A 72,089-nucleotide genomic window follows, 5' to 3' on the forward strand; every position below is an offset into this window, starting at 1 on the left:
CCTCTTAAGGATCTCAAAGGGACCGATAAACTGAGGGGATAACTTCCCACTCTTCCCGAACCTCATCAAACCTCACCTAGGTGATATTTTCAAGAAGACATGATCACCTACCTCAAACGCCAAAGGCCTCCTCCTACGGTCGGCATAACTCTTTTGGCGACTCTGGGCTGTAACAAGCCTCCTACGGATAAGCTCAACTTTGTCCGTCGTCTCCCTAACCAACTCCGAACCCAACAAAGGTGCATCACCCACCTCGGCCCAACACACTGGAGACCTACACGGTCGGCCATGCAAGGCCTCAAACGGTGCCATACCGATGCTAGACTGAAAATTGCTGTTGTAGACAAACTCCACCAAGGGCAAGTGCCTCTCCCACGTCCCACTAAAGTCAAGGACACAACCTCGAAGCATATCCTCAAGGATTTGAATAGTACGCTCGGACTGCCCGTCAGTCTGAGGATGATAAGCCGTACTAAAGGTCAATTTAGTGCCCAAGGCACTCTGCAAACTCTGCCACAACCTAGCAGTAAAACGAGGATCTCTATCTGAGACGATCGTCACTGGGACCCCGTGCAATCTCACTATGTCCCGAGTATACAAGTCGGCGAGATGATCTACCGAATCTCTCACGAGCATAGGAATGAAGTGCACTGACTTAGTCAACCAATCTACAACCACCCAAATGGCATCACTACCCCGCTGAGTCCTCGGAAGACCTACAACGAAGTCCATAGTGATATGCTCCCATTTCCACTCGGCAATAGGCAAGGGCTGCAACAAACCCGCTGGCCTCTGATGCTCGGCCTTCACTTGTTGACAAGTAAGGCACCTTGATACGAAAACAGCCACATCTCTCTTCATACCCCGCCACCAAAACTGGCGACCCAAATCCCGATACATCTTAGTGCCTCTTGGATGCACCGTAAGGCGTGAATGATGGAACTCTCAGAGTACTTCCTCTCAGCAAGACATCGGCACAAACAAACGGTCTCGGTATCTCACACTCTAGTCGGGATACACCGTCAAACCCTTCTCAACCTTCCCACTAGAGATCTTCTCTTGGAGGGATTCTACCTCAAGGTCATCTCTCTGTGCCTCTAACACTCAAGTCACAAGTGTAGGCTGCGCAACAATAGAAAACAAGGCCGCAGCCTCAACAGATTCGCCCAGAAGCAAATCAAACTCGCCAAGTGTACCCAACATCTTCCATTCCCGGATGGCTATACAAGCTACATCACTAATGGGTTTCCTACTAAGGGCATCGGCCACAACATTGGCCTTTCCCGGGTGATAGTGCAACTAAAAATCATAGTCCTCAATGAACTCCATCCATCTCCTCTGCCTCAAATTCAAGTCTCTCTGTGTAAACAGATACCTCAAACTCTTGTGGTCTGAGAACACCTCGAACCTCTCACCATAAAGGTAGTGCCTCCAAATCTTCAAGGCGAAGATCACTGCTGTTAACTCTAGGTAGTGTGTAGGGTAATTCTTCTCGTGTATTTTCAACTGACGTGAGCCATAAGCTACCACTTTCCCCTCTTGCATCAACACACAACCCAAACCCTCTCGTGAGGCATCACAATAAACCGCATAACCCAACCCTCTCTCCGGAATAATCAAAACGGGAGCGGTGGTCAATCTAACTTTCAACTCCTGGAACGACTTTTTGCAAGTCTCACTCCACACAAACTTGACCCCTTTCCGCGTCAATCTAGTCAACGGCGAAGCTAGCCTGGAGAAATCTTTCACAAACCGACGGTAATACCCAGCTAATCCTAGAAAACTGCGGATCTTAAACACACTCTTAGGCTGTGCCCAATCTTGCACTGCCTCTACCTTGGATGTATCAACAGACACCCCTTCCCCGGACACCACATGGCCTAAGAATTTGACCTCTCCTAGCCAGAACTCACACTTCCCAAACTTGGCATACAGCCTATGGGCTCTAAGCAATTCAAGCACCACTCTCAAGTGTTCCTCGTGCTCCTCTTCAGCAGGCGAATAGATAAGAATGTCGTCCACGAAAACGACCACAAAGCGATCTAGGAATTCCCGGAAGATCCAGTTCATCAAGTCCATAAAGACTGCTGGTGCATTACCAGAAACTCATAATGGCCATACCGCGTACGGAATGTCGTCTTAGGAATATCCTCCTCCGTGACCCTCAACTGGTGGTAACCTGATCTCAAGTCTATCTTAGAGAAACAACGGGAACCCTTCAACTGGTCAAACAAATCATCTATACAGGGCATAGGGTACTTATTCTTAACCGTAGCCCGATTCAACTTTCGGTAGTCGATACACAATCTAAAGGCACCATCTTTCTTTTTAACAAAGAGGGCCGGTGCTCCCCACGGCGAAACACTAGGGCGAACAAAACCCTTATCTAGCAATTCCTAGAGCTGAATCTTCAACTCACTCAACTCGGCTGGGGCAAAACGATAAGGTGCCATAGAAATCGGCGCTGTGTCGGGCACTAAATCAATAGAGAACTCTATCTCTCAGTGAGGTGGCAAACTAACGAGATCCTCGAGAAAAATATCCGAATACTCACAAACCACCCTCGGCAATACAATCTGGGTCTCATTACACTCACCACTCATAAAGCTAGCAAGTAGACCACTAAGCCTATTCCGCCCTCGCGGATCATACACCTGTGGCAACACACTACCAACCCGATCCCCAAAGAAATAGAAACACTCCCCGCTCAAGGTACAAACTGTGACCCTCTGGCGGTAGCAATCAATAACAGCCCGGTATGATGATAGCCAGTCCATACCCAAAATAACACCAAAACCCTTCATGGGCATGACAACAAAAGGAAAAGGAAGCCTATGGTCGGCGACCTCTATATCACAACCTCTACATCCGTGTTTCAAAATCAATTCACCCCCAACAGGTGATACGACACAAATAGGAGATGCTAACTGTGCCAACTCCAACTCCAACATAGATGCGAATGCAGCAGATACAAAAGAATGAGATGCACCCGTATCAATCAATACACTAGCAACCGAGTTGCAAAACAGAAAGGTACCTCTCACTACTGATGGAGCCGGTACTAGGTCCTACGCGGTAACAGCATACACGTGCCCTGTAGACCCCTGATCCACCTGCTCACCTCTAGGAGCAAAAGACTGCTGCACTGACTAGGATGACGAAGCTCCCGGATTGGCCCTCGAGGCCTGCACAGACTCGGCTGGCTGAAAACTCTGCGTCTGCCTAGAACCAGACGCTCCTGAAGTGGCACTCAACTGTGGGCAATACCTCTTCAGGTGCAAAGGCTGACCACACTGATAGCAAGACAAAGGCTGGCCCTACCCTGACTCTGGCCCTGAGGTCTAGCTGAAGAAGAAGCAGCTCGCTGACCCCCTCCCTTCTGTGGGCAAACCGAAGACTTGTGACCCAGCTGGCCACACGCAAAACAAGCCAAGCCCCTCTGACTACCTCTCCTAGAGCCCGCACTCGGTACTGGAAAGGTCGATCTAGTCAAACCTCCCTGAGACTGCTGAGGGTTAGAACCCCTCTGTCTCCTGCCGTCACCCTGACCATGTTGGCTCATCTTGGAGCCTCTCTGCCCTTCATCCTCCTTCTGCATCATAATATCCGTATGAGCTGCAGCATCAACCAAACGTCTGTACTCTCGGATAAAGGACCCTCCAACTCTCAGCTTGAGTCCACGTCTCAACTTCCGCTCAAACTCAAAGCAACGGCGTTCCTCGGACGCCACAAGTTCTGGTGCAAACCTGGACAGACTAGTAAAAGTAGCCTCAAACTCGGCCACTGACAAGCCCTACTGTTTAAGCTGGCAAAACTGCTCCCTCAGCTTCTCCCTAGCAGCTGAAGATAAAAACTTCTCCTGGAAAGCATTCACAAACGCCTCCCATGCACCACCAACACTGCCTTTCTCGTACTTCCACCATTGACCTGCATCTCCCTTCAGCTGGAAGGATGCCAAGGTCACCTTTAAAGCCCCGTCCTTGATGCCAAGCATCTCGAACGTCTTCTCCATCTGTTCCAACCACTCGTCAGCCTTAAGTGACTCCTTCGGATCCCTAACAAACTCGTCCGGATTGGACTAGAAGAATTCCCTCTTCAAGAAGGAATGCCCTGCCTCAGTTACGTGGGCCTGTTCCAGATTTCCAGCTTTGAGAATACCCAATGCTCCTGCTATCTCTCGGGCCAAGGCACTCATAGCCTGCTGACCCGCTGGCTCGGCCACATTGGCCTGACCAACACCCTCCTGCTGTGCCGGAAAACAATCCGGTAAAGGCATCTCCTGCCTACCACGCCTGCCACGCCTACCGAGTCCTCGTCCTGACATCCTAATAAAGGTAACCAAGACCATTAGCACATTCACAAATGTGCCGAAGCTATAACACTCACGTGCTAATGCATGGACAACTGTAATTCACTCTACATAAGCACATAATCACATAAGCAATTACGAATTTCATTTCCGGATAATGATAGTCCCGAGGCGTTAATAGAGTTCCGGTTAGAAACAGCATTGATCAAGTGCTTTTCCAACAAGACTCCCAGAAACCCAAGCATCCAATCAACATCCTAGAAATTACATTCCATACCTACATAGTCACATAAACATGTTATCATATAAGCACATAACACTACATCTAAGTCTCTATCAAGCGAGACAAACCCATTGTGATCCTAATCACTTCCCACGTACCCAAAGTATTCAAACCCGGAAGCTCTGATACCAAGTTGTAACGCCCTCAAAATAATACATAAAACCCATCATTTTAGACATGCATTGATCTAAAAGAAACCAACCATTTCTATTCATCGGAGTAATTCTTACAACTGTATTACATGTTAACAACAAAAGCAAATGCCCTACGGGCTTACAGCTTTCCAACTCAACACCTGGTTACACAAAAGAAGAGTGTTAACTCTAAACAAAATAAGCCCTTGGCTTGATATACATGTAATACAAACAAAATAAACAAAAAGAGTCTTCAACTCTCATCATCATCCAAGCTATGTCCTTGGAGGTGGCATACTACCTGTACCTGAAAATAATGTCCCATAAAGGGTGAGCCAACGCCCAGTAGAGATATGCTAAACATAGTATGAGGAATAACTAAGACATTAGCAATTGATAAATGTTCAATTTCCATAAATCAATTCATAACCCATTTCCATTTCATGACCACTACGTTCATATTTCATTTCGGTTTCCATTTCTTATCAATTTCACAATTTACATCAACGGCTCAAAACCTAGCCAACCACTTATATGAGACAGTGACTCATATTAAACGTTTCCCATTTCACAATAGATAAACATACTAGTTGTATCAACATCTCAACAGATAAGCATACAAGCTGTATCCACATTTCAACAGATATGCATATTAGCTATATCAACACTTCCAAAGATAAGCATACGAGCTGTATCAACACTTCCATAGATAAGCATATAAGCTGTATCAACACGTTAACTAACAAGCATATGAGCTGTATCAGTGGAGTCCATCCCCTATCTCCTCCCAAACAACATCCAGTTTAGAGGTCCATCCCCTATCTTTTCCTAAACAGTGGAGTATATCCGCTATCTCCTCCCACACATACCACGTATATACACATAGGTCATATACACAATCAATCAATACATAACGTTAATGTATTCTATCAACCGTCATACTCTATGACATATTCAATTGATTAGTTTTAGTTTGCCTAATCATCATGCATTGTCTACAACAATCAAAACTACCCTCCACCGGTAGCCCAAGCAATTATTTCTAAACAGATAATAAAAGCTCCAACAGATAAAATATCAATGTTTTCAAAAGTGAGCGATTAATAAATCCAACCCCACTATTCTACTATATAATGAGCCAATTTTATTATTGCCAACTCAATTCCATATAACCACAATTTTCCCAAATTAATCATACTAATTAATTTATACAACCAATTAGGGTTTTCTACCCCATTTCCCAATATTGACTCAATGGTCTATATATCAACAACCAACATCAATAACACCATTTTGAAACCCAAAATACATATTTAAGAATCAAAATGACAAAACCCCCATTTATACTTTTTGAAACCCTAAGTCCCAAAATCAACCATTTAACAAAATGCCCAAAAATCTAGGTTCAAACCCATAGTAGTGAGTAGGAATCCATACCTCAAAAGATGACACCCAACGAAGAAGATGACGAAAACGAAGTTGCTCCAAATCACAAGTTTCTCGGATCAAAATGTAGCCCTCGACGATCAACACAACTTTTACAAAGGTTAAAGGGGAGGGAAACACTCTAACTAGATCAAACCCTAGAGAGAAGGGAGTTTCTAGAGAGAGAAGCTCTCAAATGGTGTTTTGGAAAAGTAAGAGAGAGAGAGAGAGGAAGTGTAGAAAATGATTCAAAAATGCCCAGCTGCCCTCTATTATACGACATTCCCGCTCGAGCGGAAAACACAACGCTCGAGCGTCAAGAACAAAAAACTAGGTCCACTCGAGCGCAAGAAGGCCCGCTCGGGCTCCAAGACACAAGAATAAAGTACATCCACTCGAGCACGAAAACCAGTCCGCTCGAGCGTAGATTTCTCCCTCCCAGAACTTGCACCAAAAATGTACTACCCGCTCGAGCTCCAACAAGCCTGCTCGAGCGCGATCCGCTCGAGCACAGGAAATCCGCTCGAGCGTAGAAATCACACCTGCAGGAGTTTTACAGACAACGAAAATACTGGGAGGGTGCAATCTCCGCTCGAGCGCTAGATGACCCGCTCGAGCGAAATGACCAAAAACCTGGCAACAAGCAATTAGACCAAGGCTCAGCCCACCTGCTCGAAACATGCCCAACACATCCTAAAACTCAATCAAATGGAATTAAAGGACGACAACAAGGTAGGCACAACTACCAACTCCACCGAACCGAGTCCGGAATGTAACAGAACAGTAAAGGAAAAACCGGAATCGCTATAATGTTTGTCACTAACAGATCATCCAACCAGTGAAGAATTATTGCCAATCCATGGCTTGGTGAATGCTACTATCCTCGGCCAAACAGATTTTGATATACATAATAACTATGAAGCACAGATACTTCAAATAGGGTGACATATGTGTATCGTATCCGTATCGAATACCGATACTCCTTGGATACTCGCAGATACATATCAAATACTTATTAAAAGTATAGAATACTTCTTAATTATTTTTTGAAATTAGAATACTCCAAGTATCGGATACTCCAAGTCATGTTTACTTGTTTTCTGAAATTAGAATTGTAGCATTTCTTGTAATGCCCTCAAAAAAAAATAACGCTAAACCCATCAACAGAGACATGCATTGATATATAAAAGTTCCACTTTTCTTCTATTCATCAGAGTTTCATTATCAAAAGTATTACATGTTAACAACAAAAGCAAATGCCCTAAAGGCTTACAGCTTTCCAACTTAACACTTGGTGACAACAAAAGAGTGCTAACTCATTTACACTTTAAGCCCTTGGCTTGAATATACATGTAATACATCAAAGAAACAAAACAACAAAAGTCCGCCTGCCTCTAGCCTCCCAAGCTACGTCCTTGGAGGTGGCATGCTACCTGTACCTGAAAATGATGTTCCCATATAGGGTGAGCCACAGCCTAGTAGAAATATACTAAACCAAATATGAACAATGACTAAAAGATTAGCAGTTGATAGATGGCCAACACTGATACTTTCCCTTATCACACTTTACCGTTTCATGACATACAAGTCCATATTACAATTCATTTTCCAATTCCTTTCAAATTCTCAACTTATAACCATGGCTCAGAACCTGGCCAAACAACTCATATGAGACAGTAACTCATATTAAGCACTTTCCCATTTCATAATAGATAAGCATACTAGCTATATCACACACCAACAGATAAGCATACAAGCTATATCATCACTTCGACAGATATGCATATGAGCACTATCACACTTCCAATGACAAGCATATGAGCTCTGTCAACACATTAATAGATAAGCATATGAGCTCTATCTATGGAGTCCATCCCCTATCTCCTCCCAGCAACATCCGGTTTAGAGGTCCATCCCCTATCTTCCCCTAAACCGTGGAGTACATCCTCTATCTCCTCCAACACAACACAATGCATATAAACAATAATTATACACATCATCACACAACACATAAATTTAATGTATTCTTTCAACCGTCATACTCAATGACACATTCCAGTGATTAGTTCCAGTTTGCCTAGTCATCATGCATTGTCTACAACAATCAAGACTATCCTCCACCGATAGCCCAAAGCAGTTATTTCTGTACAGAAAATAAATGCAACAATGGATATATAATCAACATTTCAACTAGGTGAGTGATAAATGATCCAACTACACCCTTTAACCCCTTCCCTTCCAATTTCCACATTTTCAAGTCAATCCCTCATTTCCAACAATTAATTGTACAAATTAATCAGTCAATGTAATTAGGGCATTATCCATAATTAACATTATAACCCTTAGGTTCCATTTTCATTAATGTTTCAACATTAATTTCACTTTTCCATGCCAAACATGCATCTAGGTTTTATATAGTTAAAACCCCAACTTTTGTAAAATTACACAAAGGCCCAAACTCTCTCGAAATTACCCAACAACCCCCAACATATCAAAATGCAAAAATTTAAAGACAAAGCTCATACTAAGGAGTAGGTTATCCCTACCTCGAAGTTAGAGCTCGGATGGAGAAGAAGCCAAAACCAAAATGCTCCAAAGCCCAAGGTTTTCGGATCAAAACGACGCCCTCGACGATCAACACAACTTTTACAAAGGCCGAAGAGAAGGAAGACACTCTAACTAGATCAAACCCTACAGAGAAGGGAGTTTCTAGAGAGGGAGGCTCTCAAAAATGGTTTTCAGAAAAGTAGGAGAGAGAAAGAAAAGCAAAAAGTGATTTAAAATCACCTAGCGGATAACTCATATACGTATGACCCGCTCGAGCAGAGAACACAACGCTCGAGCTCCAAGAACAAAAATCTGGACACGCTCGAGTACAATAAGTCCCGCTCGAGCGCCAAGACACAGGAATAAAGTACATCCGCTCGAGCGAGAAAACCAGTCCGCTCGAGCGCAAATCTCCCTCTCCTAGAACCCTCACCAAGACAGTACTACCTGCTCGAGCGCCAACAATCCCGCTCGAGCGCCACCCGCTCGAGCGTAGAAAACACCTCTGCAGAAGTTTTGCAGGGACACGAAATACTGGGAGTGTGCAATCTCCGCTCGAGCGTCAGAACACCCGCTCGAGCGCTAAACTAGAAACCAAACTCCGCTCGAGCGCATAATGACCCGCTCGAGCGTAACATCAAAAACCTGGGCAACAAGGATATAGACCAAGGCTTAACCCACCTGCTCAACACAAGCCCATAAACATCCCAAAACTCAAACAACGGATTTAAAGGATAGCAACAAGATAGATACCACTACCAACTTCACGGAACCGAGTCCGAAACACAACAAAACAGTAAAGGGACAACCGGGATCGCTATAACCTCCCCCCCTTAAAGAATTTCGTCCCCGAAATTAAACACAAGTTTTTCAAAAACAGGTTTTCTCCAATCTCAACAATATTACAACATAATATTAAACAACCCGACCCATTACTGGTCGATCCCATCTCTTTTCAAGAGGCAAAACACAACATATATTACAAGTGCATTATCAACATGCAATTTCTTTCCATTTTCAACCATTCCCAATATACATGGTTCACAGTTCATATCATAATCAATATACATGATACAACTCTAATTCTACAATATAGCCAACATATGCAATATCATAATCAACTCCCATATCAAGGTAAGTTCTACCACATACTTCCATTAATACCAAAACATTACCAATGTTTTACAACTTAAGACATATATAAAGCTCTTAAGTCCAACAACATTACAAAATTTAAATACAAGATTATTCATCAATAAACAAGTCCGGATATTTCTCGCGGACCTCCAACTCACATTCCCAAGTGGCTTCCTCCACTCCGTGATGTTTCCACAAAACCTTCACCAAGGGAATGGTCTTACCACGCAGGACTTGATCCCTCCTATCCAAGACCCGAACCGGTCTCTCCTCATACGAGGCATCCTTATCTACCTCTAAGTCGGTCCAATCTAATACATGCGATGGATCCGGCTCATACTTCCGAAGCATACTCACATGAAACACGTCATGAACTCCGGACAACTACGGCGGTAAGGCTAAATGATAAGCAACCTCGCCAATCCTTTCAAGGATCTCAAAGGGACCAATAAATCGAGGGGATAACTTCCCACTCTTCCCAAACCTCATCAACCCCCGTCTAGGTGATATTTTCAAAAAGACATGATCACCTATCTCAAACGCCAAAGGCCTCCTCCTACGGTCAGCATAAGATTTCTGATGACTCTGGGCTGTAACAAGCCTCCAACGGATAAGTTCAACTTTCTCCGTCGTCTCTCTAACCAACTCCGGACCCAACAAAGGTGCATCACCCACCTCGGCCCAACACACTGGAGACCTACACGGTCGGCCATACAAGGCCTCAAACGGTGCCATACCGATACCAGACTGAAAGCTGTTGTTGTAGGCAAACTCCACCAAGGGCAAATGCCTCTCCCACATCCCACTAAAGTCAAGGACACAACCTCGAAGCATATCCTCAAGGATCTGGATAGTACGCTCGGACTGCCCGTCAGTCTGGGGATGATAAGCCGTACTAAAGGTCAACTTAGTGCCCAAGGCACTCTACAAACTCTGCCACAACCTAGCAGTAAAACGAGGATCTCTATCTGAGACGATCGTCACTGGGACCCCGTGCAATCTCACTATGTCCCGAATATACAAGTCGGCGAGATGATCTACCGAATCTCTCACGCTCATAGGAATGAAGTGCGCCGACTTAGTCAACCGGTCTACAACCACCCAAATAGCATCACTACCCCGCTGAGTCCTCGGAAGACCTACAACGAAGTCCATAGTGATATGCTCCCATTTCCACTCGGCAATAGGCAAGGGTTGCAACAAACCCGCTGGCCTCTGATGCTCGGCCTTCACTTGTTGACAAGTAAGGCACCTTCATACGAAAACAACCACATCTCTCTTCATACCCCGCCACCAAAACTGGCGACCCAAATCCCGATACATCTTAGTGCCTCTCGGATGCACCGTAAGGCGTGAATGATGGAACTCTCAGAGTACTTCCTCTCAGCAAGACTTCGGCACAAACAAACGGTCTCGGTATCTCACACTCTAGTCGGGATACACCGTCAAACCCTTCTCAACCTTCCCACTAGATATCTTCTCTTGGAGGGATTCTACCTCAAGGTCACCTCTCTGTGCCTCTAACACTCAAGTCACAAGTGTAGGCTGCGCAACAATAGAAAACAAGGCCGTAGCCTCAACAGATTCGCCCAGAAACAAATCAAACTCGCCAAGTGTACCCAACATCTTCCATTCCCGGATGGCTATACAAGCTACATCACTAATGGGTTTCCTACTAAGGGCATCGGCCACAACATTGGCCTTTCCCGGGTGATAGTGCAACTAAAAATCATAGTCCTCAATGAACTCCATCCATCTCCTCTGCCTCAAATTCAAGTCTCTCTGTGTAAACAGATACTTCAAACTCTTGTGCCCCGAGAACACCTCGAACCTCTCACCATAAAGGTAGTGCTTCCAAATCTTCAAGGCAAAGATCACTGCTGGTAACTCTAGGTCGTGTGCAGGGTAATTCTTCTCGTGTATTTTCAACTAACGTGAGGCATAAGCTACCACTTTCCCCTCTTGCATCAACACACAACCCAAACCCTCTCGTGAGGCATCACAATAAACCGCATAACCCAACCCTCTCTCCGGAATAATCAAGACTAGAGCGGTGGTCAATCTAACCTTCAACTCTTGGAACGACTTTTCACAAGTCTCACTCCACACAAACTTGACCCCTTTCCGCGTCAATCGGGTCAACGGCGAAGCTAGCCTGGAGAAATCTTTCACAAACCAACGGTAATACCCAGCTAATCCCAGAAAACTGCGGATCTCAAACACACTCTTAGGCTGCGCCCAATTTTGCACTACCTCTACCTTGGATGCGTCAACGGACACCCCTTCCCTGGATACCACGTGGCCTAAGAATTTCACCTCTCCTAGCCAGAACTCACACTTCCCAAACTTGGCATACAGCCTATGGGCTCTAAGCAACTCAAGCACCACTCTCAAGTGTTCCTCGTGCTCCTCCTCTGAAGGCGAGTAAACCAGGATGTCATCTACGAATACGAGTACAAATCGATCCAAGAATTCCCGGAAGATCTGGTTCATCAAGTCCATAAAGACTGCCGGTGCATTTTTAAGCCCAAATGGCATCACCAGAAATTCATAATGGCCATACCGCGTACGGAATGCCGTCTTAGGAATATCCTCCTCCCTGACCCTCAACTGGTGGTAACCCGATCTCAAGTCTATCTTAGAGAAACAACGAGAACCCTTCAACTGGTCAAACAAATCATCTATACGGGGCATAGGGTACTTATTCTTGACCGTAGCCCGATTCAACTTCCGGTAGTCTATACACAATCTCAAGGCACCATCTTTCTTTTTAGCAAAGAGGGCCGGTGCTCCCCACGGCAAAACACTAGGGCGAACAAAGCCCTTATCTAGCAATTCCTGGAGCTGAACTTTCAACTCAACCAACTCTGCTGGAGCAAAACGATAAGGTGCCATAGAAATCGGCGTCGTGCCGGGCACTAGATCAAAAGAAAACTCTACCTCTCGGTGAGGTGGCAAACTAACAAGGTCTTCGGGAAAAACATCCGAATACTCACGAACCACCCTTGGCAACACAAGCTGGGTCTCATCACACTCACCACTCTCTAAGCTAGCAAGTAGACCACTAAGCTCACTCCGCCCTCGCGAATCATACCCCGGTGGCAAGACACTACCAACCCGGTCTCCCAAGAAATGGAACCACTCCCCGCTCAAGGTACATAACGTAACCCTCTGGCGGTAGCAATCGATAACAGCCCGGTATGACGATAGCCAGTCCATACCCAAAATAACATCAAAGCCCTTCATGGGCATGACAACAAACGGAAAAGGAAGCCTATGGTCGGCGACCTCTATATCACAACCTCTAACACCTTGTTTCAAGATCAGTTCACCCCCAAGAGGTGACACTACACAAATAGGAGATGCTAACTGTGCTAACTCCAACTCCAAAACATATGCAAATGCAGCAGATACAAAAGAATGAGATGCACCCGTATCAATCAACACATTAGCAACCGAGTTGCAAAACAAAAAGGTACCTCTCACTACTGATGGAGCCGGTACTAGATCCTGCGCAGTAACAGCATACACGCGCCCTGTAGGCCCCTGATCCACCTGTTCACCCATCGGAGCATACGACTGCTGTACTGACTGAGATGACGAAGCTCCCGGGTTAGCCCTCGAGGCCTGCACAGACTGTGCTGGCTGATAACTCTGCGTCTGCCTAGAACCAGACGCTCCTGAAGTAGCACTCAACTGCGGGCAATACCTCTTCAGGTGCCCAGGCTGACCACACTGATAGCAAGACAAAGGCTGGCCCCTGCCCTGACTCTGGCCCTGAGGTCTAGCTGAAGAAGGAGCAGCTCGTTGACCCCCTCCCTTCTGCGGGCAAACCGAAGACTTGTGACCCAGCTAGCCACATGCAAAACAAGTCAGGCCTCCCTGACTACCTCTCCCCGAGCCGCACTCGGCACCGGAAAGGTCGATCTAGCAACTCCACCCTGAGACTGCTGAGGGTTATAACCCCTCTGTCTCCTACCATCACCCTGACCCTCCTGGCCCCGCTTGGAGCCTTTATGTTTCTCCTCGTCTTCCTCCTGCATCATAAGCTTCATATGAGCTGCAGCATCCACTAAGTGTCTATACTCTCGGATGTAAGACCCACCAACCCTGAACTTGAGGCCCCGCCTCAACTTCTGCTCAAACTCATAGCAACGGCGTTCTTCGGACGCCACCAACTCAGGAGCAAACCTGGACAGACTAGCAAAAGTGGCCTCAAACTCTGCCACAGACATACCCTGCTGGTTAAGCCGGCTAAACTGATCCCTCAGCTTCTCCGTAGCAACTGTAGATAAGAACCTCTCCTGGAAAGCATTCACAAACGCCTCCCATGTACCACCCACACGAGCCTTCTCGTACTTCCACCATTGACCCGCATCTCCCTTCAGCTGGAAGGATGCCAAGGTCACTTTCAGTGCCCCGTCCTCGATGCCAAGCATCTCGAACGTCTTACTCATTTGTTCCAACCACTCGTCAGCCTTCAGTGGCTCCTTTGGATCCCCAACAAACTCGTCCAAATTCGACCGGAAGAACTCCCTCTTCAAGAAGGAAGGTCCTGCCTCAGCTGCCTGATTCCCAGCTCTGAGAATACCCAAAGCTCCTGCTATCTCTCGTGCCAAGGCACTCATAGCCTGCTGACCTGCTGGCTCGGTCACATTGGCCTGACCAACTCCCTCCTGCACTGCCGGAACCTCCTCTGGTAAAGGCATCTCCTGCCTACCACGCCTGCCACGCCTACCGCGTCCTCGTCCTGACATCCTAATAAAGGCAACCAAGACTATTAGCACATTCATAAATGTGCCGAAGCTACAACACTCGCGTCCTAATGCATGGACAACTGTAATTCATTCCACGTAAGCACATAAACACATAAGCACTTACGAATTTCATTTCCAGATAATGATAGTCCCGAGGCGTTACTAGAGTTCCGGTTAGAAACAGCATTGATCAAGTGCCTTTCCAACAGGACTCATAGAAACCCAAGGATCCAATCAACATCCTAGAAACTAAATCCCATACCCACATAGTCATATAAGCATGTTATCAATTAAGCACATAACATATGACACTACACCTAAGTCTCAATCAAGCGAGACAAACCCATTGTGATCCTAATCACTTTCCACGTACCCAAAGTATTCGAACCCGGTACGCTCTGATACCAAGTTGTAACGCCCTCAAAAAAAATAACGCTAAACCCATCAACAGAGACATGCATTGATATATAAAAGTTCCACTTTTCTTCTATTCATCAGAGTTTCATTATCAAAAGTATTACATGTTAACAACAAAAGCAAATGCCCTAAAGGCTTACAGCTTTCCAAGTTAACACTTGGTGACCACAAAAGAGTGCTAACTCATTTACACTTTAAGCCCTTGGCTTGAATATACATGTAATACATCAAAGAAACAAAACAACAAAAGTCCGCCAGCCTCTAGCCTCCCAAGCTACGTCCTTGGAGGTGGCATGCTACCTGTACCTGAAAATGATGTTCCCATATAGGGTGAGCCACAGCCTAGTAGAAATATACTAAACCAAATATGAACAATGACTAAAAGATTAGCAGTTGATAGATGGCCAACACTGATACTTTCCCTTATCACACTTTACCGTTTCATGACATACAAGTCCATATTACAATTCATTTTCCAATTCCTTTCAAATTCTCAACTTATAACCATGGCTCAAAACCTGGCCAAACAACTCATATGAGACAGTAACTCATATTAAGCACTTTTCCATTTCATAATAGATAAGCATACTAGCTATATCACACACCAACAGATAAGCATGCAAGCTATATCATCACTTCCACAGATATGCATATGAGCACTATCACACTTCCAATGACAAGCATATGAGCTCTGTCAACACATTAATAGATAAGCATATGAGCTCTATCTATGGAGTCCATCCCCTATCTCCTCCCAGCAACATCCGGTTTAGAGGTCCATCCCCTATCTTCCCCTAAACCGTGGAGTACATCCCCTATCTCCTCCAACACAACACAATGCATATAAACAATAATTATACACATCATCACACAACACATAAATTTAATGTATTCTTTCAACCGTCATACTCAATGACAGATTCCAGGGATTAGTTCCAGTTTGCCTAGTCATCACGCATTGTCTACAACAATCAAGACTACCCTCCACCGATAGCCCAAAGCAGTTATTTCTATACAAAAAAATAAATGCAACAATGGATATATAATCAACATTTCAACTAGGTGAGTGATAAATGATCCAACTACACCCTTTAACCCCTTCCCTTCCAATTTCCACATTTTCAAGTCAATCCCTCATTTCCAACAATTAATTGTACAAATTAATCAGTCAATGTAATTAGGGCATTATCCATAATTAACATTATAACCCTTAGGTTCCATTTTCATTAATGTTTCAACATTAATTTCACTTTTCCATGCCAAACATGCATCTAGGTTTTATATAGTTAAAACCCCAACTTTTGTAAAATTACACAAAGGCCCAAACTCTCTCGAAATTACCCAACAACCCCCAACATATCAAAATGCAAAAATTTAAAGAAAAAGCTCATACTAAGGAGTAGGTTATCCCTACCTCAAAGTTAGAGCTCGGATGGAGAAGAAGCCAAAACCAAAATGCTCCAAAGCCCAAGGTTTTCGGATCAAAACGACGCCCTCGACGATCAACACAACTTTTACAAAGGCCGAAGAGAAGGAGGACACTCTAACTAGATCAAACCCTACAGAGAAGGGAGTTTCTAGAGAGAGAGGCTCTAAAAAATTGTTTTTAGAAAAGTAGGAGAGAGAAAGAAAAGCAAAAAGTGATTTAAAATCACCCAGCGGATAACTCATATACGTATGACCCGCTCGAGCGGAGAACACAACGCTCGAGCTCCAAGAACAAAAATCTGGACACGCTCGAGCGCAATAAGTCCCGCTCGAGCGCCAAGACACATGAATAAAGTACATCCGCTCGAGCGAGAAAACCAGTCCGCTCGAGCGCAAATCTCCCTCTCCCAGAACCTTCACCAAGACAGTACTACCCGCTCGAGCGCCAACAATCCCGCTCGAGCGCCACCCGCTCGAGCACAGAAAAAACCTACTCGAGCGTAGAAAACACCTCTGCAGAAGTTTTGCAGGGACACGAAATACTGGGAGTGTGCAATCTCTGCTCGAGCGTCAGAACACCCGCTCAAGCGCTAAACTAGAAACCAAACTCCGCTCGAGCGCATAATGACCCGCTCAAGCGTAACACCAAAAACCTGGGCAACAAGGATATAGACCAAGGCTTAACCCACCTGCTCAACACAAGCCCATAAACATCCCAAAACTCAAACAACGGATTTAAAGGATAGCAACAAGATAGATACCACTACCAACTTCACGGAACCGAGTCCGGAACACAACAGAACAGTAAAGGGACAACCGGGATCGCTATATTTCTTGCATAGTAATATAATATAATATAATTTCAAGGATAAATATAAGAATATTTTTCTAATACCTTGTTAAGTTCTTCGATAAGAAGAGCATAGTGAGTTAAATAATAGAATTTGTCAAATTGATGTATCCTAATTATTTTCATGCACGTCCCCTATAACTATATAGAAAGTAAGATTTAACAAGAGAATATAACAATGGTAAAATTAAATATCAATCAATAAATAAGCAAGTAAACTTGAATACAATATTTTTCACTAGTGTAAAAGGAAAAAGCATAGGGACAAGTTGTGAATTGTTCTATTACTATAATATAAACATATTACACTTGATATTGAAATGAAATATTTGCAAGACCTATTAAAAATTAAAAAAAAAACAAGCTACTAACTTAAATTAATACATAATTCTTAAAAGTTAGTATTTTGCATTATAAAATTACATTATTGTTTCTCAACGTTCTTTAGCTTATGTGTAACTCACTATTAATAATTTAAAAAAATATATTTTTCACAAACATATCCTAGCCGTACCGATATTCTTATTTTTTCGGTTTTGTCGTATCACAGTATCCGTATTGTGTCGTATCGATAATAACTTTCGCATTGACACTTCTAAATCCTGTGTACACAAAAGGAATCCCTACAAGCAACCCTGAGTTGAAATCACATTATGATGCCAAACAGATGCAAACTAGCTATTGATGTCAAGCCATGATTTCTAATGGGTTTTGATCCCAATATTCTCTACTTTAAGTTGTGTTTGGTTGGGAGATTTAGGAAGAAATTTAGAAGGAGAAGAAAAAACTGTGTGAAACAAGGTGAAATGTAGATATATTTTTGGCCAACTTTCGGAGCTTCAACAGTATGTAAAAAGAGGTGGAACAAGGCTTATGAGGGGTGAAATGAAAACTAGGCCATGAGGTGAATCCAAAGATGCAAAAATGAGGCCAAATGGAGTTACGACAAAGGAGATACAAGTGCTTGAACATGTGTGTTTGAATCTTAAAATTTTGCCTAAAGAGAGAAAAATCTTATTTTTTTTCCAACTTTCGGAGTTCCAACGGCACACAAAAAGAGGTGGAACAAGGCGCATGAGGGATGTAATGAAAACTAGGTAATGAGGTGAATCCAACGATGCAAAAAGAAGGCGAAATGGAGTTACGATGAGGGAGATACAAGTATTTGAACATGTGTGCTTGAATTTGAGAATTTTGCCCAAATTCCGTTAGTTCAATCAAACGGATATAGACGGAGGGTTCACATTGAAACACGGAAGAAACTCTAGGGTTTAACTTGTCAAAATTGAAACTATGGGGTTTAATTTGAAAAACACGTGAAACCCTAGGGTTTTTTTTTTTGTAATTTCCCCAAAGAAGTCTTTTGTATTAGAAGTCTTGAGGCTGTGTTTGAGAGGGAGATTTGGAGAGAAATTTAAAAAAAGAAAGAAAAAAAATGTGTGAAATTAGATGAAATCATGTATATATTATTAAAAGTAGTGTTTTTCTCATGCTTAGGTGACACATTATAAGGGCTTACTGTTTTCTAAGAGAGTCACGTCATCATGCATTTTCTTAATCACATATAGAGTTTTATACAAACCCAAACCTAATTTAAATTATAGTAATTTCACCTATTTTATATGGATTCTATTTGACAAATATTTATTTTTCATAGTAAAGATAATCCAATACTAATTTTGCGTTTCACAATTTTCTTATTTTTTTCAAGGGTATTAGGACTTTTTTTTTTTTTTAAAAAAATTCGTATATTATTCTATACTTAAGATATTTTTTGTATTATTTTATATTATGGATTTGTCGTTTAAATTCTATAGTGATTATATGTATGAAATTATATTTCATTTCTTACATCATTATTTTATATAATCACAACTCACATGAGGAAAAACCTACACAACAATGATACTCTTGGAAAATCTTTAAAGTTTGGATTTACTGATTTAATTACTTTTTTAATTGTTGAGCAGTAAGTTCTTTTATGTTTTGACATCATATTATAGACGATTAATTACTTCACATACTGAGATGTATCTATCGTTTGGATGTTTTCATTATTTTTTCTTTTTGAGTTTAGATGTTGTTATGTGATTCTTTCTTAGTTAGTCGTTGTTAAATTTCTTCTTATATAGTTGATATTTTAATTTAATTAAGAGTATTTATTTTATAATCTTATAATTTAATATATATATATATATATATATATGTATATCATATAAAATCATTATATAATAATCCAACTATAACATATTTATATTTAATTTTTTAATAAATTTTATATAATTTATATTTCTATATATTTTTATTTTCCAAATGAATATAAAATAAAATAAAATAATTAGAGTTACTTTTAATTTTATGTTACTAATTCTTCTTTTAATTTAACTATTATTTTTAATATCAAAATAAGTATTTATTTTATTATTTTATAATTTAATATATCATACAAAATTATTATAGGATAATTACACTTTTATGATACGATAGAACTAAAATTATTAAAATATAGAAATAGTTTAACTAGAATTAATATATATAAGTATTCAACTAACAATTTTATAGAATGATAGCACAAATATTATCAAATTAATAATTAAAATTATTTTTTACAACATATATTGAACCATCATATTTTTTCTTTTTTAAAAAAAGTACATACATTACACGGGTTAACTGCTTGTATAGTTATATTTTATTGACATTTTAGTATAAATATTTCAAGTGGAGTCGACACTCCAAAACACTAAAGTCTGAAGTTTCAATATCTTGGGTTTTTTCACATGGAGCTGAGCCTTTTTTTCTTGGTGTTCTCACTCCATTGTGGATGCTCTTATCTTATCCACCCCGCTGCGATCTGAAGCCCTCAGTTTTTTCCTTTCTTTGCTCTGTCTTTGTTCAAATGTGTCATAAATGGTGGCGAACAAGACCTATGATGAGGTTCACTCTCTCTATAACCTGTTAGGGTTCGGACGTTGAGGAAAGATGTGGATCGAATCAATTGTTGACTCCCGAAGAGAGACGACTCTTGTAGCAAAATCTCGTGTGACGATAGCGAAGCTTCGTAATTTTCACAAAATATCTTTGCATCAGTGACCAACTACGAATTTTCATAGGATAAAACTCAGTTGTTCCACATTTTCCTCATCTCTCTCAATTCATTCACATATCTTTGTTGATTTTGGTATTCTGATCCCAAAAGGGTTCTTTTTTTCATTTTATTGTTGTATAAGTTGCTTGATAACTGTTCTTTGACATACACTTGTGGTCATGGAACCGATCGAACTTTTTGCTTGAATTGGTTCACTATTGACACCTTGATTCTTCTTTCTTTATGGTCGGACTAGTTTTTGGATAGTTGTTTCTTGAAAATTTTAATCTTTGTTGTCATTTATTATATTGGGTATTTGGAATTAATATAAAGGGTAAATTACAGACACACCTCTTGAGATTTATTTAAATTATAAATTACTCTTTGTAGTTCTAGAAATTATACCTTGTCCCTTAGAGTTTTTAATTTCATAATAAATAGGTCATTTTATTAATAAATCATCAAGTTAATTAATAATTTTTAATAATATTACAATTTTATTTTAATTAATAATTCATATAATTTTATTATTGTGTAAGTGAACTGTTAACAATTTCATTTTTTCAATTAATTTTGCTAAATAAAAAATTCTAACAGGATATTTGTAATTTTCCAAATCACATGGGACAATTCGTATTTTAAGCAAACCTCAGGGGGTGTATTTGTAATTTACCCTAATATAAAAAAAATGGATAGATTACAAATACATCCTGAGTTTTGCTTAAAGTACTGATTGCCCATTGTAATTTGAAAAATTATAAATATCCTCTTGTCAGAGTTTTTTATTTAGCAGAATCAATTAAAAAAAATAAAATTCATAATTGCTTTCCTATATAATAATAAAATTACCTAAATTACTAATTGAAATATATTTCTAATATCATTAAAAATTGTTAATTGATTTCATGATTTATTAATATAAGGAGTAATTTGTTATGAAATTAAAAACCTTTGGGGTTGGAATGTAATTTCCAGAGCCATAGGAAGTGATTCGTATGTTAATTAAATCTCATGGATATATTTGTAATTTACTCAAAAAAATCTATTTAAACTCACTATATGTTTGATGGAAGTCCCCAATGGGACATGGTTTTTAAGCAGTTAGTTTATTATCCATTAATGGAGGATTTAATAAGGGATTTGGAAAGGAAAAAGAAAAAGATAGGTGAAATGTGAATAAAATATACCTATATTTCTCCTAGTTTCACAAACTTTCTTTTCTTCTTCTAAATGTCTTCCTAAATCTCCCAACCAAACACAACTTAAAGTAGAGAATATTGGGATCAAAACCCATTAGAAATCATGGCTTGACATCAATAGCTAGTTCCTTTTGTGTACACAGGATTTAGAAGTGTCAGAGTGGAAGTTATTATGGATACGACACGATACGGTATACGACAAAACCTAAAAAATAAGGATATCGGTACGGCTAGGATACGTTTGTGAATAATATTTTTTTAAAATTATTAATAGTGAGTTACACATAAGCTGAAGAATGTTGAGAAACCACAATGTAATTTTATAATACAAAATACTAACCTTTAAGAATTATGTATTAATTTTAGTTAGTAACTTGTTTACTTTTTAAATTTTTTATAGGTCTTGCAAATATTTCATTTCAATATCAAGTTTAATATGTTTATATTACAATAATAGAACAATTCACAACTTGTCCCTATGCTTTTTCCTTTTACACTAGTGAAAAATATTGTATTCAAGTTTACTTGCTTGTTTATTTATTGATATTTAATTTTACCATTGTTATATTCTCTTGTTAATTCTTACTTTCTATGTAGTTATAGGGGACATGCATGAAAATAACTAGGATACATCAATTTGACAAATTCTATTATTTAACTCACTATGCTTCTCTTATCAAAGAACTTAACAAAGTATTAGAAAAATATTCTTTTCTTTATCCTTGCAATTATATTATCATATATTACTATGCAAGAAATGCTACAATTCTAATTTCATAAAACAAGTAAACATGACTTGGAGTATTCGATACTTCAACATGAAGTATCCGATACTCCAAAATTAATGAAAAAATAATTAAGAAGTATCCGATACTTTTAATAAGTATCCGATACGTATCCACAAGTATCCAAGGAGTATCGGTATCAGATATGGATACGACACACACATGTCACCCTATTTGAAGTATCTGTGCTTCATAGTTATTATGTATATCAAAATTTGTTTGGCCGAGCATAGTAGCATTCACTGAGCCATGGATTGGCAACAATTCTTCACTAGTTGGATGATTTGTTTGTGACAAACATGAAGTTCAAAGTGATTGAGAAAAGATTGGCTGGATAAATCCCAACCCAGTGGTGCTACATGCACCAATTATAAATATCCGCTCGTGTATTGATATATAACGAATTTAAAAGAAAATGATAACTTTCTTGAAATGCTTAATTATGACCGAAAAGTATTTCCACTCTTTGGATTCAGTCAGGTATCCCTTTTTTTTCTTATTCTTTTTTGTTTTTTGTTTTTTTTTTTTCAAAGTAGAACCCGCAATATATAACTAGGACATACTAGATTAATCTTCCAGGGATAGGGAGGACCGTGCTTAAACCATTCCGAGTGATGTGAAAGTTTTGTTCTCAATGCAGAAACTTGTTCATTGCAAAATCATAATTTGTTTCCTAAGCACGACAGAGGGATAGCCAAGCAATGATCTCTTGCTGAAATAAGTCGGTGGATACAATTTTGGGAAGTAAATGTTAAAACTATTGAAGGGATGTGACATAGTTACGGAAATGGAATCGTTGCAAATTGCTACTGAGTTTGAACTCTGAATTAGTTTCCCTCTTGGGGCATGTTCATATGCCCTCATATAGGTTTGCACACCATACTTGGCATATTAATTATTCCCTCCCTCGCTAACCAATTGTGAGAACCGTTTTCAAGCAACCCAATTCCTTTAGGACCAATTTGAAAAACACGCGAAACCCTGAATTTTTTTTTTTTTGTAATTTCCCCGACTTCTTTTAAAGCTGAAAAGCTTTGAAACCAAACCAGTTGGCTCCTAAGAAGCCCCTGCCAGAGTCATAGTGATACTATTAAATCGTCATTAAATTTTTAATTAAAAAAAAAAAGAAAATGTAAGGAGCTCAAAAAAAAAAAATAGTCTCAAAAGTTATATGAAATGAAAAAGAAATTTTATAATATAAATTTTTATATTTAATATGACACGGATTACATCCAAAATAAATTTAGTTGTACAATATTAATTTTCTCACATTTTTTGAACTGATATCAATACAAATAGGGACTAATATGTGGCAAGGATCACTTGCTGAACGTTTGGACCAAGCAACTGGTTCTTGTGCTTTTTTGTTTGTAAATTGATGGCTTTTGATTGGTGTTGTGCCTCATCAGTATCAAACAGAATTGAGGAAATTAAGAAACTTAATTAATACAGCAAAACCCTTTTTGTTTCTTATAGCTACATAAATATGGAAATATTAAGAGGACAAAAGAACAAGAGAAGAAAAAAAAAAAGAAAACATTCCTGATATAACTTTGTTACAAACAAACAAAAGGGTCTATTGATTGCTGATTATACTGATAAGATATTCCTCCGTAGGTTGTTTCCTCTGGAGTTAGAAAAAGCATGAACAATAATGAGCCGACTCGGAAGCATTACTGGAACTCTGCTCAAGACTATCTGATGGAGCCAGTTCCACAACATCAGAAGTTGGCGGGGCAGAAACTTACCTGCCAAGAACAGTATATAGAGAAGGTAGAGAAGAGACCTAACTGAGTCTGGCAAAAGAATTGAAGCCAGAGACACCAAACCAAGTGAACCAAACACCACAGCCCCATGGTGAGAATAAGTTTGACAGCGGCGGTGATCTTCGCAAGAAGAAGATTTCAGTTCAGCATAGCAAGCGGGGCAATAAAGAAGCAAACATGCAATGGAAACACCCAGAGATTTGGGGTATGTGTCAAGTGGGGATATGTCCTTTCCTTGATATTTGATTTGTAAAAACGTGAGGAACACTAGGACAATAAAGGCTAGAACAGTGTGCCAAGATGCAGAGGAAGAGGTACTATGTTGTTACGACAAGTAGTAGTAGGAGTGTGTTGCAATGCTAAGAAATGAGATATTGATCTGTCCAAACAAGTTTGTTTGTGTGCCTTGCTGAGGTGTTCTTCTTGTTATTATCGCCATTGATTTAACAATAACATAAAGAGAGAGAGAGAGAGAGAGAGAGAGATATCTACATCAAAATAAGGAATTAGTTGGTTATATATAGAAAAAGGAACATGATATATAAGAAGAAAAAAAAAACCCCGCAAATGACTTCCCTTCTGTTTTAACAGGTGGCTTAACTCGGGTAAGCAGGAAAGGGCTGGAGGAAAGAGTGGAAACATCGCCCAGTTCTAAGTTCTAAGTTATATGTACGGATGTGGCACTGCAAAAGAGGATGGTTTTTCTTCATGGCCTCTCATCCTCACGTAAAGTTGTTTTGGATTTTTTTTTTTTTTTGAAAAAAAATATGTAAAAAAAATAAAGAAGTAATGTGATCCAAAAAAAATCATAAGGTCAAAAATTTGGCTTTTCTAATACAAATAATACAAAAATAATGATAGCATATAAGAGAAAGTTATCTTGTAAAGTTATGAATTTTTGTAATAAAAATTATAAATATTGTGATATATTATGTAGTTTTGAGCTGAAGTTATAAATGGTAAATTTATAATTGAGAACCATTATAGTTTTGTTATAAATATCATAGTTATGTTAGGGACATAGTATAAATATAACAATTAGAATATTTGTTATAAAACATTGTGATACACCTTTTGAAGATGCACATCATAACAATTTCCTAATATATATGTTTTAAAATATATTTTTAATTTCAGTATTCATTTTTATAAAGATTGGAAGACTTCTTTTTATGATTTTCTAAAAAAATAGAAAAACAGGAACGAAAAATTTCACCTACTCAATCATCATAAAGAACTCTTCTTGGTTAGAGATGGCAGCACTTTATATTACCATTATACTTAATATTTAATTAAAATTTAACAAGATTTCCTATTAGAATTTGCCCTAATGTCTTCTTTCTCCACTCCCAAATGATCAAAATCTGGGTCTGTCCCCACAAAAAAAATTTTAAAAAATGTTTCAAAAATCTAAATTTTTTTGTTAATTTGACCCATAATGATTTGGTATAATAAGTGTAAATTTTTAATTTGTCATACACTCAATTATATAAACCCCACTTTTTTGCCACATCATTATAAGTGAATTTATAAATTTGTAACATTTCTTCAAAAATAAAATTTACAATAAGGCTCGATGCCCCATAGCAAGGGCCATCAACGGGCCAAGTCAGGCTTACTAGAAAAGGCAAACATTAATCACAACATTGAATTTTTTTCTTCCAAACTAAACAAAAACATATTATCATTTAACTTTATACAGTTTTTTTTTTTTTTTTTTTTTTGTCAATTAGTAAATTACAATATTACAATTGTTATGAGATTCACATTAACATGATTTAAAAATCTACAATCAACAACCAACCCAATAATAGGGACAAAGGAACAACTAAATCTAACCTTACCAACTGAAAAAAGAGCTCTACAATGGACAGAAATAACTAACTAAAGAAATCCCATAATACGAAAAAAAAATGATTAATTGATTCAATTCTTGTTTTGATTTGTTAGTTAAGAGTGGATAGAAATGATCAAAAGAATAGAATAAAGTACTTTCTAAATTTTAAAATATAAGGAGTTTTACATGATTTAAGGAGGGGCAATACTATAATTTTATAGCGAATAAATAACATATAATCTTCATGTGTAGAGCTAATAATATAAATATCATTTTTTTGTAAATGGTTTATAATTTTTTCAAAATAAAAGTAGACAGCAAATAACATTTTGTTTATAGTTTTCAAATTTTTTGTAAATAGAATAAACATTACTAACTAGTAAGAATTCTCTTTCAAAAGGGATTTCCATAAAAATCAATTTCCTAGCAAATAAATCACAACTTCAAAGCACAAACAAAGCCATCAAAGGGACAGTGATAAATTCACATGAAAAACACAATTTCGATATCAATTGAATTTCTACCCAACAGTTAACTTACAGTTTTATCGGTTCTGCTAATACACAAACCGAACAAGGCCATGGTTACATCACCACTTCAGTTATGTATTCATAAATTGGTTAGCAAGGAAAGGAGAAAATTAGTGTGCAAACTACATTTTCCAATCCAATATGCCTCCAAATGAACATGCCCCAACCCAAGAGAGCTCCTACTTCAGAGTTCAAGCCTAGTAACAATTTACAGCCATTCCAATTCCGTGACTATCTCATATCCCTTTAATAGTATTAACATTTTGCTTCAAGAAATTGTACCTGCCAACATATTTCAGCAGCAAATCAGCAATAGATATAAAGCAGATCTTCTTGCTCTTTCTTCTCCCAGGAGACAAGTGCTCCATCAGGCTTTTAAGATCATTGGTAGGCTATCCCATGCCATTCATCAATGGTGCTTGTGGGGACATATTTTATGAAAGACAACACGTGGCTATGGTGACACTGAAGTGTTAGCCGAGGTGCCATGTGGCCTGATCATGTTGCCGAGATGATCTCGGCAAAGCCAATGTTGTCTGCGGAGATGTCAAAATCTGAGGTAAGCAGATAAGGGACAAGAGTCCTAGAACAGGGGAGGATCTCATTTTGGATAAAGATAAGGTTCAAGTAGAGTTTATCTTTATCTAGATGAGGGTCTAGGATGAGCATTGAGATTGAGTCCATTGAAGTGAGGCTTCTAAAGGGTTCAGGTCACTGCTGGTTATAAAAGTAAGGCACCCTCGTGGGTCTGAGGTATGCTTTTTCTTGTGAGTTTGAGCACAATTTACTATCTTTGAGAGATGTTGATTACTGACTTGATTGTTGGAATGCCCCGGGGTGGACGAACCACCGTTGGATTCTCATCTTCTTGTTACAGGTTGTTGGGCTTAATCTATTCTCTCGAGTTGAGTTCCCCTTTTGGTTGTGTTGTAGGAAATCAACACCTACAATTTGGTGTCGTCTATGGGAACTTAAGAAGAATAGATAGCCAATGATGGACATGAAGAAAAGATTGGGGATGACATAAATAGTGAGAGTTGTGAACATAGAGATCCTAACATCAGGAAGGAAAACCATAATGAAGAAGCACAAGATCTGAATCTTGGGGAGAAGGACGTCGGCAAAGAGGGGAATGCCACGAAGAAAGCTGGCCGCAATTAGTACTACAATGAAAGTGACCTCCAGGTATGGAAGGATAGATGCCTGAGGAGGGACGGCGAGATGAAATGGATAGCGAACAAGTTGGCAGACCTACAGTCAGTTGCCAACTTCATGATGCAGAATAACGTGATGCAACCACTGTTCTCGTTGCTGGACACGCCAGTTACAGTGACAAAGACTGACGCCTAGAAAGAGGGGCAGAAAACAGTCCTAGCAGTCCCTTAGCATGGCAAGGAAAAGGAGTGCTCACATCGGCCTTCACAGAATGTCAAGCGAGCAGAGTCAGTAAGAGGTAAGTCACAAAAGACACCACGAACCAAAGGGACCTATGTCAGGGAACCTTGGCATATCCAGGAGAAGGGGCTTTGTTTTGATACAGTGAATGAGGAGAAGTCCAAGAGGACGTACAATGACTCTGGAAGCAGCACGCCAAGAAGGCTTAAATCTTTTGATAGTTGAGCTCTCGGTCGAACGAAGGAGGATCTGAGAGACTACCTCCATAAGAAGCAACTCAACACCGAGGTCACATCCCCGATCAAGCCGAGAACACTGTTCTCAGTGGATCTGGATGGGTTTGAGGCCCCAAAGAGATTCCACATGCCAAGGTTTCAGATTTATGACTGTAAGTCTAATCCAAAGTTAGGAGGGCCTGGCCAAGATGTTTGTGGCTAGGTTTGTTACAATCAAGTTGCAGCCACTGAGGATAGACTCCCTACTGGCTCTGAACATTAGTGAGGCTGAAAGCCTCAGGGCTTGTGGTAAAAGGTATTATGAGGTGTTTAACCAAATTTCTATTTGTAACCAGAAGCTAGCAGTCTTGTCCTTTAAGAACGACTTGGAGGATGAATGCCCTCTTCGAAAATCGCTGCCGAATACTCTACCAAAAGTATGGAGGAGCTAATGGCACCAATCAAGAAGTATGCCAGAGCAGAAGAGGACACACCAGGGACAAAGGCACCAAAACAGGAGAAGAGAAATGGCTCGCTGAAGTGAGACCGAGGTAACACTAGTTTTAACAAGCAGGAAACAGGGTTGAGGGCTGCACAAGCAGTCACCACTATATTTAGGATCCCAGTCAATACAGTCTTGGAAAGGATCAGGAACCAACCGTACTACAAAGCACCGGAGAAAATCCCCGGCGAGTTTATAAGAAGGAAACTTGGGAAGCATTGTGATTACCATAATGAGAATGGACACTTGGCTCAAGGATGTAGGGCTCTAAAGACACACTTGGAGTTTCTGGTTAGATAGGGTCACCTGAGAGACCTAGTAGATGAGGCCAAAACAAGGTAAGAGCAAGTAAGGCTATCCCAGGCACCAACAACACTGCCTCCACCACCGCCACCACTGTAGCAAGCAGATGGACCTTGGGTAATCAATGTGATTCACTTGAAGGTCAATGAGAATGATGTACATGGGAAGACTCAGAGGGTAAGGCACCTACAACATGTGTATCATGTCCAGCAAAAGAAGCATAGGACAAATGAGTATCAGGGGCCAATCGTTTCTTTTACTGAGGCAGACCTGGATATGGTGCAGCATCCATACAACGATACCCTAGTGATAACGCTGAAGATCGGAAAGTGCCAGGTGAGGCGCATACTGGTTGATCAAGACAATTCTTGTGACATCATGTATGTTAGATGTTACATGGAGCTTTCCCTTCACCCAGATGATTTGGAACAATCCAACAACCTGATGGTTCGATTGAACAGAACGCCAACATAGCCTCTAGGAGCCATGAATTTAGAGGTGCAGGTAGGCACGAAGAAGGTAAGCACAGAGTTTACAGTAATTGACACTCCCTCTCTTTACTATGTTATCTTAGTTAGACCTTGGTTGCATACAATGAGGGCTATTCCCTCAACATTGCACCAGCTATTACGATTTCCAACCAAACATGGGATTGAGGAGGTCAGAGAGGATCAAGTGTAGGTAAAAAATTGCTCCATAACAGCAATGAAGTTCACTTGCAATATGCGAGAAGTAGAGACGGTTGAAATTGAAGATGAGGACATGAAGGTCCTAGATGATGTTGGCAAAGAACCAGCTGACAAGAGTGTGAAGGCTTTGAAGAAGATCCTGGTCCAGGAAGATGATGGCGAGCGCTTCTTCCTTCTTGGCTCAGGCTTAGCCGAGGAGGAGGAAAGGGAGTTAGAGGCTTTCTAGCGAGCAAACATAGAAGTGTTTGCCTGAACGCCCTATGAGATGCCAGGCATCGACCTCGAGGTCACTTGACATAGACTTAATGTAGACAAGTCGGCTAACCCATCATCAAATGGGGAAGGAGGCTGACGTTAGTACATGTGGAAGCGGTTGAGAAGGAAGTGGACAAACTGTTGGAAGCCAAGGCCATTCGGGAGGTGAACTACCCAACCTGGCTGTCCAACACAATAGTTGTGAAAGAAAAGAACGGCAAGTGGAGGGTCTGCGTAGACTTCACCAGCCTGAATAAAGCTTGCTCCAAGGATAGTTTCCCACTATCCAAAATTGATTAGTCAGTAGATACCACTCAGGGCACGGACGGATGAGTTTCCTAGATGCATACTGAGGCTACCATTAGATAGTAATGTATGCCCCTGATAAAGAGAAGACGACATTCATCACCCCGAAAAGACTATTGTTGTAGAGTAATGCCTTTTGGGTTAAAAAATGCAGGAGCAACCTACTAGCGGTTAGTGACCAAAATGTTTAAGCATCTGATTAGGAAGATAGTAGAAGTCTACATTGATGACATGGTCGTAAAGACCAAGGAACCTGGGAACCATCTAGCCAATTTGAAGGCAGTTTTTGATATCCTAAGAACATATTGGCTCCGACTCAATACTTCAAAATGTGCATTTAGAGTTGATTCTGGTAAGTTCCTAGGGTATTTAGTCACCAGAAGGGGCATTAAGGTAAGCCCAGATTAAATCAAGGTCATCCTTGATTTAAAGAGTCCAACATCAACCAAGAAGGTCCAAATTTTGACCAGCAAGACAACAGCCCTGAATAGATTTATTAGCAAAAGTTCTGATAAATGTAAACCATTTTTTCAATTGTTGAAGAAGGCCACAAATTTCTCTTAGATAGAAGAGTGCGAAGTCGCCTTGGTCGACTTGAAAAGCTACCTGACAACAGCTCCAGTTCTATGAAATCCAATACTTAGAGAAGAGTTGTTCCTATACTTGGCAGTTTCAGACCATGCAGTGAGTGCAATGGTAATCCGAGAAGAAAAGGGAGAACAGAAGGCGGTATACTATGTGAGTAAAATTTTAGCAAGTGTAGAAACCAGGTACTTGCCCTTAGAGAAATTGACATTGGCCTTGGTGATGGCTTCCAAAAAGTTGAATCACTACTTCCAAGCCCACAAGATTGTGGTGCTGACTGAGCACCCCCTGAAGTCCCTGTTGCAGCATAGAGATCTGACAAGTAGAATAGCCAAATAGGCAGTAGTATTGGGCCAATACGACTTGGAAATCAAGCCTAGAACAGAGATCAAGGGCCAGGTTCTGGTCGACTTTGTGACCAAGTTCACCCCTGGTCCCATCCCACGTCAGGCTCCAGTGAGCCGCAGCTTGGGTTGTCCAAGCGAATCAGAAGAAACCCAACTGGGGCCAAAGAACCCCATTCTAGTAGCACAGAAGAAGGTAGAGAAACCAAAGCCTTACGACATCTACATCGACGATTCTTTTTGCCTATTTGTTGATGAGAGTTCAAACCGTCAAGGAACGGGAGCAGGAGGGGTGTTCGTATCGCCAGACGGGCGAATGATTGAGCAATCTATTCATTTGGGGTTCAAGGCCTCAAACAACGAAGCGGAGTATGATGCGCTAATTGCAGGACTGAAACTAGCAGCAGCCATGGAAGCCAATGAGGTGGTAGTCTTCTGTGACTCCCAGCTTATTGTGAATCAAGCAACGGGTGAGTATGCAGCCCGAGATGAAAGGATGATATCCTATGTCAAAGAGGTTATCAGACTGCTAGCATTTTTCCAAGATTGTTGGCTCCAGCAAGTTAGCCGAGATGATAATAATCATGTCGATGCATTGGCTAACCTGGCTAGTGCAATGAAATCAGGAGAGGCCAGGACAATAATGATGGATTATCTATCAGGCCCACGTATAGAACCCCTCATCACAAAATACGAGGCAATGTGCGTAGAGATGGGTCCAAGCAGAATGAATGCCATAGTTGTGTTTCTAAGAAAGGGCAGGCTGCTAGCAGACAAAAAGGAAACACACAAAGTCAAATTGAAATCGGCTAGGTTTTGCCTGACAACAGAAGGCCATTTATACAGGAGATCCTTCACTGGACCTCTCTTGAGATGTGTGCATCCATCCTAGGTTAAGGATTTTTTGTATGAAATACATGAAGGTGTATGCGGAAGTCATGCTGGGGGCAGATCACTTGCTCATAGGGCCATATCTCAAGGGTACTGGCGGACATACATGCAAAAGGATGCTAAAGCCTATGTCATGAAGTGTGAGAAATGTCAAAGGCTTACGCCTTTGATACATCAACCAGTAGCAGATCTGAACCCAACATCCAGTCCTTGGTCGTTTGCCCAGTGGGGCTTGGACTCGGTGGGACCACTGCCCCAAGCAACTGGACAGAGAAAGTTCTTGCTAGTAGCCACAAACTACTTTACAAAGTGGGTAGAAGCTGAACCTCTTGCGAAGATTCAAGATATTGATATGAAAAATTTCATCTAGAAGAACACAATAACCAGGTTCGAGATCCCAAGGGTCATTATAGCAGATAATGGCACATAGTTTGACATTAAGCTGATTAAGAGCTTTTGTGCAAAATACAAGATTAAAAACTATTACTCTACTACTAATTTCCCCTAGAGTAATTGGTTAGGCAGAAGCATCCAACAAGACTATCTTGGAAGGGATTAAGAGGAGGCTGGAGGCAGCCAAGGGCAAATGGGTGGAAGAATTACCCAATGTGCTGTAGACATGTGTAGACACCCCATTTTTGACCGCCCTTAAGACTTGGGCGCTACTGATGGTTTGCTCGATGATGAAAGGTGTGCAGGGCAAAGGTTCAATTTCTTCGGCAATGAGAGGGTCAAATCCCAACTTCACACCCCATTTTGGACCAAAGCTATTTTGAATGGTTTTTAGACCTTAAAACCCTCTTTTTCAAAACATTTTTGAAATAAAGTTTCTACGATGTTCCGAGGCTCACATTTTGTCAAAAAATGCGCTTTTCGACAAACCGAGCAAGGACAAAGTGGAAATGAATGAAAGAGAGGTGAAATCTTTGAAAAATCTTTCAAAACACCTTGCTTAGGGTTTTGAAGTTGAAGAAAAGAGGAGAAGAGGGGAGAAGCCAAGTTGAAGAAGAAGATAGGCAAGAATTGCTAAGAGAGGGACGAGCAGTCCTCGCTAAATCAAGCTTATTTGTCTATACACTTTGATTTAAGATATGAGGCCACCACCGTTGGAAAGAAGACTTCCGGGGCTTCATTTTTCATTCAAGAATCTCTTAAATCCGAGACCGGAGGGCGGAGATGTGATTGGTTGAAGTTCGGCATCATCCTGGTTGGACCGAAACTGAACAGCCTTTACTAAAACAAGCATAAATTTTTTCACAGTTGGAATTTTGATGCAAGGCTGGTTCCATTGGAAAGCTTACTTCCGGGGCTTCAATTTTGACACAAGAATGACCTGAAAAGGAGTTCGTATGAAGAAGTTATGCCCATTTGAAGTTGGACCTGCAGAGCAGATTTTTCCTGCCGACCGGCCAAAATAAAAGGCCGACCGACCAAATAGATGGGCGACCGGCCAGAAAAGATGGCCGACCGACCAAGTTTGCTAGCCGACGACCTTCCGGTGTATTCTACAGATTGAATGGAGGCCAGCTATGCCAGCTGGAATGCACAGACTCTGCTCCCCATGCACGTGTGTGGCTGTTTTGCACCCTTGCACCCCTTTTGACCTTCTTTTTTGCACCCTTTGCTCAAAGCTTCTTGAGGAAGCTTTGACCCCTTGTCTTGGCTTCCTCAAGAAGCTTTCACCTTTGCATTAGCTTCTCTTAGAAGCTTGGTTCCTTTGACCCTTTTGTATAGCTTCTTTGAGAAGCTTTATGCCATTTCCTTGCTCTATAAAAGAAACCCATCCTCCTCCATTGTTTTGGTTCAGAAAAAACCAGACCTAGGGCACATATATCTGATATATATACACCCTCTCTCTATATCTCCCTCTCTCTCTACATTTGGGTGTGTTAGAGTGTTCAAAGACCCTTGTTCTTGGCCTATTTGCACTACACCCTATAGCACCACACCACCACTCCATTCTAGTAGCTTGGAGGGCCTTCTCAGAGGCTAGGAGGCAGCTTTTCTTGGTCCAAGAGGTAGCAAAGGATTAGTCTTCAAGGGTGAGTTGATTTCTCCCTCTTTCTAGCTCATTTTTGCAAGTTTTCTTAGCCCCTCTTGCTTGCTGTTTTGAGCTCCGACCATAACTGGAAATATCATTTTTATGAGCTCATTTTTCTGTTTCATTAAGGGTCTTACCCTGTTTGGGACCCCCATCTTGCACTTGCTTCATTACCCCTTTGTATGCCATAATCTTGCATAGTATTTTTGGCCTATGTGTGATCTGTTTTGGAGCATTATGTAAACTGTAGATAGGCTTATTTTGAGCCTTTCTTCAACATTAAAGAAGGGCTCATCACTGTTTGGGACCTCCATGTGCCACTTGTCATTATACCCCTCTTTGGTCCCCATTTTTGCATGATTTATTAGCCTATTGTGTCTCTGTTTTTGGACTTTGGGCCAAACTGAAAATGGCCCTAGTTTGACCCCCTCTTCATGTTTTATTAAGGGTCCATGGCTGTTTGAAACATCCTTTTTATACTTCATGTTATAGCTCTCTTGGTGCCATTATTTTCCATAGCATTTTGAGCATACCTGTGTTTGTTTTTGGGGTATTTTCAGAACTGTAAAATTTCATATTTTGGGTCCCTCTTCAACATTGTTGAAGGACCCTCAGCTATTTGAGGTCAGCAGCTGTGAGTTGCTTCTTTATCTTACATTTAGGGCCATTTTTGCATTCTAGTTTTTCCCTGTTTGTGCTTACTGTTTGGCCTTGTTTAAAACTACAAATGTGCTTATTTTTGGGCTTTCTTGACTCTTTCTTTACATTCCATAATCAAATAATGCATGTTTGATGTAGCTATAGGCCAATGCATAGGCCTAGTTTTGCATTTCGGTTTAATTTCATGCATCGGGTGCTATTTTGCCATCTTTCGGGGCTGTTTTGCATCACTTATTGCCTCTGAAATTTGCATGTTTGCATATCATATTTCATGCCTTGCCATGTCTTGTTAGAGTGGCATTTCGGTGCCTGAGGGTCGGTCCTCGGTTTGCGTGCACGCGTGCACGCATTTCGAGTTGTCTTGTTTTCATCTAATGGCCTCTTATGTGAGTGTGGCTGAGGTCCACTTGTGTTGGTGTAAGCCCATATTGCATTGTGTATGCCATGTTTCAATGCGTTGTGCATGTTATGTTGTTAGCATTGTGTGTGCCATGTAGTTGTATTGCATGTTTGTATGTTTGCTTGCATGCTTAGGTCGCATGTGCATTGTTGTGCATTGCCTCGCCTCTTGACCAATCGTGATTGAGGTTGGGTCCCTTGTATGTTTTGTGTGCATTGCATTTGACATTGAAATGCGTACTTGACTCTTTGGCTATCATGCATCGAAATGCGTGATTGGTGGCCCGAGGGTCGAGGGCCATGCTCCCTTGAGTCCATTACATGATAGGGAGTGTGTCCATGCATACATTTGTCTAAAAATTCCATGCCATACACTGCTTGCCCTCTGCTGCTGCCAATTGCAGGTTCTGCAGGAAGCTTTGGCCGGTCGGTTAAATATAGTGCCGACCGGCAATCCATCAATGGCCGATAACTTCATCAGCGGCCGGTGACCATTTCCCATGGCCGGTGGCCATCCCTCCCAGCTGGTGGTATTCCCCAACATCCAGAGAGCATGCCCTTAGACTTTGGCAGTCCTCAGAGGAGCATGGCAGTGTTAACAAAGGCAACAGTGCTATGGCAGCGAGTTTTCGGGCGAGATGGGTCAAGCATGCATCATTCACGCATTCCAAGGTGGGCTGTGGCCACTTTCTATTTATATTTAATTTGCTAATTAATTAGAAGTTCTGTAATAATTAATTTAGTATTATTTATTCGGACTGTAATATTTATTCGGACCCTCCGAGTGAGGGCAATTGTGTAATAAGTGTGCGTGAGTGTGTGTATGTCTTCCAACCCCACGTCTTTCTTCCCTTTTATTTACCCGCATATGATGATAGACTAGGGCATATTTAAATTAGCATACCTTATACTTAGCATGCGTGCACCCATACATTTGTCTTACATGCACCGGGCTCGGCACATCATGCTAACTGCACTTGTATTCCAATTCCAAAGTTGAGCACTTGTTAATTACAGCATTTCACATGCCACGTTTAGGATAGCCGAGCCTATCATAGTTGCATCTTGCATGTGTTGCATTAGTCATCTTAACATGAACTAGGATCATGCATATGATTACTAACTAGTTTCTGTTTTGGCTTGGAGTAGTAGGTGAGCTTTTATGCTTTAGCATCCTTGCATGCGTGTGAGTGTTGCCATGACAGTATGATTACCATGAGGCTAGCTGCTTATGTGATATAGCTGCTTGAATGCCTGTGGATGGAGGTTGAATTACCTAAATTGGAATAATGCATCAAAACCGTGAGTTTTAAGCCCACTAGATAGTGGCAAAGCCATCTTTTCTAAAAGCCCACTTGAGGGTGGCAAAACCTGCATTTTAGCCTACTTGCGAGTAGCAAACCATTTTCAAAACAAACATGCAATGTTTTGTTCCAATTTAGGCGATTTGGTCTATACTTGTTTGCTGTGCGCATAACATAGTAATTCTAGGCTAATAACCGGAATAAGAACACATAACGTTTTCAAAATTGGACATCATGGTTAGTAGAGGCCGATCTTCGGATCGGGCGAGAGGGGGTGCTCATAGCTGACCTTCCCCAATCGTACCCAAGTTCCCAAGCCGAGGCAACTTTGGTGATGACGGACACGTGGCCTTTGGCACCGAGTCAGGGTTTCCTAAATTCCCCCAAAATAAAATATTTAGGTGGCGACTCTGTATCTGGCAAAGTAGTCCATGTTTGGCACTTCTTTTCAAATATCTGTTTCTCAAAATGATTTGCCAGATTTGGACTCTTTGGTTCAGATTAAGAACCGTGACACAAATTGAGTCCGAACTGTAGTGAGGCCCACGCGGGCGCGTCTACAACGTGTCAGACTGCGCCGAGAAGATCAACTGGGGAGTCTTCTTTTGCCATGGCATATGGCATTGAAGCAGTCATCCCGTCGGAGGTCGGCATCCCTGGAATCAGAACCAAGCGATGCCGACCTCCGACGGGATCTGGATTTTTTGGAGGAAGGAAGAGAGAAGGCAGCAATTCGGCCGGGGACATAGCAGTAGTAGCTTACTAGGGCTTACAACAAAAAGGTCAACCCAAGGGAGTTCAAGATTTGGGGCATTCTTGGCCCGAGATCTGGATTTTTTGGAGGAAGGAAGAGAGAAGGCAGCAATTCGGCCGGGGACATAGCAGTAGTAGCTTACTAGGGCTTACAACAAAAAGGTCAACCCAAGGGAGTTCAAGATTTGGGACATCGTCCTAAGAAAAGTTGTCGGCAATAAGAAGGATCCTAGGGACGGCAAGTTTGGCATAAACTGGGAAGGGCCTTATCAAATCATCTCGGTTGTCGTTAATGGAGCATATCGGCTAGAAGACAATGATGGCAAGAAGTTGCCAAGATCGTGGACCACTTGCAATTTGAAATTTTTTTATCATTAGTTTTTGTTTTTTGAGATTTATGTCATGATTTTATTAGCCAAAGTTTTAATAAAGTGATAGTTTGATTTTGTTTTTACGAATTTGAAAGTTGTGCGATAGGACTAAATAGTCTTATGACGATGTTTCCAAATGAAACAGGACGAATAACTTAGACTTATCGTATAGTAGAGTTGAATTGTACTTGCCAAATGATAGAATTAAACTAAGTTGGCGATGTTTCCAAATGAAACATGAAAAATAACTTAGACTTATCATATGGTAGAATTGAATTATACTTACCATATGATAGAGTTGAACTAAGTTGACAATGTTTTCGAATGAAACATGACGAATAACTTAGACTTATCATATAGTAGAGTTGAATTATACTTGCCATATGATAGAGTTAAACTAAGTTGGTGATATTTTCGAATGAAACATGACGAGTAACTTAGACTTGCCACGACGACAAAGTTGAACTAAGTTTGATCTAGTTAGATCAACAGAGAAACCGAGGTAGACAACCTCGACTAATCTTTGTTTGAATCAAACCTCGGCAAGAATTGGAGTCGCATGCTTAATGTGAACATAAGTGGTACTTAGGTTCCCATTAGGGGACAGGAAGCAAGAATGAGTAAACAGGCTTGACACTTGTTGAAATTTGGGAAAAATTTACAAGTTGGAGTCAGGCCGAGGTAAACCAGATGAGATGATACCTGAGGTATTCATTGCCCAAAGTAAACAAACAGTTTGTCAAGCTTGAAAGGGTTGAAAGATTGAAGTATTGAATAAAGCTAGCAAGTACAAGTAAGGAAACAATACTTGTTGGAAGTTATTCAAAGAATTTTTAGTAAAGAAACAGTACTTGTAAAAATATTTTGAAATATTTTTAAGTGTTAGCTGAAAAAAACAGTGAAGGTTTTTATCCGAGGTGACACTTGTCGGATGTGTTCCAACCCGAAGTGATTACATAGTTAAGGTGTACTTTGAAAAATTGTAAACATATTCTAAGTGTGGAAACATGCAAGATACAGAAGCAATGAAGTAAGCATACATGAAGAGCAGCGTTCAACACTTAGAGAAAAAGAAGCGTGCATTCATTTAAAGAAAAGACTTGTTCAAACTACAAAGCATAGGGCACATCGGCCAAATTGAAACTTCAAATCGTTCAAACAACTAAAGGTTACAACTGAAAGAAGAAAAGAACAAATAAGAAAAAAAATTCTAAGTAGACTGTTCTGTTTCGGCAGCTAACGGTGTTTCGGCCTCGACAAACAGCTAGGAAAGCTTCTTGGCAGTCTTCTTAGCCTCAATCTCGGCATCGATCTCGAGAAGAGTCCAGTCAAGGCTCTTCTCAGCGGTCTGGACCTCAGCTTCGGAAGTGGTCTTATTGGGAAAGGCACTCTTGGAGACCTCATCCTCCTTATCTTGAGTCAAGTCAAGGACTTGACCATTCAGAGTTGGGGGCTTGGCCCCAACAGCAACCCCCTCCCTTTCTTCAGCATCCTCAGCATCGGCCTCCTCCTCATCGACCTCGTCGTCCGATCCCTTGGGAGTTGGAGGGAAAGACACGCTAAGCTAGTTGATATCTTAGAGTGGAGAGTCCATTGGGACTGATAGCTGGTTGAGGGTTGCCGTCCAGCCAAGGTAATAACCTCTGTTGCAAGCTTGGTTAACTTGGGCTGTATAGGCATTACGGACATCGGCTTGGCCTTCGGCATAGGCCTTTTTGTCAACCGCCTTGATCTTGGCCTCTTTGCTCTCCAAGGCTTGCTTTAGTTTTTCCTCAGCTTAAGTAGCTTTGACCTTGGCTGCTTTAGCCTTGGCAGCCTCAGTAGCGGCTCCAACTTCCTCAGCCTTGTTCTTGGCCTCGATTTGCGCAGCTCTTGTAGCCTTGGCCTTATCCATCCGGTGAAGATTGTTGGCCTCGGCTTGGTTGAGAGAGAGGAGATTGGCTGCTTCTTGAGTCTTTTTCACTAACTCCTTCGTCGTCATCTCAATCTTAACCGGATATGAATACGCATGCTGGATGACCTGCAAGAAATTAAACAGATTAGTAAAAATTTGGCTAAGCGTTGGAAAATTTTAAGAGATAAAGTAAGAGACTTACCAAGATGAAGTACTACATCATGAGGTCGAAGTTCTCATATTCATGGAGATCGACCACATGATTAATGTTAACAGGAAGGAGCACAATAGTTGACAGAGAAGCGCCGACCTCCACGTTCTTGATTGCACTATCGCCGGCTGTCAATAGACGATCTCATACCATGACCTCGGGTGCCCAGGTCTGATCGCGGGGAAGCTACTAATAACCTCTGGGCATTCGAACCTCGACTTCTTCAGTGGAGGGGCATTGGAAGTTGCGGCCTCAGTTGGCCTCCTCTTGGCGGTAGAAGCGGTTTTCTCGATCTCGACCAATTTAGAGATTGACACAGCATCTTTAGATTCAATTTGAGTGACAGAGGCTTTTGCCTTAGCCTCTTTACCCTTTTTGGTTTAGGTTGGGGTTGGGATTGAGATAGAGAGGATTGAACAGTAACCATTCATGGCAAGTCGGCTAGGAGGTCTTCCACAACGGCTTTATTGTGGCCCATGTCATCGACGGTTGCAGCGAAGGTGACTCTAGTACCGAAGTGGATTGTAAGAAGGGCAATTAGAGGATTGGCTGGATTGTAAGATGATGCCTTAGAATCTCAACGTTTGCGGCTACGAGTTCTGCTGGCTAGAGCGTTCGAAGGAGCATGGTGTCAGTTTTCATGCTGAGATGGTGGGATCAACTGAGGGGCAGATGTAGAGGGTTGCTCTACTGGATCTGAGGAGGAGACTTGATCTGGCCTTGATGATGAAGTGGTTGGTGGAGTTGTGGTAGAATGAGAAGTCTTGCTCTGCTTATGAGTGTCAGGCAAAACGGACTTGTAGGTTGGGATGTGATTGAGCAGCAATGGGGCTTTTCACTTCTCAATTGGCAAGCCCATCAATCTTTTTAGATCTTTGCTATGGAAGAAAGTTTGATAGAAGTCCTTTGATGGTTGAGTAAAAACTGCAAAAGCAAGAAGTAAACATCAGTACAGATAAATAAACTGACAAGTCTTAGCAAAGATGGAGTCACAGGGTGGCTAAGTCCTTACCCTCGTCTTCTTTAAAGACTCCTCGGCGCAATGGGAAGGGATGTAGATCATCATATGGTGCAAACTCCTAGCTGCCCGAGATGATCAGATAGTCATCTCTTGCACTGTTGTTTGAGTCTGGGAAGTCGGCTATAAGTTTGTAGGCAGTGGATCTGGGCTTGAGGTAGAAAGTGTAGCCTTTGTCAAACTTAAGGCCATACATTGTGTAACAAAACTGGATGTCAGCTAGTGTGATCCTAGCTTTTTCTCGGTGTGCCAATTCGATTATGCCATTGATAACCCTATATGAGTTGATGGCTAGTTGTATAGGGTTAAGCTTGTAGTAATGAAGGATTTCCTTAAAAAAGGTGTCTAAGGGAAGCCAAAGTCCACACTCAATGAAAGCTACTACAGGGAAAGGCATGGAGTTCATATCTGGCATGATAGGGTCCTCTTTGCCAGCCAACCTGATCTGGACGTCGGTTGGGATGGAGAACTTTTGCCTAAAGTATTCTAGTTTGGTTAGGGTGTCTACCGTCCACCTAAACATACCCATGATCGCGGCTTAAAGTGTTTTGTGATGGATTTCAGGGAAAAGACACTGGCAGGGATTTTAGAACCTCAACTAAAACCTAGGGAGCACTAGGTTGAGGGTTCTGAAGATTAATGGGAGGATTTTTGTTTCAGTTTTCCTAAGAAACAGAGTTCTAAAATCAAACCCCAAATCCTAATTTTATGCAGAAACAAAGAATCAAATGCAGGAATCTGGAAATCAAGGAAGAAGACCAGAAAAGAAACATGATTCAGAAATCAAGAATGAAGCAGAGATGTGCATACACAGAGCAACCAAAATTTGTGAACAATGCATAGGTGCGTGCAAGAACCACAAACAGAGTGTAAAGATACAGCGGCAAAATTGAACATCGCAGAACAAATTCAAGAACAACAATGGCAACCAAAATTAAGGGATGAATGAAGAAAAACAGAGTATAGCTATGATGGCAGATACAATGAAAACATATGGCAAGATTCTAAAGGAAGTTATATTGAAGAACATGGCTAGAAATTTAAAAGAAGTTTAGGACTTACCGAGTGAAGCCGATACAACAGATGCTGAAATAAGACTTGTCGGAGATAGACAACGGAAGATAATAACGGAAAGCTCGCCGGAGGAGATGATTGCAACGGTTACAGGGAGCTCTAGAACACAGCAATGGAGGATTTGGAAGTGTAGATAGAGAAATTTTGAGCACAGAGAGAGAATGCGAGAATGGGAAGTGAAGAGACAGAGAAAGAAAGAAGAAGTTTTGTCAAAAATGTGAAAAAGCAGCAAAACATAATGAGCTACCTTGGACGACATGCTTGTCAGGTGGCGTGGGCAAGAATGACGTGCCCTGATAGGGTGTGTTAGGTACGAACCAACAAAGAAAGGACACATATATGAAACGGTTGGAAAGACTGTGCGTGACAGCTCATGCACAGTTAGAGCTCTTGAACTTCTTGATTAATGAAGCAATAACCTCGGCTAGAGAAGCAATCTCGGTTGAGATTGTTAAAGAACTAGATTCTTGGTTCTCGATCCTTGGAAAAGTGGACAGTTGAGTCTTTTGGCTATATGTAGCCAATGAGTTATGATCTCGGTCAGAGAGATGAATAGATTGTTAGCCGACATGCTATATGGACAAATGATATAGGTTCCATCACCTCAAGTTGTCGAGGTAATAGAACTATCATGACCCGAACCCGCCCCTATGAGTTAAGGACATAACCAACCAGTAACCCAGGGATTACCTACGGCCTCAAACCAAACAAGACATAACTTATCAGAGTAAAGGGGCCAAACGGAAGCAAATTTAAAACTTTGTCCTTAGAGTTGTGCTTATATGGCACGTCATAACAAACCATACATATACATGTTAATAACTCACATCAAAATATGTACTAACACAAAGCTCTGTACACACAGGATGATTCAAGTCTAGGTCAGCCAATCAAAACTATATACAATCATAAACCAAAGTCCTTGCCAACATGACAAAATAAAACAAGATAGCAAAAGGGTGAAGACGAGTCTTGTGTGTGAGATGTAAGGGCTGACTCTTCAAAACCTTGGTTGTTCCACACAAACTTTACTGAGGTTGGCTTTGGACCTCCCTTGGCTTACCTACAGACACATAAATGAGCGTGAGCAAAAGCCCAGTGAATAATATTAGATAAAGAAGATACATTACAACAATATACATCAGACGGCCTTGGGCCCAATTCATATTTCTATCTAGTATATATATATATAGATCAAGTGATTGTGGTTCCAAACACATCGGACGGCCTCGGGCCCAATCCACTCATGTCAAACTGGTCTTTGGCCCATTTATCTTTCATTCATGTCAAACGGCCTTCGGCCCATCCATTCTTTCATTCATGTCAGACTGGCCTTTGGCCTAACCATTCTTTCATTCATGTCAAATTGGCCTTTGGCCCAACCATTCTTTCATTCATGTCAAACTGGCCTTTGGCCCAACCATTCTTTCATTCATATCAAACTGTCATTCATGTCATACGGCCTCCGGCCCACTCATTCATAGCGAACGGCCTTAGGCCCAACCATATGGCATAGCAAACATTTGTCCACAATTCAAATCAACAGACTCATAAAGCATATAGAGGAATAAGTAATTGGACAAACAACATATTTCAAAATATCTTTATTAAAATATTACTCACAGTGATCGGCTAGATGATTTGTCCTGGAGCTTGACCTTACACATTATATAACACATATGGGTCACAAACGATTCAATCCGTTCTTAATTTATACACCCCTCTTAGGCTCCTTTCTTATCCTTTTAATTCATTCATAATGCTCAATGCATGCCTAAGAGTACTTAGAAGTGAAAGAGAACGGAAAATGAAACATAGAACATCTTTACAAAATTTCTGAAACAGGGGTCCCTGCTCGAGCGTGGACTTCCCCCGCTCGAGCGGACCCATTAGATCTGCAAAAGTTCTGGTTACCTCATTTTTTATGCTCGAGCGCGGATTCGGACGCTCGAGGTGAAAGTCTCACTACATGGCTCCCCGCTCGAGCGTTAATCTCTCCGCTCGAGCGGACATCCATGTCTGCAAAACTTCTAGGAGCTCGTATTTCACGCTCGAGCGGTGACTTCCCCGCTCGAGCAGACATGCCAAAATTTGGAAAATCCAGAATTGTTCTTGAGCTCAAATTCAACATTCAAAGGCTTTAAAGCCCAAATTAAGGCACCAAAAACATGCAAATACATCATATGGCATATGGATATAAACAACATGAGGCCAATTATTCAAAATCATGGTCCAATCTTCAAAATTAATCAACATTTCTTTGTATAATCAAGGCTCATGCATTCAAACTTCATATAATCTCCTTATCTTCAATATTCAAACATGCATTCCAATTTTTTGTTTCAATTCCATTTCAAATGTTGCAAATGGTGTCCATTCTCATGAAATTCAACCAAACCATACTTACATGTAGGATCTAACTCCCAATCTAGCATAATTGGCATGCTACATGTTAGATTATGCAAATTCATGGCAATTCATAGCAATTCTATGCATGCGTGAACATATCAACTTCAATTTCAACTTAATCAACACAACTCATGATCTAACTCACCATTTAATCTTCAATTCACAAAATCACAACTCAAACTCATGAGTTGAGGGCTGATTACTCACCTAGGAGCTTTAATCTTCCAAACTTATGCTTAATTCTTGAGTTGGTCTTCAAATTACTCAAGCTTTAAGATCAAAACTTCAATTTCCTTGACCCTCTCTCTCTTTAGCCGATCCTCTCTCACTCTAAGGTGCAAAATTTGATTTTTGAACTCAAATCCATGAATGTGAGTGTATAATGCCCTTATTAAAAAGCTCCCTTGGTCACATTTATCAATATTAAATAATTGAGCACTAATTCACTAATTTAATCTATTTAATTTGATCTGAATCAGTTTTCAATTAAATTTCACCGTAGGCTCTAAAAATTACGCCAATCACAATGGCGCAGTCAATTTCGATTTCTGTGGCCGATAGGGCCTTCAATTTAAATTCCAAAGCAAATAATCAAACAGATATTCCTACGGTGAATAGATAGAAATTCAAAACCACATATTTTCACATAAATGGTACACAAAATCATATCAAACACATAATCACATTCATAATATGGAACAGGGTTATCACAAGAACCTAGGCGACAGTTGTGGGGACATATTTTATGAAAGACAGCACGTGGCTAAGGTGACACCGAAGTGTCAGCCGAGGTGCCACGTGGCTTGATCGTGTTGCCGAGATGATCTCAGCAAAGCCGAGGTTGTCTGTGGAGATGCAGGAATCTGAGGTAAGCAGATAAGGGACAAGAGTCCTAGAACAGGAGAGGATCTCATTCTGGATAAAAATAAGGCGCAAGAAGAGTTTGTCTTTATCTAGATGACGGTCCAGGATGAGCATTGAGCCTGAGTCCATTAAAGTGAGGCTTCCAAAACGGATCAGGTCATTGATGGTTATAAAAGTAAGGCACCCTCGTGGGTCTGAGGTAAGTTTTTTCTTGTGAGTTTAAGCACAATTTGCTATCTTTGAGAGATATTGATTACTGACTTGATTGTCGGAGTGCCCCCAGGTGGACAAACCACTGCCGAATTCTCATCTTCTTGTTACAGGTTGTTGGGCTTAATCTATTCTGCCGATGCTCTCCAGTTGAGTTCCCCTTTTGGTTGTGTGGTCAGAAATCAACACCCACAGTGTTGTAGGTAAATTCATATTTTGCAATGAGAGCAAAGGTTGTGAAGAGTTGATAACCAGTCTCAGCCACCAACAATTCTCAACCCACTCGGATAGCATCTTCTAGAGGAAAGCCCATAAAATTGAGCAAGCTGCTTCAAGCACTACCCTCCCTATCCCTGGAAGATCAACCTAATTAAGTCCAATTAATATTTTATGGGTTCTACTTTGACATTAAAAAAGGCAACCTAAAGAGTGGATGACTTCCTATCAGGAAAAGCATCATATTCTTCTAAATTCCATATATATTCAATACACAGACATGAATGTACAATATTAGGCTAGGGATTTTTCCAACCAATCTTTTCTCAAGCAATTGGATGGTCATGTTTGTCACAAACAAATCATCCAACTAGTTATTAAATGTCAATCGATGGCTTAGTGAATGAAGTTATCCTTAGTCAAACAGATTATAATATACATAATTAACTATGCTTAGCTACATCCAAATTCGTAATGTCCAGAACAGGTTGCCTTGATGGTTGTATTCAGCAACCTGCTAAAGCCGTGCGATCAACCCTGAGCTGAAATCATATATAATGATGCCAAACAGCTTCAAACATGAGTTTTGATGTCAAGCATGATTTCTAATGAGTTTTGAAGTGTACATTTGACAAAACAAATATACACCCAATATCAAACAGTTAGTGAGTTTAGATAGATTTTTTTTATATTAATTCAAAATACCCAATATCATATAGGACAACAAGGTTGAAACTTTCAAGAAGTAACTATTAAAAAGGCTAGTCCGACCATGAAGGAAGAAGAACCAAGGGGTCAACAGTGAACCAATTCATGCAAAAAAGTTTAATCAATTCCACAACGACCACAATTGTATGTTAACGTACAGTCACCAGAATACCTGAATCAACCAAAGATATGTGAACCAATTAAGAGAGACTACGAAAATGTGGAAGCAAGCATTGAGTTTATACCATGAAAATTCGTAGTGGGCCACTAATGCAAGGAACAAGATGAATGAATGAAGGAGCAAGTGAGAGACAGACAAATGTTTGGAAAGCTTTTCCTTGTCAAATTAAAATAATATATTTGTCTCTCAGTCTTTATACATATAAAATAATAAAATAATACTAATATTTTGTTCATGATATTTCAAGAGTAATACCAATCATCTACTTTTGTTTAACGCACACAAAAAATTAAATTTTTTTATTTTTTGTGTTTTTTTTTTAAATTTTCACTGATCCTTTATAATATTTTAAGCAATTGTTTTATTTTTTAGATACATTTAATCCAGATATACTTAAGAAGTATAATATTTTGTGATTTTTTTTTTCAATTCACCAAATACAAAAAATACAAAAATATATAAATTCAGTAATATTATAATAAATGTGAATAACGGTATTTGGTAAAACTGTAATAAATGTGGGTGAATAAACGAGAAAAATAATTATGATGGTAATAAAAATGAAAAATTTTATTCATATATAAAAATTTATACAAAAAATATCATAAAAATGTTGTAATTGTGATGTTGTCATAAATATAAATCATGTTTATGGATGTTTTGTTTTAAAGTGAAAGGTGACTATTAAGTTATATCATTGTGTTTGAAAATTTTATATAAAATTTATGTTTGTATATCATCAATCAATAAGAATATGTTCGAGTAAAATTTAACGATAGAAAGTTGTGGAATGTAGTCATAATGATAGGAAGAAGAAATGGTAGAAAAAAGAACAACATGGTCATTTAGAAAATTTTAGGCACGACATCAGTAATCCAAAGCAATTTGTAATGAGATTACAAACCTCAAGGAGGGAAATGCAAATTTTCAAATGTTAGTGGATCTATATTAAACAAAAACTCAAGGGCGTCACTGTAATTTACCCTCTTCATGGGGAATGATACCTCCCCTAAAAATGGAGCTCTAAACAGAGCTCTATACACTTGGCAATGGAAAAAAAAAAAGGACACAAATATCACTATCATTATAAGACTCACGCCTATTAAAACTCATTAAAGCTCCCAATCATTTTTCTTTATAAAACAACATTGGCAGCTACACATGATTAAATATAATAAAAAAATAAAAAAAGAAAGAAGAACAAGCAAAGAAAACACCCGAGGTATATATGTAGCTGCACTGCACTATAATCATACAACACGTTATTTTTTAACACACAAAAAGGAACCATTCATTGCTGATGCTGATCACGATCTCACTTGTTTTAATTTCTTTAACTTAGACACGAGGCCGAGGTGTAGCTCCTGTGTTGGAAAAAAAATGAGTTGTGAGCCGACTCGGAAGCATCAATGGAACTCTGCCCATTATTATCTGATGCACCCACTTCGACAACATCTGAAGTTAGCGGCTCAACAACTCACCTGAAGAAAACAATACGAAGAGAGAGTAGAGAAGAGGACCAAGTGAGTCTAGCAAAAGAATTGAAGCTAAAGACACCACAGCAAGCCAACCAAACACCACCACACTACGGCGAGCAAGAAATTGGTAAGTGTTAGTAATGGGCGCCCATGTGGCATGACCATTTGAATTTGAATTTGAATCTTATCCAAATAGGTTTTGAAATTGAATTCAAACCTATTTAGGATAACCACTCAGGATACAGATATTATCTCCATTACTGATATGGATAGATAATAATAACATATTATATATCTGGTATATGGGTTATGGGTGATTAAGAGAGAAATAACGTATGATCTGAGTTTTACCCATATACTAACTCTCTCCCAAAAACAACGATCAAGTCATTTGCACTGTGATTTGTGTGGGTGATATTCATTCTGTAATATCACTTCACTGCTGGGTTGGTTTATCAGATTCTGGAAGCACGTGATTTACCCACGAGGTTCTATCATCTAAAGGTATGATCTAAATATTTTATCCGCTTCATTTTTATACTTTGATTTACATTGGTATCAGAGCCATTGATGGATATTTTCGTATTTCCTTTAATCATGTGTATATTTTTACATGTGTATGTTTACATTATATACATGAATGTTTGTAAAGGAGAAAAAAAAATCTACTTTGATTAGATTAAGAGCATAAATATTTTTTTATGTTCATTAATGTCTTTTTTCATACCATAAACGGTTTTATTTTGAAAAAAGGAGTCCGGCAGTACAAAAATCGAACCAAAAAGTACCCTGGAAGGCGGCGCGTGGTCTTCACGCGCCACCTGACGCCGTGAGCCGCTCCCACGCCCTCCCACGCGCAGCCACGCGCCACCACGCGCCAGACGCTCTGCCGATGCGCCTGCACGGGCCCTCACGCGCGCGTCTGCGGCGCTGTCCATGCGCGCGACATCCGTGCCACGCACGCGCGCCGTGCCCTGAGCCGCGGGCTGAGCCGCGCGCCGAGCCGCGTTCTGAGCCGCGCACCGAGCCACCTACTGAGCCGCGCTCGCTGAGCCGCGCCGTTTTCCTCCGCCGGCTCGGCTGGCTTGGCTGCTGATGCATTAGGCGCTGTTTGTTTTGTTTTTTAATTCTGAATCGCGTTAATTGGCCATAATTTATTCGTTATAGCTTTGTTTTAAGCATGGTTGGTACTGTTAGACTCGGAATTAATTTTTCTACATTCTGTAAAATTTTGAAAATTTTATGAAAATATAAAATATTTTTTTTTGTGTTAATAATTCATGTTTTATGCTTTAAAATGCTTCTGGTATTGCATAAATAATTTTCTGGGGCTGAATTTTTTATTGTAGACTATTGATGTAGTTTACTATTTACTGGTATAGTTATAGCATTTTATGAGATTCTGGAATATTTATTTCTGATTTTATGTGTGTTTATTAGTTATTTAAAATTCCAGAAAATTCCAGAAAATATCATAAAATTCCAGAAAATTTCAGTATGATATACTTTCTGTTATGGCATAATTTGAATATTAAATACAGCATATATATTGTTTTTGGTTTGTAATATGTTGTAATTAGAGGAGTATGATTATTTATTTATTTATTTATTAGAATTCCATTATTAAATGAATATAGCATGAGTTATTTGTAAATTTACATTAAGATGCTATTCTATGGAATTTATCATGCTTTGTATATGTCATAGTCAGTGGGAGGTTATTCGGTTGAGAGAAATCTTTATAGATTAACTCCCGAAAACCAATATTTTGCACATAAATTAAATTAAATTTTGGATAATTGTCACCTGTGGCGCGAGAGATGATTACGAGCATAGCGGATTTTCGATCTTGCGACTTGTGTAATATTGTCACTATTTAATTTAGATTTTTGTGGCAAAATTATATTATGCTAATCAAATTAATCCCAATGCGAATTTCTCTCTAAATTGACTTAGCTTATGGAAGTTAATTGGTTGACCTAGACTTAGTAAAGATGTTCAAATGTGAACAATGTAATCCCATTCTTTAGATGAGCAAAAGTCTTGGAGACTTTCGGTCAAGTCTTAATTGAGCCAAAGTAAGGAAACATGACTCAAAGTTGCCGTGATTTTGTTGCCTTGTTTGGCATAATAAAAACTAATGTGTGCGCTACGGTTAGCGGCACGCTACGTAGTTTTGGTTGGCGAGTTTTGGAGTTATGAAATTAGGAAGCCCTCAATAGATCTATATATGATCTTGACTATTGAGCTGCGCGGATTGACTTTGTAATTTGACTTGTAAATAATGTTACATCATTGGATGAAGTAACATTTAAGAGTCACGTCATCGAAGAAATACGAGCTTAAATAAATTAGTCATTAAGTGTAAGACTAGTAGCCAGTTTAAGCAGTGTTTTGCTCTCTACCCAATTATTGGGAGTGGATGGAGCAAAATTTCATGCACTATAATAGTGTGCGTTGAAATATCACGTGAAGTTAAAAGATTAGCGCTTAGAAGCTGCAAAATCTATTGACACTAAGTGAAAAGATTAGCGCTTAGTGGCTGCAAAATCTATTAGCATTGCCGACTTGTCTTAGTCTGGACACTTACTGTTTCCACACTTGAGTGTGAGACATGAGGAGGGGCTTCTTTGTATGATTCCTTAGCTAAGCTAACGTTTTGAATAACGTTTACCACTAAGCGCAAACGTTGCAGCATAGTAATGAAAAGGTCAAGGCTGACAAGGTTGTCATGACTCTAAAAATTTGACGCATCGCTTGTGAGAGCATTGTGTTGAATTAGACTCTTCAGCCTAATTCGCGCTTAAGTTACTTCAGGAGCTGTCATAGATTGATAACTTATTCTCTCCTTCTAGTGGATAGTAGAATTAATTGCAAGTAACTATGAAGCGAGAAATAGAGATGGCAAGAAGAGTATCGTCATCTTTCAACTAGATGCAGTAAAGTGTATGGAGAATAAAATTGACTTGAAGGTGCAGGGGATTAGCACTTACTAGTTAAATTTGCGACTTAGGCGCACTTTATATCTCTATGACATCCCTTTTATGATCTAGTGAATATGACTTAGTCGTGAGTCATTACCTAGTTGGGCCTAAACCTTTTAAAACTTGTCTTCAAGAACTCACACATTAAGATGATTGGAATTAGTTTATGGCATTGGTCATGAACCAGTGGTTTATTATACTTAATCACATTAATGAGATGATGACACAATGGTTTGAGTAGGCCTTCTCGGGCCCACTCGCTTATGACATCCTGCTCTCATGTGAATGTGTAACTTTGTTCGCAATGGGTGCGCACAAGTAAGTAGGAAAGCCATAGAAGGTCATTTGTATTGGCGCATTTAGTCCACTATGATATTTTGTGGCTAGATATGTGTGAAGGTATGATAGCTAAGCGTCAATCTCGACACATTTATAGATTACGATACGCATCTGAGTCAAAACTATTTGATCTCCCATAAGTCAAAAGTTTTGAGATGTTTTTTGACATTGCACATATGAGGTTGAGATCAATTAGATAACAGCTTTTATGCTTTTAGTTTTGACTAAGGTGGCGAGTATCTATTTGAGTTATTTTTTTTAGAAAACTCTGTGAAGAGAGATGGATGCTTAGAAAATTGATTATTCCTAGTACTCAACAACACAATGGTGTAGTAGAGATAAGGAATTAAATATTGTTAATATTAGGAGGATAATGTCGCAAAATGTTTCCCAATTGGAAATTGCACTAGTTTGCTGCCTGTATCCCTAACTAAGTGCCCTTCATATCAGATTTTACACTCCATTTTGAGTAATAGATTAGCGGAGAGCCATCAATGGGCGATCTGTAACCGTTAAGCAGCTTATCTTTATTTTACTTCTCATAAGATTGCGAAGTTAAGACCTAGGGTTCTATAGCGCATTATTGTATGCTGTCTTGTAAACACAAAGGGTCGTGTGGCTCATTATTGTATGCGGTCATGTAAACCCTCCAGGTCATGTGCATATAGGTAAGCAGCTTTGTGGTAGTGTAACTAAGTCACATAAAGTTTTAAAGGTGACGTGAATAGAGTTTTTGGAACTCTATAAGATAGAGAGTTCTAAGCATAGCGCTCTATGTAGCCTAGTTGAGAATGGAAATAAATTTTCAATATCCAAGGGACAGTGGGAGCGATGTGCCTACTAATGGATTACTCCATTAGAGAAGAATAATCTACATTCTTAGTTGCGTGGTAGCGAATGTGAAAATTTTCCACGTCATCACTGGTGATTGAGAGGGAAACATTCATGATTGCTCCGCAAGATGATAAGGACCCTAGGATAATACCTAAGGCTCTAGTCCCCTATTTTTAGAAAGTGGATCAATGTTGCGCAGTTTAAGACAAAGTCTTTGAGGATTAACCATTTTTATAATTTGGTTGACTTTCCATTATGACGCAAAACTGTTAGAAAGTTATGCGTAATTTAGATAGTCATTGTTGAGGCATAAGGCTCGCTAGATACCGAAAAGTCGCACCATTGAGGAAAGTGTAGACCATGAGAAGACTTCCTCCTGGGGAGTGAGGTTATTTTGACTTAGGCTATGATTGACATAAGTTCGGAACATTGATTTGTGGACATTGTGACCCAACTTTCTCGTTAGAGAATTGGATAAGTAGATCCGTAAGGATTTACCTTCTGCTTTTATGGTGAAAAGTTAGGAGCGCAAAAAGGTTGCTAGTTTTAATAAATCTTTTTACAGCCTAAAACAGTTATGCAAATAGTGGTTCTTAGATTTCGTCAAGCCATGATAGGCCAACGATGATCGATGAAGACCACTGAGGCATGATCAATGGTCCAAAAGAAGTTTTTCCTTACTTAGTCATTATGAGCCAGGAATTTATAAGGTTGTCGCCACCTAGGGTGGGCAGTCCTCTATTTTAGATATGATGGACATGGGTGATGTAATTTATATGCTCGGATGTACGATCCTTAGGGATTGTTTTAGGAAAATTCTCAGTTTGTCTTCGATGACTTACATAAGGAATATCCTAGAACAATTCTAGATGCAAAATTACAAACCCATTGACTTATCTATCGGTAAAAGCCAGAGCCTTAGCTATTGAGTGAATCCTCGGATTGTCTTTGAAAAAAAACAGATGACCTATATTCCTTGATCTTTTCTTTGTTGTGGGAGCCTAAAGTACGCTATGTGGGCGTATTCGGCATGATAAGTGTTATCTTTGGTAAATGGTCAACTGAGTTGTTTAGACATTGACCTTGCTCATTAGACTGTGGATAAAATGCTTTACTAGTAGTATATTAATTTGCTCCTTGTAAGATTCAATGCGCTAGTTGGGCGCATCTGTGCTAGTTGGGCGCATTAAGAATGAACGCAAATTGGTCACCAAAATATATTTAGAGAGGTTATTGCGCAAGAGGTAGTGATCTTAAATTACTTCATGTGAGGCGCACATGGTGGATTCCGTTGTATATACTTATCGCAAGAGGTGCTGATAAGGCTTATGTTTGGAATCTATAATTGCGCAAGCTGTGGTCAATTTTTTTTAAAATCGATCACTTATTTTCAGATGATGGGATGTTGACACTATTATGGTTTGTGTCATAATGATTAGCAAATGATGATGTCAGCAGGCAAGATTGGCTCACTCACACGAGCAATCGCCCTTGGCGCTTGGGAGCGAGCAAGGATGAGACTGGTGGTTTATTTTTATTTGGAGCCAAGAGAGGCTTAAATCATCCACTATGTATGTCGCCTTGGTTATAACCAAGATAAGGTCATGTTAAGGACCAAACATGGATGTTAGTACCCACTTTCCATGTTGTGCCTGTTATGATTAGCCAGATGCGAGATCTCATTTGGCGCCTAGAAGGCGAGCAAATAGAGAATTTGGGTTAGGCGCTAGAAAGCGACTAGACTAATATCTGTATGGTGTATCGATTATGACGTCACTCTTTATGGAAGAGTTACTCCACCGTAGCATGTATTCATACTATATGTGCTTAGCGACCGAGTAATGAGGTGAGAGAATGGATCCCTGCTTCCTCACCGTGTGAGTCTTACGTGTCATTATTGATATGACTTTCATTTATGTACCCTTTTGTGACTTTTGACTATGTCATAAGGTAAGGGGTTGATGTTCTGCTACTTTGGTATGTTGCCTGCGGTCATGCATGATTCGGCCTAAAGGGACATCACTGGGAAAGCGGTCAATCCTAAACTAAATGGCATGAGTGCAAAGGGAAGATCATCTAGTATTACACCACTGTTGTATATTCACTGCCGGCAACTCACATCGCTCTGTATGAGAGGCGAATTGAGTGTGAATATATTGCAAGAATTGAGAGGGTCAAACATGCTCTTTTTTAGGGGTTAGAGATGTTTTTTTGGACCGGTGTAATTAGATGGGTCTGGGGTATATGAGACACTATTTCTGTTCTTTTTTGGGTTGATGTCTCTATGCTGGCTCATTTTGAGTTTCTAGTATAGAGCTCCCACATGCAGGTGTTCTCAATAGTCGCACGGTGCAGTGGCTAGTATGAGATTGTTTATTTTTGGGAGATTGAGATAGAGATGTGGCAGTGTCATGCCAACTCATGTGCGAGTGGGAGATGTTAGTAATGGGCGCCCATGTGGCATGACCATTTGAATTTGAATTTGAATCTTATCCAAATAGGTTTTGAAATTGAATTCAAACCTATTTAGGATAACCACTCAGGATACAGATATTATCTCCATTACTGATATGGATAGATAATAATAACATATTATATATCTGGTATATGGGTTATGGGTGATTAAGAGAGAAATAACGTATGATCTAAGTTTTACCCATATACTGACTCTCTTCCAAAAACAACGATCAAGTCATTTGCACTGTGATTTGTGTGGGTGATATTCATTCTGTAATATCACTTCACTGCTGGGTTGGTTTATCAGATTCTGGAAGCACGTGATTTACCCAGGAGGTTCTATCATCTAGAGGTATGATCTAAATATTTTATCCGCTGCATTTTTATACTTTGATTTACAGTAAGTTTGCCAGCGGTGGCTTGTAGAAGATCTCAGTTCAGCATGGCAATACAGAAGCAAACTAGCCAAGGCAATACCCATGGATTTGGGGTGATTTCAAAAGTATTAAATTATTATCTCACCTACACTTGTGATCTAGTTTGTAAGCTTTGAAAACCCTCTGAAAGTTGGTTCCTTTTAATTATCAAAGTTATTGACATTTTTGCATGTAATGTTTTGACTGATATGTTGACACTTTCAACAAAGGGGCTGGGAATCAAAAAACTTATTCCAGTCACCTTCAGTCCATCCATCCATCAAACTTGCTAATGGTGCTAATTAAAAAAATTCCATTCCCACACCAGTATCTTCTAGTGAACTGACATTTGATACTACAACAGATAGTACACAAGAAACTACATCAATTACTAAAAATTCTCAAATCCCACTGCCAATAACTCATTCCAACAGGTGGATTGTATTCAGTTTTCTTTTTATAATTGTTATAATTTGAAATGTCAATTTTTTTGGAAATCTTGTGTTTTGGTATGTAATATTTAATTTAGATGGATTATACTTGGTTGGTGTGGATTTATATGATATTTAGAATATGATGTTACAAGTTGAAGTTTTTGGATAGTTGATAATGAAAGGAGTATTATTCATAATGGATTTAGATGATAATTGATAGATGTATTATTCCGTATATGTACAGGTTATAAGTTGCATTGATAATGGAATGCATATAATTTAGAAATTAATGAAAAATATTCCATTTATGCATTTTTAAAAAACTAATAAATACAGCTTTTGGCGACTAAATATTTAGTAGCCAAAAAATAAGAAGGGAACTTGTTGGCGACTAAATAGTTAGTAGCCAAAAAAAATGAAAGTTTTTGGTGACTAAAAAATTAGTAGCCGACAAGGAGCACTATAATTTTAGCGGCTAAAAAGTTGGTAGCCAAAAAAGGTTGCGACGTTTTTAGCGACTAAATATTTTAGTTGCCAATTGCCAACTTTTGGCGACTAAAAAAAAATTGGTCGCCAATACCTTTCCTTTTGGCAACTAATTTTATAGTTGCCAATTTAGGACTTTTGGCGACTAAATATTTTTTAGTCGCCAATACCTTCCTCGACAATCTTTCCATGACCAAGCCGACGACCAAACTATTTAGTCGGGAAATCTTTTTGGCGACTAAAATTTGACTTTCGGCGGCTAAAAATTTAATTGCCAAAAGTGCAATTTCTTGTACTGTTCAAATGGATATATTTCCATTTTTTGGTACTTAAGCTGGATAAAGTTGAGGATCAGTGGAACAATAAAAGCAAAAATGGAATGACAGGAAGAGAAATTGTTACGCTGCTCTTGTTGGGAGAAGTAGTAACTTAAGTCGATTATGGCAACGTTGGCATATCCAAAGAAATTTCTGTGTGCATTGTGTATAGGTGGTGTTGTAGTAGTAGTAGTTTCAGCCATTGATTTAGTTACAAAGAAAGAAGAATAAGAGTAGATAGGATAGGAAAAGGGTGAAGGTATTATAGGCATGTTTGATTGGATGGATTAGAGTATGGGATTGGATTATTAATTCTTAGGCCCAAATATCCTATGTTTGTTTTAACATTTTGGTTTTGGATTATTAATCCAATGGATAATTAATCCAACAAATTTGTAGGATTATTTGTAATGGGGTAGGGGTGAGATTATTAATCCAATTGGATAGTGAATACCACACTAATTTAATAGAGTTATTAATACCTCACTATTAGTCTTGCGAATCAAATATGGCCTATAAGGATTCCAAACATGCAAAAATCAAAGTAGATATCAATGTTTCAGATACTAACATATCTTTCTGAAATGCATTTTTATAGAGTGATGTTGTTGTGCCATAACTTCCATGGTGTTATGTAAAATGACAAAATGCTCATACCAAAAATAATAAAATGGCGTGGCAGAGGACATTGCCACCGCCAACCTTTGTTGACTAGTGATACAAATATATTATATAATTTTTTGTTTTGTGTAATAAATGAAAAAGTACATGTCAGTTCAGTGGTTGAGATAGATGAGAAAGATGAGAGCCTCTATATCAAGGATTATTCTGATTTTTTATAACAGTAATGATTCAGACTCTCACAAAATATCATCCTCACAATTCTCACTCACTTGTGATTGGTCCAAGTAAGAAAGAGAAAAAAATAATAATATAAACACATCATTGGTCCACATCACTATGGGGGTGGTGGGGGTTTCCCCAAAAGGGGGTCCCAAACATTATTGTTTTTATAATTCCTTCGTTCCAAAATAATGATTCTTTTGAAGAATTCAATTTTTTTAATAGTACAATTATTACATTTTAAAAAAATTAATTTTTTAAAATTATCTTTTGGTAGTATATTTTTTTAGAAATATCAATGTCATAATTGTACCTTCTATGTTGTTAATGAATTTAAAACAATGGTAAAATAAAAAATTTATATTATTTTTGTACTTAATTATTGAAAATAGACTAATATTTTGGGATAATAAAAAATAAAATATGGAACTAATATTTTGAAACTGAGGGAATATGAGCTAAATAAAAGGTAAAATAATCTTTTCATCCTCTAGTGACATCCAGTTGGACAGCTTCTTTCGAAAGATTGCACAGTGTAATTTTTCATCATCAAGTGTTCGGAATGAAGTGCCCAAGTTTAGGGGCGGTCAAAATGAGGTGTCTACAGTTACCCCTCTTTGACAGAGCTCGAAGTCCTGAAATGACATGAGTGAATGTCAAAGCCCGAAGGCGACCCATTTGACGAGGCCGTAAGACTTGGGCAAACAAACAAAATGCAGATGCAGTTGGTTGAACCTGAAGGTTGCCTACGTATCCCCTTTGCGAGAAATCAAACCAACGTTGTTCAAGGGAAGGATGCAAATCATATACAATGCAATGCAATAATTGAAACCACAAATGAGCATACCACCCAAAAATCATGAAGATGACAGGGGTGGACAAGCCAAACTACGAAAGATACAAGCCAAACTATGCCTCGCGCAGAAAAGGTGAAAAAAAAAATAAGCAAACCAAATAATGCTTCGCATAGAAAGGAGAACATACTCCAACCATGCTGGAATCGTAAGGGGAGGAAGAACAACTCCAAACACGCTGAAATCGTGTGAGAAAGGACACACTCTAACCGCGCTGGAATCGTGAGAAGAGGAAGAACAACATCCAAACACGTTGAAATCGTGTGAGGAAGGACACACTCTAACTACGCTGGAATCACTCTAACCATGCTGGAATTGTAAGAAGAGGAAGAACAACTTCCAAACACGCTGAAATCATATAAGAACGGAGAAACTCTAATCACGCTAAAATCATGAGAAGAGGAAGAACAACTTTCAAAGACGATGAAATCGTGTGAGGAAGGACGTACTCTAACCACGCTGAAATTGTGAGAAGATGAAGAGAAAATTCGAAAAAGGCTGAAATCGGGTAAGGAAGGACACACTCTAACCATGCTCAGGGATATGTTGTCACGACCCAAACTTGTCACGCCCTCAAAATAATACATATAAACCCACATTCTTGACATGCATAGACATAAGAGAATAAAGCATATTTCTATTTATCAGATTATTCATTACAAAAGTATTACATGTTGACAACAAAAGTAAATGTCCTATGGGCTTACAACTTTCCAAGCCAACACTTGGTTACAAAAATGAGAGTACTAACTGATACACATTAAGCCCTCGGCTTGAATTTACATGTAATACACAAATAAGTAAACAACAAAAGAGTCTTCAACTCCCAGAACCTCCCAAGCTATGTCCTTGGAGGTGGCATATCACCTGAACCTAAAAATGATGTCCCATATAGGGTGAGCCACAGCCTAGTAGAGATATACTAAACCAAATATGAACAATGACTAAAACAATAGCATTTGATAGATGGTTAACACTTATAAACCAATTTAAATCACTATACAGTTCCATGACAATTCCCTTTCCTTTACTTATCAAGTCTTCAATACATAACATGGCTCAGAACCTAGCCAACAATTTAATGAGACTACGACTCATATTAAAGCACTTCCTTTTTAAATGAGATAACAACTCACATCAAAACACTTCCATATTTCACAATAGATACACATATTTGTTGTATCAATTGAGTCCATTCCCTATCTCCTCCCAAACAATATCCGGTTTAGGAGTCCATCCCCTATCTCCTCCCAAACCGTGGAGTACATCCGCTATCTTCTCCCACACAATACACATATTCCAAGTATATAAACACTCATCATATACAAGGATTAATCAATACACATATTTGATGTATTATTCCAACCGTCATATTCAATGACATATTCAATGTGATTCGTCTCAATTTTCCCTAATCAACACACAGCGTTGTGGGGGCCGAATATTGGAAGTCGTAGAGATTCCAGAGAGTCGAACATTGAAGAATCAAGATTCTAAACATTCGGCCATTGCTACGAAAACTCGGACCCAACCTTATTTGGCTAGATAGTCGATTAAGCAAGGGGCCGAGTGAAGATCAGTTTATTACAAAATATGCCGAATAGGTACCGAGCTGTGGAGTCGGGTAAATATGAACATAACGAGCGAAAAGTGGACCTGGCCCCGAGGCCTACAAAACAAGTATAAATAAAGGGATAGCAGACTGAGAAAGGTATGTGATAATTGTGGTATTTAACTTAGAATAGAAGTAATCTAGAACAAGAGACTGACTTGTCCGTCGGAGTGCTAATTTTGGCACCCCCGACCAGAGTGTTTACTTCCTTTCATGTGCCTATCGGTGGATCACGAGCGTCCCCCAGGATCGGAAGAGTATTTCCAAAAACCACATCCCCACAATTCGCGCCGTCTGTGGGAATACTCAAGCATATCCATGGCGGACGTGACGGAGGATCCTCTAATAGTCACTTATGAAAACACGCACGAACCGGAGCTTCTCCCAACAAGACGCGTTTTGAACTTCGCCTCACCTTCGACTCCAGAACATGAGGCAATGCAAGCGATCATGGAGCAGGCAAAGCAAAATAAGCGGAGGTTGGAAAACTTGCTCGATGAGAACGAGCGCCTCCGTCAGGATTTGGCTTTGGAGGTAGCAAAATCCAAACATGCCGTGTCCCAAAATCCCGAGCGACCTCTGAAAGTAGATGATCGACGACCTCGAGCCCGGCATCAAGACATCGATAGCAGCTCCGACTTATTATCCCCGGATCCCAAGAAGAATGGACGATCTAAAGTTTCCAGTTCCTCCGGAGAAAGTCCGCATATAAAGTGGGCCCCCTCGTTCTACACCAGGCCATTAGAAACGGTGGCACCTCCCAACTCGACAAGAAGGGATAGGCGGTGTGAATATCGCGAAGATCACGATCGTGATAGTAGCTGTGTCATGAAAGACCTTCAGGAGTTGGTCCGAGATGTTCAGCCCCAGCACCATGCCCAAACGTGCGCAACCAGACCAATTGTACTTCGGCGGGAATCACCTCCGCTTACAGTCATCCATACGATATACAGCTTGCCAACGCCCTCAGCCGTGCATACAATTCAAACACTCCCTGCATCCCAGAAGCAACTCACGCCGGCGAAACGGCTGCATGAAGCTATGAGTATCACCTTTGACGATTCTGATCTTATCGGCATAACGGTCCCCCACATTGATCCACTGGTCATTGAACTACGTGTCAACCGATTTACTATTGAGCGCATTCTCATAAACTAGGGAAGTACTTCTAAGGTTATGTATTACAAGACCTTCTTCAAACTTGGCTTAAACGAATCAGACTTGTCTCGGCTCCTTGTCCATTATTCAGCTTCAACGCAAATTCAGAATATCCGTTGGGGAAAATCATATTACCCATCCGAGCAGGCTCCCGAACAGTGGATGTGGAATTCTTGGTCGTCAGGCTGCCTTCGCCATACAATCTCATCATGGGGCAAACTTGGTTGCATACTATGTGGGCTGTCCCGAGCACCTATCATCAGCTTCTGCGCTTCCCGACAGAATACGGCATCGAGTAGATCCGTGGTTCCCAACAATCGGCACAAGTATGCTATCTCCTCTCTGAAAAAGACGCCAAAGGATTTGCATGTTAATTCCATCGAGTTGTCAGATCATGAAAGCCTCGACGATGTCGGGCGGCTCCCGAATGAGAAAGCCACGGAAGACTTAGACCGAATTAAGATTGACGACAATCTAGAGAGATTCTTCATGGTCGGCGCCTCCCTGAATCAAGCCGACAGGTAGCAGCTAGTAGCCTTTCTACTCGATAATCTTGATGTATTTGTATGGACTCCATATGAAATGCCGGGCGTCGACCCAACTATTTCCAAGCATCGTTTGAATGTTGACCCTAAGTGAAAGCCGATCGTTCAGAAAAGCCGGCGATCTACCGCAGAGCACACTACCGCCGTGATTGAAGAGGTTGACCAGCTGCTTGATGCAAGGGCAATCAAGGAAGTTACCTACCCCACATGGCTCTCTAATACTGTAGTTGTGAAGAAGAAGAATGGTACATGGCGAGTCTACATTGATTTCACGGACCTAAACAAAGCCTGCCCCAAAGACTGTTTTCCTCTACCAAGGATAGACCAACTGGTAGATGCTACAGCACGCCATCAGCGCATGAGTTTCCTCGATGCTTACAGAGGCTACCATCAAATTGCCATGCATCCGGAGGACTAGAAGAAAATTGCATTCCTCACCCCAAGAGGAACCTACTGCTATAAGGTTATGCCTTTTGGGCTAAAGAACGCTGGAGCAACCTACCAGAGACTAGTCACCACTATGTTCAAAAAGCAACTCGGTCGCACAATGGAAGTGTACATTGACGATGTGGTGGTCAAGTCAAAGGTAAAGCAAAATCATATAGCCGATCTTGAAGAAACATTCGGCATCCTATGCAAATATGGAATGAAGCTGAACGCTTCCAAATGTGCCTTTGGAATCGGCTCTGGTAAATTCTTGGGATATATCGTCAATCACCGATGAATCAAAGCTAACCCAAGGCAAATCACAGCAATCCTGGAGCTCAGCTCCCCGCGATCAGTAAAAGAGGTGCAAACGTTAATGGGGATGGCCACCGCCCTCAACAGGTTCATCAGCCGTTCCATAGATCGCTGCCGACAATTCTTTCATACACTACGGCAGGGCAAAGCTTTTGAATGGTCCTCCGAATGCGAAGCCTCTTTCAACGGCCTTAAGACATACCTCTGCTCAGTACCACTCTTGGCAACGCCCTCTCTTGGTGACCCGCTCATTATGTATCTGGCAGTTTCCGACCGAGCCGTCAACGTCGTGCTAATAAAGGAAAAACTAGGAGAACAACGGCCGGTGTATTATGTGAGCAAGGCAATGGTTGATGCTGAAACACGCTACCTTCCGCTGGAAAAGCTCATCCTAGCCCTACTCATGGCAGCGAGGAAACTGATGCATTACTTCCAGGGTCATAGCATTGGGGTGCTAACAGACTATCCCCTCCGGTCTGTACTACGCAGTACAGAAGCTTCCGGACGTGTTTCAAAGTGGGCTCTAGAACTCAGGCCAATACGATTTTCAATTTCTACCCAGAACCTGAATCAAAGGGCAGGTGCTTGCCGACTTTGTCGCCGAATTCATTGGTGTCCTGACCGACTTCAAGCCTGACGAAATTCGATCGAAGCCGAACTGGAGGATTTATGTTAGGAATATTTGGCAGTTGTATTGTGATGGGTCGTCCAATCAGCGGGGCAGTGGAGCCGAAGTTGTCATCATGTCCCCTGACGGTATAATAATTGAGCAGGTCGTCAAGCTTGGCTTCGAAGCATCAAATAACGAAGCTGAATATGAAGCCCTCCTAGCCGGTTTACGGAACGCGCACGTTCTTAGCGCTCGGCATTTGCTTGTGTTTTGTGATTCAAAACTGGTGATCAACTAGCTAAAGGGGGAGTACACGGCAAGGAACGACCGCATGGCAGCCTACATGAAAACGGCCAATTCCTTGTTGGCAAAATTTGACCATCATGAGTTGAACCAGATAACACGTGACCATAACACCCATGCAGACGCCTTGGCTTGCCTAGCCTCCGTCATCAACTTAGAGATTAAACGGACTATCGAAGTAGGTTTCATCCCGGAGCCAAGCATTGGCCCTTCGGAGGAAGTCCAGATTAACGTTATAGAATCTGCCCCAAGCTGGATGGATCCCATTGCTGCTTTCCTGTCTTCTGACCAACTCCCAGAGGAGAAGAAAGAAGCGCACAAGTTGCGAAACAAAGCCATGAGATACTACTTAGATCCGCAAGGAGGGCTCTATAAAAAATCCCTCTCTGGTCCATATTTGGAATGCGTGCACCCAGACAAAGTCGAGGAGCTTCTTACTAAGATACATGAGGGCAGTTGTGGTGCCCATTGTGGCGGGCGTTCTTTGGCCCATCGAGCTATAACGCAAGGGTATTATTGGCCGACAATGAGAGCTGACGCCGAGTGTTATGCAAAAAAGTGTGAACAGTGCCAGAAGTTCTCCCCACTAACCCATTTGCCCGCAGAAGAGCTGAACTCTATTACCAGTCCCTGGCCGTTCGCCCAGTGGAGGCTCGATATCGTAGGACCATTGCCGAGGGCCCCAGGGAATAAGCGATACTCGATCGTCGCAACTGATTACATCACAAAATGGGTCGAAGCGGAGGCATTAACACACATTCGCGACGTTGATGTTAAACGCTTTTTATGGAGGAACATCATAACACGATTCGGCATTTTAAGAGCCCTTATTTCAAACAACGGCACTCAATTTGATTGCGCTGTCTACCAAGAACTGTGCGACAAATATGGTATATGGCTGTATTTTTCTACTACGGCTTATCCCCAAAGCAATGGTCAGGCCGAAGCTTCGAACAAATCCATCCTGGACGGCATCAAGAAAAGGCTGGAGAACGCCAAAGGCAAATGGGTCGAAGAATTGCCGAGTGTATTGCGGGCTCATCGAACAACGCCGAGGAGATCAACTGGAGAACCTCCGTTTGCCCTATGCTTTGGCAACCAGGCGATCTTACCCTTGGAGATCGGCCTCCCGACCCTCAAGTCGCAAGTTTTTGATACAGGTCGAAACGACATGGTGCTGGCTTTGGATTTGATTCTAATCGAGGAACGAAGAGACCGCGCCCTTGCGTCCATGGCACGATACCAGCAACAGTTGGCGAAATCATACAATCAACGAGCTCAGCTGCGCCACTACACACCAGGAGAATTAGTCCTGAAGAAGGTGTTTCCAGCTGACAGGAAGCCAGCTGATGGAAAACTTGGTCCAAACTGGGACGGCCCCTATCAAATGGATTCCATCGCAGGAACAGGGGCATATCAGCTGATAGATATGACGGGAAGGAGTCTCTCAAGGCCTAGGAACTCGACCCACTTGCGAAAGTTTTATCATTAAACCCAACCTGTGGGGAATGATTTTAATGTTAAACGATTCGCCATGTACAAATTCCACTTTTGTAATACGAGAATTCTAGTCGAAAATTGTTCTAAAAGTGTTCTGCAAAAGCCTCCGGATTCGAAGCGCCCTTCGTGGATATCACGATCGGCCACTCAAAGTCTCCAGATTCGAAGCCCTTTCGGCGCATAATGCCGTTGGGTTGAAAAAGCCTCCGGATTAGGAGCGCCCTTCGTGGATATCACGATCGGCTAATAAAAGCCTCCGAATTCGGAGCGCCCTTCGTGGATATCACGATCGGCCACTCAAAGTCTTCGGATTCGGAGCCGCTTCGGCGCATGACGTCGTTGGGCCGGAAAAGCCTCCGGATTCGAAGCGACCTTCGTGGATATCACGATCGGCCAATAAAATCCTCCGGATTCGGAGCGCCCTTCGTGGATATCATGATCGACCACTCAAAGTCTCCGGATTCGGAGCCCCTTCGGCGCATGACGCCGTTGGGACAAAAGAGCCTCCGGATTCGAAGCGTCCTTCGTAGATATCACGATCGGCCACTCAAAGTCTCTGGATTCGGAGCCCCTTCGGCGCATGATGCCGTTGGGACAAAAAAGCCTCCGGATTTGGAGCGCCCTTCGTGGATATCACAATTGGCCACTCAAAGTCTCCGGATTCAGAGCCCCTTCGGCGCATGACGCCGTTGGGACAGAAGAGCCGCCGGATTCGGAGCGCCCTTCGTGGATATCACGATCGGCCACTCAAAATCTCTAGATTCGGAGCGCCCTTCGTGGGTATCACGATCGGCCAATCAAAGTCTCCGGATTCGGAGCGCCCTTTGTGGATATCACGATCAGCCACTCAAAGTCTCCGGATTCGGAGCCCCCTTTGGCGCTTGACGTCGTCCAAGCCTGAGCCTGGAGCCGAATAAATACCTAAAGAAAATGCCGGATTCGGAGTCTTATCAACACCGTTTTTGGGTAATGTAACGAGCATACTAAATAAATATTTAGTGACGTGCTCCATTAGGACGAGCCGGCTAAAACCGTTCGAACAATCTCTTTCCAACAAAGCACAAAACATGCAAACATATATATGCCAAAGAATTACATAATAACGCAATTTGACAAGTGATTATAAGGCAACGGGAATATTAACAACATAGCATCTTATTCATCTGACAAGTAATTACATAATTTTTGGCGCAATCCGCCCTTGAACATTACAACGAGTATTTTTATGCGGCCTCTCCCTCATCGTCGCTCTTTTCGACCTCAAAGGCGGAAAAGGGAAAATGATTGCGTCGGTACCGCGGCAACGCCGAATTGACACCCTTTGCTTGAAGAGCCTCTGCGGCCTGAAGTGCCGCGATCCAACAGTGCTTAAATCCCCGATTCTTGCATCGGCAGACCTCCTCTACAAGCTTCTCCTTCATGTTGTCGATCCCAACCTTCCGGCCCACTTGAAAGCCTTGCTCATAACCTTTGGATCTCGCATTTTCTATGGCAAACATGCTAGCCGTGTCTCGATCGGCAATGGCATGACTCAATAGCCGATGGGTCACCCTTTCGTCCACGATTGGGTTAGATCGACCCGCCACGTGCAGCTCGGTGGCTTTAGCCATCCTAAGCTCATTAAGTTCGCTCTCGGCTTTCTCCGCCCGAATCTCCGAATTACGGACCCTTTCGTCCATCTTCTCTATATCCCGTCACGCGACGCGCAGGCGCATGCTGACTTTGTAAGTGGTGTACAGCCCCTTCACCACCCCGTGGATTCCCTCTCGAAAGACGTCGAAATCTTATCGGCCAACCATCGACTGTTGCACCTCCGGTGGAAAAATCTGTCGAGCAAATTCGACCGCCACCACTGGGTCCCTGATAATGGAGTCCGCCTCCGTCATCGGTCTGTTCTCCACAAAAACTGCAAAACTCAATGGTCGCGGTCGCAGAGAGCTTCCCCGCTGCTGTTTCTCCTTTCGGGGTGATCTACTTCGACGACTTGGAGGCTGACGATTTTCCCGTTCTTTGGACGCCCCACTTCCCGCACAGGTGGCTTCTCTGCCGCGATTCATCGCAGTATCAAGCTCAGCCAAAGTTCAACCTTCGCCTCTGCTGTTGAAGAAAACTCTATTTGCCATTCGCGATAAGTTGCCTTGAAAACACAGTAAGCGAAGTTACTGGCGCAAACAACCACCCCCCATTTATTTCTAATATTTGCAGTGCCACCGAGGCAGTTTCATTAACGCTATTCTCCAAACTAACTATCTAAACGGCAATTTTTGATCAATGCCTTCGAAGTTCATGCACTGGCTGGGGCAAGGGCAGATTTATTAATCTAGCCGACCGCGTACCCTGGCCTCATGCCGATCGATATATGCCGCAGCCAGTTCATTCACTAATTTTTGGCTTTTAAAACGGCCTAACTATCTAAACGACAATTTTTGATCAATGCCTTTGAAGTTCATGAACTGGCTGGGTCAAGGGCAGATTTATTAATCTAGTCGGCCGCGTATCCTGGCCTCATGCTGATCGATATGTGCCGCAGCCAGTTCATTCACCAATTTTTGACTTTTAAAACGGCCTAACTATCTAAACGACAATTTTTGATCAATGCCTTTGAAGTTCATGCACTGGTTGGGGCAATGGCAGATTTATTAATCTAATCGGCCTCGTACGCTGGCCTCATGCCGATCGATATGTGCCGCAGCTAGTTCATTCACCAATTTCTGGCTTTTAAAACGTCCTAATCATTTAGTCGACAATTACACAACATTTGACCCAAAGCAATTCCATTCATCAGTAACAGCGAGGTACAAAATGAATTTTCATTAAGTAAATTGGGCACAAATTGTAACCATTTTACATATGAAAATTACTAAGCAAAAAACTGTAAAAAGCTGAAAAATACACGCAAATCCTAAAACAAAAAACAAGCGCCTTTGAAATCAGCCATCGGAATCAGACTCTAGCGGCTCAACATCCACTTGCTCATATGGAATCGGCGCAGCCAAAGACACATTAGCGGCAGCAAGGGCTATGAGCCAGCCGTGTTTAAAGGCCCGATTCTCAAACTTGGGGACTTCGTCTACGTATTCATCATAAGCAGATTTTTTCCCGGCATCAACTGCGCTGGAAGCCTTCAGGTCAGCTGTTTCCTTCACCGCCTTCATCTCTTCCAACTCAGCCTTCAATTTAGAATTCGCCTCCTGGGCCAATTTAAGCGCGGCGTCGCTCGCATTCGCCCTCTCCTCAGCGACCGATCTCAAATCCTCAGCATTACGGGCTCTCTCCAACTCGACCTCGGCACGAGCGACCTCGATCTACGCCCTACTCCTTTGGCCCTCAACCTCCTCTTGTAAACGGCCAATCTGCTCCACCGCATCATGATAACGACGGCCCATGTCGGCTATCCTTCTGACGGTCTGCAAAACAGGAAGTTAAAACCAAAATAATGTTTAAGGAGAAAAGACAGAGTCAAGATATGTACCGAAAGAGCCGATTGCTTGGCCAACGCAATTGCAACCAGATCCGGCTCCGCCCGAAAAGTCGCCTTATCAGCAGGCAGTGAAACGAACGTCGCCAAACTAAGTGCAACCGCTGGATCTTTGATTACCGAAGCATCGGAGAAGATCGGCGTATTTTTCATCTTCGGCTGAATAACAAAAGGCACAATCACATCCGATTCCTCCAAACGAGCCGTTTGTCAGTGCGATCTTCTTCTGAGCCGGCCTCGACATCGGCAGTCCACCCTTTGCTCAGCTTCTACACTGGCCTGCACCAAGGATTCCGTTTCAGTGCTTCCTTCTTTTGCCGTCACTTCCTCAATAACGGGCAGGGAGGACTGAGACTGAGACTGAGATTCGACAGCCTGAATCTCCTCCGCCCTCCGCCGCACAGCTTGCCTTTTCGCGTTCGCTTTCTTAGCAAGCATAGCGAGGCTCAGCCCAGCCATATCTTCTGGGTACGCGCCGGGAAAATCCTCCAGACCCTAAAAAATATCGTCAAGTGGACAGTCCTCTCGACCCGAAGTGGACGAATTATCAGCCGAATTGAGGCCGGCTTCCTCAAATGCTAATTTCAAAGCCTCGTCAATCTCTGTTTTGGCTTCGTCTGATTCGGCGGCCTCAGCTACTTCCGGTCGCTCTGAATCTGATTCCTCGCAGCCGACTTACCTCAAATTTTTGAAGTCAGTCAAGATACGGGCGACAAGAAATTCCTCACCGATCGAAATTGGGATATTTTCCGCCGTCGAAAAGGTCGTATAAGTCAGCTCGTAGCGGAGCAGAACGTGGGCCGCCCTCCCCTACTTCTGAAGACTCCGTCGGCCGAAGTACTTGAGCACAGTCTTGATTTCTGAAAGGACGGCGTCGTCAGTTGAGGTCAAGATTTTCTTCAAATCGTTCCCTGCAAAAGCAAAATCATAAGGCCCCAAAAACGAAGCTTTATAAATTTAACAAATGAATAAAAGATGATACTAGGCCACCTGGTTCGCCCCTCCGTCTAGGAATACGATCAAGACGATCCTCGCCTTCACCGAATTCCCAGTTTCCTTGGACGACGACCATAACATCATCGACTCGCTTCCCAGAGCTGGAAAGCATAGTCACTAGTTGATGGTCGGTGTCTTTGCTCTAAGGAAATAACGCCCGTGCGACCAGAAGACTTGGCCAAGGTGTAGCAATGCCGAATAGCGGGGATGCCAAGGTTAAGCCCAAGGCGGTGGTTTAGTGCGACAATCCTCATCACAACCCTAAAGAAATTGACGTTGGGCTGCGAAGGGATTAACTCCCAATGGCAAAGCACGGCCCTAAGGAGTGGGTGAAGGGGGAAACGGACCCCGCCCTCTGCGATTGAAAGAAGGAGGAAGACGATGGTGTTTTCATCAACCCTCTCCATATCAAGGGTGTCGTCTGCCACAAAAGACAGACGGACGTCATCGGGGATGGAAAAATGGCGTCGGAAGCCAGAAATTCAATCCGATGAGAGGAGCTCTTTTAAATGTTTCGCCATTCTCCCCAGCCAATATGATTATGCTAAGCCAACAAACAAAGCAAAGAAGGAGAGAACTTACAAGTGGCGAAAGAGGTAGAGAAGAGTAGGAGGTCGAAGAGGTAGTTCGGAAGGCAATCCAGCGACGGGCGTCGAAAAGTGTGTATCTATTTGAAAAGACGTCGAAATTTTAAATCACAATAAATGAGAGTGTACGAAGAGGCGGGAAGTTGAAATGATAACCGAGAAGCGTGTGGACAGACATTCGTGTTGGAATATGATCAGCCGCCGAATTTCGGCTCTGACTCTTCGAGTTCAAAGCCAAACACTCCAGCCAACTGCCGCTAGAGGAGTGATTGGGGGGCAATTGTATGGGCCGAATATTGGAAGTCGTAGAGATTTCGGAGAGTCAAACATTGAAGAATCAAGATTCTAAACATTTGGCCATTGCCACGAAAACTCGTACCCAACCTTATTCGGCTAGATAGTCGATTAAGCAAGAGGCCGAATGAAGATCAGTTTATTACAAAATATGCCGAATAGGTACTGAGCTGTGGAGCCAGGTAAATATGAACATAATTAGCGAAAAGTGGACCTGGCCCCGAGGCCCAAAGAACAAGTATAAATAAAGGAATAGCAGACTGAGAAAGGTACGTGATAATTGTGGTATTTAACTTAGAATACAAGTAATCTAGAACGAGAGACTGACTTGTCCGCCGAAGTGCTAATTCCGGCACCCCCGACCGGAGTGTTTACTTCCTTTCAGGTGTCTATCGGTGGATCATGAGCGTCCCCCAGGATCTTAAGAGTATTTCCAAAAACCACATCCCCAAAAGTGTCTACAACAATAAAGACTATCCTCCACCGATAGCCCAAATTAGTTATTTCTAAACAAATAATAAATGCATCAAACAGATATAATCTCAACATTTTCATTGGTGAGTGATAAATTAATCCAACTACACCATTCAATCCTATAATTTCTGAATTTCATGGATTCAACTCAATTTCATATTTCCACAATTTCCCAAATTAATTATACAAATTAATTTATCACATAGTTAGGGCATTATTCCCCATTTCTCAATATCAACCCTAAGGTTCGACTTCACCAATCTAACAACAATAATTCCATTTTCCAATGTCTCACATACACATGGGTTTTAATATTTGAAAATCCCTCTTTTATCAATTACATAACAAACCCTAACTTTCCCAATATTACCCAACAATACCAACTAATCAAAATGACCAAAGTTTATGTAAAAACTCATAAGATGGAGTAGGGTATCCCTACCTCTAAATTAGAAGCTCAAAGGAGAAGATGGTAAAAACACAAAGTGCTCCAAATCCACAACTTTTTAGATTAAAATGTAGCCCACACGACCCTCTACCTTTCTTACAAAGAGATTAGGGTAGGAACACACTGGTAATAGATGAAACCCTAGAGAGAAAGTAAGTGTAGAGAGAGAGAGAGTCGAATCTAGGGTTTTGAGATGAAAAGTGTATCAAAAAATGATGAAGGGGACGGTTGCTGTGTACTGATATAACAGAGGCTCGGTCGAGCGAAGGAGTGGTCGCTCGAGTGACCAGACACAAAGATACCTCGCTCGAGCCTAGAAAGCCTCGCTCGAGCCAACAATTTGAAGCTTCAGGTCTACAACCCAGAAGCACGCTCGAGCGAAGAAAAGCTCACTCGAGCAAAGAAACCCAAAACAAAGACCTCGCTCGCTCGAGCGAAGGAAAGCTCGCTCCAGCCAAGAAATGCAACTCTCAGGTCCAGAACCAGACGCAGACACAGGCTCGAGCGCAAGACTTCTCGTTCGAGCCACCAGACACAAAACTCAACTCTCGCTCGAGCGAAGGAACCCAGGCTCGAGCAAAGGATCTAAAACAAATAGCTCGCTCGAGCGACAAAAGCCTCGCTCGAGCAAAGGAGCAAAATTTTGGACAACAACTATTGGTTTAAACTCACAACCAACCTGTAACAAACCTGCCCAACACATCTTAAAACTCAAAGATATGGAATTAAAGGATGACAACAAGATATATACAACAACCAACATCACGGAACTTAGGTCCGGATACACCAACCAAGGGAGAAAGAACCGGGATCGCTATAACCTCCCCCCCCTTAAAGAATTTCGTCCCTGAAATTAGATATAAGTTCTCAACAACCTATTTTTCTCAACTCTCAACAATATTACAAGTCAAAATTCAACAACTTGACCCATTACTGGTCATTCCATCTCTATTCAAGAGACATTTCACAGTATAATTTTCAACATGCATTACCAACATGCATTCTTTTGAATTTCAACAAGTCTCAATATCATAATCCACAATTCCATAAGCATATGCAATGTTAATAACATACTTGCATTTCTACAACATATATAATATACACAATGTTAAAATAAACTTCCATTCTCAAGGCATAATTCACAATACCTCCATAAACCGAAACATATACAATGTTTTACAACTTAAGACATATTCAATGCTCTTAAAGTTTATCAATACAACAAAATATACAACATACGCTCAAACATCCACAAATAGATCCGGATATTTCTCTCGGACCTCCAATTCACGTTCCCAAGTGGCTTCCTTCACTCCGTGATGTTTCCACAAAACTTTTACCAAGGGAATGGTCTTGCCTCGCAAGACTTGATCCCGCCTATCCAAGACCCGCACCGGTCTCTCCTCATACGAGGAATCCTCAACAACCTCTAAGTCGGTCCAATAAAATACATGCGATGGATCCGGCTCGTACTTCCGAAGCATACTAACATGAAACACGTCATGCACTCCGGACAACTGCGGCAGTAAAGCTAAACGGTAGGCAACCTCACTAATCCTCTCAAGGATCTCAAAAGGGCCAATAAACCGAGGGGACAACTTCCCACTCTTA

The 72,089-nt window shown here is 41.1% G+C and overlaps 1 protein-coding gene across 1 annotated transcript; it reads left to right on the top strand.

Annotated features, from left to right (window-relative positions):
* Positions 1–26,979: 26,979 nt before the first annotated feature.
* Positions 26,980–29,381, top strand: LOC145797946 (uncharacterized). Its single transcript, XM_082885391.1, has 4 exons — positions 26,980–27,051; positions 28,297–28,539; positions 28,677–28,895; positions 29,049–29,381. The coding sequence occupies exons 1-4, from the start codon at positions 26,980–26,982 to the stop codon at positions 29,379–29,381; spliced, it is 867 nt and encodes a 288-aa protein (XP_082741517.1).
* Positions 29,382–72,089: the final 42,708 nt, after the last annotated feature.

Source organism: Camellia sinensis, chromosome 8 (genome assembly GCF_055761805.1).
Source record: "Camellia sinensis isolate YWXY chromosome 8, ASM5576180v1, whole genome shotgun sequence".
NCBI lineage: Eukaryota > Viridiplantae > Streptophyta > Magnoliopsida > Ericales > Theaceae > Camellia > Camellia sinensis.

Bases quoted from the DNA above. Each gene is read 5' to 3' on its own strand.
- LOC145797946 (XM_082885391.1), top strand. From the start codon at position 26,980: ATGTGGCCTGATCATGTTGCCGAGATGATCTCGGCAAAGCCAATGTTG. The intron at 27,052-28,296 runs GTAAGCAGATAA...ATCCAAAGTTAG, and splicing joins CGGAGATGTCAAAATCTGAG to GAGGGCCTGGCCAAGATGTT. The intron at 28,540-28,676 runs GTATGGAGGAGC...TTTAACAAGCAG, and splicing joins TGCCGAATACTCTACCAAAA to GAAACAGGGTTGAGGGCTGC.